We start from the raw sequence: 71,806 nt of genomic DNA, 5'->3' as shown, positions 1-71,806 counted from the left end.
AAACTCAACATTAAGAAAACCAAAATCATGTCATCCGGCCCTCTCAATTCCTGGCAAATAGATGGGGAAGAAATGGAGGTAGTGACAGATTTTATTTTTCTGGCTCAAAGATCACCTCAGATGGGGACTGCAGCCAAGAAATTAAACGAGGCTTGCTCCTGTGGAGGAAAGCTATGGCAAATCTAGACAGCATACTAAAAAACAGAGACATCACCCTGCCAACAAAAGTGCGTATAGTCCAGGCCATGGTTTTCCCAGTTGCAATGTATGGCTGTGAAAGTTGGACCATAAGAAAGGCTGAGCGCCAACGAATTGAGGCCTTTGAACTATGGTGCTGGAGAAGACTCCTGCGAGTCCCTTGGAGTGCAAGGCATTCAAACCGGTCAGTCCTAGAAGAGATCAACCCCGACTGCTCTTTAGAAGGCCAGATCCTGAAGTTGAAAATCAAATACTTTGGCCACCTAATGAGAAGGAAGGACTCACTGGAGAAGGGCCTAATGCTGGGAAAGATTGAGGGCAATAGAAGAAAGGGACGACAGAGAATGAGATGGCTGGATGGAGTCACTGAAGCAGTAGGTGTGAATTTAAATGGACTCCAGAAGATGGTAGAGGACAGGAAGACCTGGAGGAACGTTGTTCATGGGGTCGTGATGGGTCGGACATGACTTCGCAATTAACAACAACAACAATGGTAAAAAGATTGTAATGATGGAGGAGATGAAATTAATAAATGAAGAATTACTGAATAAGAAATAGAATATAGTTGAGAAATGTAAAAATGTAATTATGAAAATAACATGCTTAAATAAGAGAAATTATGGACACCCGAATTGTAAATAATATTTTTGTTTAAGGCTAAATTAGATATGGTATTTGGAAATTAATAACCTAAAAACAGGGTTTGATTTACATCGATGAAATGTTGCTGATAACTTCTATTGATTAATTGAATTCTTATTTAGGAATGTATTAATGAATTAATTTTACTTAGAAATGTATTAGTTTGACTATACTATTCTAATTGTTAGAAAGGGAAATTTTAAGGAGCATTATTTGAGCTATATATGTGTGATGTTATTGTACCTAACTGATTACCCTATCTCCACATTGTTTCTTAAGCATTCTGGTGTAAAAATGGAAAAAATCAATAAAATTGTTTGGAAAAAAAATTAATAGGTTTTACTTGTGAAGGAGTTGGGTTTTTATTTTTTAAACAGAGGTAAGCAACTCATGATTTTCAGACATTTTGTTTTTTTACTTTTGGGATCCTCAGCCAGTAGTGGCAATGCAAAAGACTATAATCCAATTCAATCCAATCCAAGTTGAAGGAATGTCACAGGGAAAAATTATGATTTCAAGAAATTTTAAGAAAAAAACACAGTATCTTCATGTACAACTAGATACATGAGTAAAAGATTAAAGCTCATATATATACTTGCTGAGTATCTACTAAAATATAAAGAACCTTGTGCACAGACAACTTTTCAAACATGGATTTGGTCTAAAACATTTATATCTGTTTCTCAGAAATAAACTGAATTCCAAAGCAGGGCTCTTTGTTCTTTTTCCTTATCTTCTCTGGAGGCTGGGGTAATTCCCACTCACTTCTCAGAACAGTTGGAAAGACCATACATTCCAGTTCTGATTCAGCACATTCTTTAACCATTTCCCTGGAGGTTTGTTCTGAATTTCAAAAGAACAAAGCACTTTTTTATCTAGGACAGGGAGATGCAGGAGTACTTATGTTTGATTTAGATAATAAAAATCATATTTTTCCCATTAATGATTTTGGTCAAGATGGAGTATGTATATCAACTCAGCTGGAAAGTAATCTGTCATTCTCGGTAATGCAGAGTGTAATTTTCCTGTCTCATGCAAAGAAGATTGCTGGATTTCACTTGAAACAGGCAGACTAACTCCATGGATAAGTCATACAAAATTACTTTTATTCCAGGCATCCTCAAGACATTAACTCACAGTTATTGTAGAAGTTCTTCTAGAATTCAGATTGTAATCTGGATCCATCGCATAGGTAAAAGGATAATGGATTTCCCCATTCTACAGAGCTCCCAGCCTCGTGGCTAGGATTAATGGAGAGAGATAATAAAACTGGCACATAACAGAATGTCCCGTAATAAAAACGCAAGTCCCTCCCAGTGGCCATTTAGAACACTGATATAACCATGTAACAACTAAAACTACATTTCCCAGAAGGCCACCCTTAAGGGGGCAGCACTTTAAACCTTAAAATGCTACTTGCTCTACACACAGTTTCCTAAGCTAGCTATACACTCTGACTAGATGGCTACATACTGGACCAGCATACTCCCATTTGGAAATATTCAATTTCCACTATTAACTAACTATTGACTAGAATAAGCAAAAACATAAAATCAAAACAATACAATCATGAGGTAAATACAAAACATGCATAACTATAAATGAGATAAACAAAGGCATAACATCAAACAATGCAATTATGAGGTAGACACAATATGCATAGTTCGAGGTTCAATCTTCAAGTTCGGTCTTCCTCAGCAGCAGTACCAAGTCGGTGATCGGTCTGGTTTAAAGTCTCTTCACAAAAGTCTTTGAGTCACAATCTGATTCATGTGGCTTCATGATCTGGACTTCAACTTGGCGAACTAATCCATCAGAGCTGGGTAGGACTTGGTGCACAAGTCCCATGGGCCAAGAGTTCCTATGTGCGTCCTTGTCTCTCAGCAAGACAAGGTCTCCTTCTTCTAGGTTAGGCTCTTTGGTCTTCCATTTGTGGCGATCCTGTAGGGTAGATAAGTATTCTTTCTTCCAGCGCTTCCAGAAGGTGTTGGCGAGCAGTTGAACTTTTCTTCATTGCTGTTTGTATATGTCTTTGGGAACAAAGTTTCCTAAAGGTGCTGGCCAGTTGCCTGTCTTTTGGGTTAGCAAGGCAGCCAGGGTGAGGATAGTTGGATTTTCAGGATCCAAGGGAACTGGAACCAAAGGTCAAGCATTGGACTATACTGTAGCTACCACTTCCGCCATGAGGGTAGTGAGGAACTCATGCATCAGCGTGGGTATCTTTGTCAACAGAGTTCAGGATTTGCAGGCTATGCCAATCATGCACTCCCATGCTCCTCCCATGTGGGATGCATGGGGAGGATTGAATGTCCATACACAATTTTGGACCTTTAGGTATTTGTCAATTACTGGGTCATAGCGAATGCCTTCATTGATCTGTAGTTCTTTGCAGGCTCCTACAAAGTTAGTTCCTTGGATGCTAAGACATGTGAACAGGATGATCACTGCTACGCCCAATATATGGGGTCTCCATTTGGAGGAGCGTTTGAAGCGGGCTGGTTCTAGGAAATGGTTAGAGGGCGGTTTCTTTGTCTCCTTGACCATTGCCGACAATCAGATGGTCTGGAGAGTTGTTTTCTCGTCCTGTTTGAGCAATTTGCTGGATGCCTGAGGTCGAATGTCGGCATCTTGATCTGTCTAGAAGCTCATAGTGTTCTGGTCCTTGTGACATCAGGCTATCTGGACGAGCCAAGAACTCAGAACCCTTTAGCCAGATCGATTCTGCCAACTGTGATGCAAGAATGGACCATGTGTACTGGTCCGCTGGATTTTGATCTGTTGGAACATATTGCCATTGCTCAGGACTTGAAGATCTTCTAATACTTTCTATTCTGTTATTTACATAGACGTAGAAGCGTCTGCTTTGGTTGTAGATGTAGCCCAACACCATCTCGCTGTTCATGTAGAAGGTGGTGAATTGTAGCTTAAGGTCTATCGTTTTCATTGTCAGGTTTTATGGCCAATACAGCACCACAGAGTTCCAACCTTGGTACGGTGTGACCTTGTTGTGGTGCTAGTTTCACCTTTCCAATGACAAAACCGACGTAAATGTGGTTCTCCCCACCATAGACTCTGATGTATCCTATGGCTGTTATCACCTTCGTTGACGCATCTGAGAAGACATGCAATTCTTTCTTTTGTGCGGCAGCGGGTGAGATGGAGACATATGTGCGTTGCATGTGGATGCTTTGAAGACAACTTAGGAATGTATGCCATGTCTCCCAGTCTTGCTTCTTTTCTTGTGGAAGCAGCTCGTCCCAGTCTGTGGTGCTCTGGGAGAGCACGCATAGCTGCAAAAATTCTTTGTCCTCTATCGACAAGGCTAAGTCCTTGTGATTTTTGCTGGCCTGGAACACTGTCGCTCCCAAAACGGGTTTGGTTGTCGAAAGCGTGAAGTGTTCTTGGCATGGTTTCAGGTGGGATGCTCTACCATTACTAAGAAGAAGGTCGCTGAGATATTCACCTGGATTGGAGTTTGCAGCCAGTTAACACAGACGGTTCCTGAGATGACCCATCCAGGTTCCATCTTAAAGGCAATTGGGAGGCCTATTGGGCCTCCGACCATTCCGTGGTAGGCAAAGGTATCAGGGGTGTCTACTCCCAACAGAGGTAGGATTTCGGCTTCAGGATTTAGGGCAGGAAGGTGATTAGCCATGTGCTTTAGGTGAGGTATAGTACGTGCTACCACTGGTGTTGGAATTTGATCGCGATCATCTGGTAAGGCATCCCATTCTAGCAATGGCGGCAGTAGGAACTGTGAACTCTCATCTAACGACTCTATGTGGAGTCCGGTAACTTTCCTCCCCACCGTTGTTGTGATTCTGTGCCAGCCTGTGCTCGCAACAGCTGAGTCTGAGGAATCTGAGGAGGAGGTGGAGGAGGTATTTGAAGGGCCATCAGGGACAGAGGGAGGCTCGGATGAATTACAGGACTCACGGTTTGATGCAGAGCCTGGACCCTCCGGTCGTGTTTCTGATGAAGCTCAGCTATGTGAGGAGAATGAGTCAGACTCGGAAGAGTCACACCTGATGGACTTGCTAATTGATGCTCGCACACGTCGTCATTTAGCAAGAGAAAATCAGCAGCAATCAATACGACGCCTCCAGAGTAAAAGGAGAAGGCGATGAGAGGCAACGCCTTGGGACTGCTGAATAAAGGGAGGAGGTGTGGGCAGTGCTGGTTGCTGAAGGCAACCGTTTGCAAAGTGCTTCTTGGAATCCTGGTCTGTTCATCTTGCTTGTGACTTCTCTTCTGTTTGCATCGTGTTTCCTGTGGACTATTTCATTCCTTTGGACTTGAGTTTTGCTGTTTGTGTTTTGGAATATTTGACAGGTTTGTCACCCATATTAAAAGGGGTTTGTTTTGTTGTAAAGTCTCCAGCCTATTGCATCAGCAGGAGTTTGGTCCTTGTGCCTTTAACAAGGACAGTAATAGGCTGGGATAGAACAGTCGTGCTCTGGGAACAGTGTACGTTGATATTGTGAAACGCGTTTCTTCAATGGGAGTTGATTTGGAAATGGTGAGTCGCTACATACTGACATGTAGTTGACACTCACGGTCGCCTCTGGGTGCACTTCAGAGCCATGCTGAGGCTCCTTGGTTGAAGGAGGAGTAGAAGTTGCTTGTAGCTGCTCAGAGTCTGGATGCAGGGCTCCCGGGTGCTTGTCACTCTTGCATGGGCGACACTTCCCCTTAGCTGCGCAAGCTTTGGCCATATGTTCCGTAGACTCACAGCATGTGAAGCAGAACTTGTACTCCCCCAAATCCAACCTTCTTCTCCAGGATGTTGGAGGATACATTGGTATTGTGCAGGCTGAGACGGTACGGTGTTGAGGTCGTCAGGAGCACAATCAGTGGCTTTTCGTTGACCCTCATAGGCATTACTCCCAAGAGCAAGGGAATGTGCCACAGACGGCTGGCAGTTTTTTTCAGAATATTTCTTGTTGAGGGTAACTTCCCGTGGCGTAGACGAGTGGCTTTGAAGTTCTGGCTAGAATTCCTTTGCTATTGCATTGAGCTTAGGAATCACAACTTCTTGTGTGCCCACCTGCTGGGGAGTCGTTGTTGTTGCAGATGACCAAAAGGGGGGGGTCTCGTGATCTAGATGATGTGATGTTGGCTTTCTGGTTGGTTTGCACATCTGGTTGTTGAGATTCTCCTTCTTGTCCACTTGGTTTTGGGAGATTTGTAGTCAAATGTGGCGCTCCTGCCTGCTCATGTTGTAGCACGTTCTGGTCATACACGTAGGCCTTGATGCAGCTATCCAAGCTTTCTCTTCTTAGCCCTTCCAAATAGCGCATGGAAGTAGCGCCTTCAACCTTCACCTTTAAAGCTGCAGCTCTTGCTGTTATTTCTGCTGCCTTCCGTTCATGCCGTAGAAACTCAAGCCTGGCCTGAGCTTTGGCCATTTCTTCTTTGAGCAGTTGTTCTACTTCTGCCGCATGTAAAGCTGCTTTGGCCTCCAGTTTGGCCATTTTCTTCCTTTTGCAGCTGCTCTGCTTTTGCCACACATAGGTTCGCAATGGCTGCTGCGGCATCGATTTGTGCTTGTGCAGCTTGAGCAGCCAGGCTCTCTGCCCTGGAGACTCGGGAGGAATGGCTATGACGAGAAGATGCTTTGGAGTGACGGGAGGCGCCTGAGACAGAAGGTTGCTGTGGTACGCTGGAATGGGCCTGAGACCGTTGTGAGTTATGATGAAAGGACGAGGCTTTCTTAGAGGCATGAGAGGGAGCCCCATGTGATCGCTGTGATGGTGCATGTGAACGATGGGACACTTCGGACTCGGCCTTCTTTGTTGTGTCCTTCGCCTGAAGTTTGGCTTGGAGAGACTCCTTACTGCTTTGTAGTAGCTTCTCATGTTCCATGTTTATCAGCTTGAGGCATTGCATTTCCTCTTTGAGTGTTGAATCTTCTAGCTGTGACTGGATGTCCATGAGGCAATGTTCATAGTCTGCCCATTTTAGGAGAAGCATGTCCATATCCTCTTCCAAAGAACGAGTGCACCCAGGGGAAAGCTTATCTTTGGACGTATTGCAGAGTTTCTGCAGCTTCGCCCAGTATTCCTCATGAAGATCATGGAGGCTATACCACTTCTCCAGCAGGCTTGACCACTTGGCTTTGGTGGGCTTTCTTTGTTGTCTCAAGTCATAGGGTTTCTCAGACGTTTCCGCCTTTTCCAAATTTTGGACATCAGGTTCTGCATACAAGTTAAGGTTAGTTCGAAGAACCTGCTCTTCTGGCACATTGGGACCCTCTTCCATGACTAGGGAAGACTCAGAAGTTTTCCTAGACAATTTGAATGGGTTCAGTAAATGTCACTCTTTGACCACCAGGATGCGCTGTCTGCATGGGTAAAAACTTCAGTAAAATTAACTCTTTGACCACCAGGTGCGCTATCTGCATGGGTAAAGACTTCAGTGAAATTCACTCTTTGACCACCAGGGTTCACTGTCTACAGGTAGCATAATAAAAGCCTGTTGTTTGCAGGTTGGCCACCAGAGGGTGCTGCATCTGGGCCACTAGGGTGCGTTGTATGCAAACAAACTGAATTCAGGCTTTGTTTGCAGGTTGGCCACCAGAGGGCGCTGCTGCACCTAGACTATGCTTAGAATAGACTTCTCGTTGTTTGATCCCTTTTAATCAGCTGCAAATCTTCTGGGCATCTGTTTATGGAACTCTAAAGGATTGCGTTCCTGAATTGAGTTCCAACTTAGAACATACAAGATTGCTCTGTAAAAGGGCTCAATTTTACTATTTTTCTTTCTAGCAGTAGTCAAAGGAACATCTCTCAATTTTGCCATTTTTCTTATGCTGAGTAAGCTGGCTAGCTGGGCTTGTGAAGCAGGATCTGTGTAATCTCTTAGTCAAACACAGGAAGGAAACGGTTGGCTTTATTGTTCTCTGTGTCTGCATTCCAAGGGAAGGAGTTTCTGCCTGAAATGTCAGCTTACGGCATGTAAATTGCCCTGTCATCTTGGCAACTAATTTCTCTGGTTTACAAGCTGGGGGAGGGGGGTGCTCAGCTCGCTGGACTGTTCTGAATGTTTTAGACCAGGCATGTCAAACTCGCGACATCACGTGACGTCACGCGACGTATCAGAGCTTTTTCGCCATTGCGAAATGGGGCAATGGGTTGGGCGTGGCTCCGGTATGATGAAACCGGCTTATGGGCTGGCAGTTTCACACCTGTTTTAGACAAAGGGAACAGAATTTTTTGAAACGCTGAGTCTTTTCAGATGGCAAGTGAACCTTTCAGTTTGCCAGGCAGAGAAGATTCAAAGCACAGCCATCTCCTTTCTAAATTGACTCTTTAAAATAGGCAGGCAGAAACAGGGGGGAGGAACGGCTGGTCACGCAAGCTTTATTACTGAGGCATGCAGAGATGTAAAGTCTTTTCATTTCCTTTACTTTTTAACTCTCTGGCAGGCAGAGAAAGGCATGCAAGCAGAGATAAATGCAAGATAATATTTCAATCCTTTTTCTTTTAGGCGGGTAGAAGAAGATTGATTCTTTTTTACTTTAAACAAAGAGAGAAACACATAATATTCTTTTACTTTCCTGTCTCATGCAAAGAAGATTGCTGGATTTCACTTGAAACAGGCAGACTAACTCCATGGATAAGTCATACAAAATTACTTTTATTCCAGGCATCCTCAAGACATTAACTCACAGTTATTGTAGAAGTTCTTCTAGAATTCAGATTGTAATCTGGATCCATTGCATAGGTAAAAGTATAATAGTTTCCCCATTCTACGGAGCTCTCAGCCTCGTGGCTAAGATTCATGGAGATAATAAAACTGGCACGTAAGAGGATGTCCCGTAATAAAAACACAAGTCCCTCCCAGTGGCCAATTAGAACACAGATATAACCATGTAACAACTAAAACTACATTTCCCAGAAGGCCACTCTTAAGGGGGCAGCACTTTAACCCTTAAAATGCTACTTGCTCTATACACAGTTTCCTAAGCTAGCTATACACTCTGACCAGATGGCTACATACTGGATCAGCACAGTAATCACAGGATGCCTCAAAGAGGAAGAGTTAAATTCCTAGCACTCAGGACCCTCTAGTAGGCTGCAGCACCTTATGAGATACCAAAGCAATGCTATCGTCTTCATTCTAGGGGTATTGCCGTGGGATACAATCCCACAGAACAAATTATGTCATCTAAATCATTACTGATTTTTAAATCAAACTCAGCTATGATTAATGCCTGCATTTACACCCTTGAGAATATTCTTCAGTCATCTGATCACCAATACAGTTGGTTTGCATTGTCATATCTGACCTGTTGTTTTTCTCCTCTCCTCTTGGAGAGCAGAGATTGGAGAGGAGGGAAGAGCAGGCACGCAGTAAGGAATAAATATTTAATTTAAGTTTATTTAAGGTTATTAAATGTATTATTTCTCAAGGCAAGGATTTAATGCCTTTATAAGCAATCTACATCAAGTTCATTCTATATTGCTTACTCTTCAATCTAACATAAGGTGGACTTGAAAACTCAGTACCCTCCTAAGAACACATATGTGCTATGAATCCATTGGAGATGTCCGTTTGGTTTTCCGAATTCATGGAGACCTAACACTAACTCTAAGTGGATTTGCCCCACAATGGGATTTTCCATGTATTAAACCAGAAAACAGTTAAGGCAGGCTAAAAAAGTCAGCGCCCTCCTAAGTATATCGACGCACTATGAATACATTGGCAATTTCCATTCTGCTCTCTGAATTCATAGAGACCTAACCCTAACCTTAAGTGGATTTGCCCCACAATGGGATTTTTCAATGTATTTTACTAGTAAATGTAGATAAGACAGACTCAAAAAGTCATAGCAATTCTAAGCAAACTCATATGTTCTGAATCCATTGGTGATGTCCATTTTGCTCTCCAAATTTATGGAGACCTAACCCTAAGCCTAAGTATATTTGCCACCCAACGGGATTTTCCCATATATTTTACCAGAAAAGGTAGATAAGACAAGCTCGAAAAGTCAGTACCCTGCTAAGCATAACCAGGCATTCTGAATCTGTTGGCAATGTCCATTTTGCTCTCAGAATTCATGGAGACCTAATCCTAACCCTAAATGGATTTTCCCCCCAATGGGATTTTCCTGTGTATCTTTCCAGGAAACGTAGATAATAGTAATAGTAATAGTAGTAAAGTTGGAAGGGACCTTGGAGGTCATCTAGTCCAACCCCCTGCTCGGGCAGGAAACCCTACACCATGTCGGACAAGTGGCTGTCCAGTCTCTTCTTAAAAACTTCCAGTGTTGGAGCATTTACTGCTTCTGGAGGCAAGCTGTTCCACTGATTAATTGTTCTCACTGTCAGGAAGTTTCTCCTTAGTTCTAGGTTGCTTCTCTCCTTGATTAGTTTCCACCCGTTGCTTCTTGTCCTGCCTTCAGGTGCTTTGGAAAATAACTTAATTCCCTCTTTTTTTATGGCAGCCCCTGAGATATTGGAATACTGCTATCATGTCCCCCCTTGTCCTTCTCTTCGTTAAACTAGACATACCCAATTCTAGCAACCGTTCCTTATATGTTTTAGCCTCCAGTCCCCTAATCACCTTTGTTGCTCTTCTCTGTACTCTTTCTAGAGTACAGAGAAGAGCAAGTGTGGCCTTACCAAGGCATTGAAGAGTGGTATTAATACTTCACGTGATATTGATTCTATCCCTCTGTTAATGAAGCCTAGCACTGTGTTGGCCTTTTTGGCAGCTGCAGCACACTGCTGGCTCATATTTAGGTGATTGTCTACTAGGACTCCGAGGTCCCTCTCACAGTTACTACTATTGAGCATGGTGCCACCTATGCTGTACTTGTGCATTTGGTTTTTCTTGCCTAAATGTAGAACCTTGCTTTTATCACCATTGAATTTCATTTTATTAGTTAGTGCCCAGTGTTCATGTTTGTCCAGATCCTCCTGTATCTTAAGCCTGTCTTCTGGAGTGTTGGCTATTCCTGCCAGCTTGATGTCGTCTGCAAATTTGATGAGTTCCCCATCTATCCCTTCGTCCAAATCGTTGATGAAGATGTTGAAGAGCACTGGGCCCAGAACAGAGCCCTGGGGCACCCCACTACACACTTCCCTCCATATAGATGCAGTTCCATTGAGGACCACTTGCTGAGTACGGCCGGTCAGCCAGCTACGGATCCATCTGGTGGTGGTTCTGTTTACCCCACATTTTTCTATCTTATCAAGTAGTAGGTTGTGATCTACTTTATCAAATGCCTTACTGAAGTCCAAGTTAATTATGTCTACAGCATTCCTCTGATCCACTAATTTTGTCAGTTGGTCAAAGAATGCAATAAGATTTGTCTGGCATGATCTATTTTTGACAAACCCATGTTGGCTTTTAGTAATGATTTTGTTTGCCTCTAGGGGTTCGTTGATTCGTTGTTTGATTATCTTTTCCAGGATCTTCCCAGGTATTGAGGTCAGGCTGATAGGTCTGTAATTTCCTGGATCCATTTTTTTTCCTTTTTTGAGGATGGGAACTACATCAGCTCTTTTCCAGTCCTCTGGTAGTTCCCCTGTGTTCCAGGATCTTTGAAAAATATAGTTCAGTGGCTCCGATATCACATCTGCCAGTGCCTTGAGAACTCTGGGGTGTAATCCATCTGGTCCTGGCGATTTGAACTCATCTAGGCTGGACAGGTGCTCCCTAACCATTTTCTTGCCTATCTTAACTTGTTTTTCTGTTTTGTTTTTTATGGCACTATTTTTGATAGGTTGGTCTGTTTTTTCCCTTTGTGTAAAGACAGATGCAAAAATGAGTTAAATAGTTCTGCTTTCTCCCTGTTGCTTGTCACCTTCTTGCCACTTCCACCCACTAATGGACCAATCATTTCCTTCACTTTTTTCTTGTTTTTTACATGTTTAAAGAAGCTTTTTTTGTTATTTTTGACTTTGGTCGCAAGCCTTAGTTCATTTTGAGCCTTGGCTTTCTTCACTTCATCTTTGCAGGCTCGGGCTATTTGCTGATATTCTGACTTAGTTATGTTCCCCTCTTTCCACTTTCTATACTTGTCCTTTTTATCTTTCAATTTGTCAGAGTTCTTTATGCAGCCATGCTGGTTTCTTTTGGGAGCTGTTGTTTTTCCTCTTTGTTGGTATTGTGCTAGACTGTGCTTTTATTATCTCATTTTTCAAAATTTCCCAAGCTTCTTGAGTTGTTTTCCCCTTGAGGATTCTCATCCATGGAATCCTTCCCAAGCCCTCTCTAACTTTATTGAAATTAGCTCTCTTGAAGTCCAAGACTCTAGTTTGACTGTGTTCTATTGCTTGTGCTTCTATAATGTTGAATTCTAATATTGCATGATCACTTCCTCCCAGGGTTCCTATGGCTTCAACACCGTCTATCATTTCCTCTCTGTTAGTGAGAATTAGATCCAAAATGGCTAATCCCCTAGTTCCCTTCTCTACTTTTTGGGAGACAAAGTTGTCTGCTAGGTTTGCCAGGAACCTGTTTGATCTTCTACTTGGTGCGGAGTTTGTCTCCCAGTTGATGTCAGGGTAGTTAAAGTCCCCCATTACTATTGTGATGTGCTTCCTACATACCTTAGTTAGCTGACTAGCAAAAAGTTCATCTATTTCCTCTGTTGGGTTGGGTGGTCTGTAGTATACACCTATGGCAATGTCATTTCCCCTCCCTTTTATATTGACCCAAATGCATTCAAGACAGTTTTTATCATTGTTGTGCTCTATTTCTGTGGAGATGTAATTATTTCTTATATAGAGAGCAACTCCACCTCCTCTTTTATTTGGTCTGTTTCTTTTAAATAATTTAAATCCCTCTAGCTGTGTGTTCCATGTGTGGGTTTCATCCCACCATGTTTCCGTAATGGCAACAATATCGTATCTGCCCTCATTAACCTGCAGGCTCAAAAAGTCAAAGCTCTCCTAAGCATACTCATGCTCTCCGAATCCATTGCCATTGTCCATTTTGCTCTCCGAATTCATGGAGACCAAACCCTAAGCCTAAGTGTATTTGCCATCCAATGGGATTTTCCCATATATTTTACCAGAAAAGGTAGATAATACAGGCTCGAAAAGCCAGTGTCCTACTAAGCATACCCAGGTGCTCCGAATCCATTGGCGATATCCATTTTGCTCTCAGAATTCATAGAAACTTAATCCTAATCCTAAATGGATTAGTCCCACAATGGGATTTTTCTGTGTATTTTTCCAGGAAACGTACATAAAGCAGACTCAAAATGGAAGTGCCTTCCTGAGCATACCCATGCACTCTGAACCTGTTGGGGAAATCCATTTTGCTCTCTGAATTGATACAGACCTAACCCTAAATGGGATTTTCTCATGAATTTTACCAGAAAATGTAGATAAGGTAGGCTCGAAAAGTCAGCGCCCTCCTAAGCATACTGACATGCTACAAATCTGTTGATGATGTCCATTTTGCTCTCCGACCTAACTAACTTTATGTAGATTTGACCCGCAGTGAGATTTTTTCCATGTATTTTACTAGGAAATGTATATAAGGCAGGCTTGAAAAGTCTGCTTCCTCCTAAGCATAGCAAGATGCTATGAATCCGTTGGGTGGATATAGATTGCATTAAAATATGCATATTAATTTATGCACATTTGCTTTCCTTCATTCATTTGTTCTTCTTTGTACTTACCATATTGTAACAGAATTCACAGGGAATCCACAATTTAGCAAATAAAACACTAAAATAGTAGAAAGAATATGATAGACAATAATGAGTATCTGGGGAAAGTGAAGTAAATATTTTATGTTTAATAAAAGTGTAAAAACAAAGTCAAGTGTGGAATGGCTTATGCACATTTATACTTATAGATATTAAATAGACCCACTTTAAACATAGCCTTAGTCCCACTAATAATGGGAATTCTAGGTACAACATATGTCAAGGACATCAAAGTTATGAATATTGCCTATGTCTATGCTATTTAAAATACGCTCATATTAATGACTCTTACCTTTGACATAGGGTATTCTGTAATTTAAAAAATGAAAACAAACATGGGAAGTCAACATCCCTAATTCATAGCAATTAGTCATGAAGTTATAAATAATAGTCTAAACAAATACAAGCTTTATTAATTTGCTTTATTAATGTACACTGCTTTTCCTTTATTTTACTAAAGTTCCACTGAATTTTGCAGAATTCACAACAGCGGTAATGGAATTATAGCCTTAATTAACAGTAAAGCAAATAATGAAGAATGCAACATTTAAGTATCCTCTAGTTTAATTATTCAATTATAGCCTGATTAATTACCAAGAGTCCATATTTTTAGGTTTGATTCTGAAATGTTACGATGGGAAAGTATTAAAGTTTACCTTTTAACAATGACTGGCAGTTTACCTTTCTTAGGGTGAAAAAGATCTAATTCTTTCAATATATAAGATTATACATATTGAAATGCAATATTGGTATTGCAATGTTGATAATATGTATTATTTATCTAAATTTACTCAATCTATTGAAATACAATTTAATGAGTGATCTTTCCAATAAATAATTCCTAAAAAGCAGTATTTCATGCAAGCTCATGATGCAATGTTTATTACTGTGTTTCCTGGAAAGTAAGCCCTACCCCAAAAAATAAGCCCTAGTTTTGGGGCGAGGCGTACACCTAAAAATCAAGCTAAGGCGATGCTTACTATTGCAACCAGGCCTCCTATGGATCGACACTTGCCTTGCTGGCCCACTTCTGCAACTGAAGGAGCACCTTCATTTTGCAGCTGAGAATGGAGCTTGGGTCTGCATTTCACAGTCAGAGGCCTTTCCAGAAGACCTTTGCAGCCGAGAACTGAGCTATGGATCTCATTCTCGGCTGCACAGGTTTTCCAAAAGGCCTCTGATGGCAAAATGCAGGCCAGAGCTCCATTCTCAGCTGCAGAATAAAGCTGCTCTTCAGCCACAGAAGAAGTGGGCCAGCTGGGTGGGGCTGTCAGTGTCACCACCACGAGGTGAGTGGAAAAGACACTCCCCCCCCAAAATAAGACCTGGTGCCTTTTTGGAGGCAACAAACAAAATAAGACAGGGTCTTATTTTCGGGGAAACATGTTATTACATTTGTATGCTGTTTAAAAATCAAAATTTATAGCAGTTCACAACAACATAAATATCCACAGTACGAAAATGAATCATATAGTACAATATGATTCATATGAATCCCACAATATAAACTTGTAAGAAATTAAAACCAGAAGTAGAAATTATTATATAAAAGTATATAAATATTAGTAGTGTGCAATTATACCCATATGGCCTGCTGGCAAATTTAGGGTTTTGATAACTTTTTGACAAATATCATCAAAATGGCTACCCTATGTTCTAGAGGGAAGCTGTTCCAAATATTGAAATCTACCTGCATTCCTGGAGCAACTCTTTTTTAAACATGGAATTATCTAAGAATGTTTATTAGTGGCCAAATAAGAAATAAAATGAAGATCTTGATTTGGTCAGTTATAAGATTGAAGCATTTCAGTTTTTGAGAAATTCTGGAGAAAAAAAATCCTAATTATTATTTAAATCTCAGGTTTTTATGTGGTTTTGGACTTTTAAGTTATGTGCTCAACAATCTGTAATATTTATTTGCTCCTGCTTTGGAACAGAACAAGTTGGAGCAAAGATAATCTCATAATGGCCCTGCTGAGTCAGACCAAAAGCTAATCTTGACCATGTCATGTTTACAATAATGACCAAGGAAATATCTGTGAAGCCCACACAGAGAAAACCTTTTGTTTTTCAGGACTATTCTATCAGAAGATAGATTATTGTTTTTGAAGTAGTAGGCACTAATAACTTTATTATCTATGAATACACCATGTCCCTTCTTAAAGCTTAAAGCTATCTAAAGCATTGCCATCTATTTGAAAAGTCAAATGTAAGGTGCAATAGCATGAAAAGTGTCTCCTTGTTTAGGAGGGTCATTGCCCCAGATAGATGCTCAAGGCAACATACACAGCACTCCCTCCTCTTGTTCTTCATAAAACTTCAGTTGGGCTGAGATGACAGGCCCTAAGTTATCCAGGAAGTGCTATGACTTTAAGTGGATTTCAATCTGGTTCAGAGACCACAGTAATCCTCAGAGCTGTATACTAGGTATTAAGATTGCAATCATTACTCTCTGGTTTCTAAGAAAAGAGCAAGGATGTGTCTACATACCCAATATGAGATGAGCTTCACTAAAGCAGCTCTGAGTTGTATTTTCCATAGGCTGACAGAGGTTAGATGCATAAATGTACCACAGTACACGTCAGGGCATGCCTCTTAAGCTGCCCTTCCACATACATAGAATTTTACACATAAATGTACTGTGGTACATTATGCTTTCAGCCTAAGTAAAATGCAGTTCAGCCGTTCTCTAGTGCAGCTCATCTCCTATTGGGTGTGTGTGTGTGTGTGTGTGTGTGTGTGTGTGCGCGTGTGTGCGCGCGCGCGCGTGTATCCAACACACCTTCCTCCTATTTTCCCCCAAACCAACATGTGAGATCAGCTAGGCGGAGAAAGTGTGACTGGCCCAAAGTCACCCAGCTAGCTTTCATGGATGGCTAAGGCAGGAGTAGAACTCATGGTCTACACAATATTAATGTACACATATCCTTCAGGCTGTGGAAAAAAGACGGAGTAAATCAATGCATCGGATTTTATGTTTGTGTATGGACTCAGAAATAATCCCAGATTCCATACAAAAATATACACGCTGATAGGATGGCTGCTTTACTATAAAACCTTGTGCAGCTTTTTTTAAATTAAACCCGACGAATACAGTGCTACGCAGGAAGTCTGCAGCAGCAGATGATCCCCTCCCCCACCGGTTTCAAACACGAACGACAGCGCTGGGCAGGCCTCCTGAGGAAAAAAACTGCCCCCTTCCGTAGAAAGCCGCTGGTTCGTCCCGGCTGGGAGACGTCGGGAGACTGCGCGAGCGTCTGCGGGGGGCGCCACGTAGGCCGCTCGCGCACCTCAGCCAGGAAGTGGCTCCTGCCGCTGCATAAAAAAGAAAGCAGCTACGAGCGCCTTAGTTTGAAATGGCGACGCGTGGCGTGAAGTAATTTGGCCTCCACTTTCAGGAGGAAGCGGCTTCCTTTCGCTAACAGAGAAAGAGGCGCGTAGAGAAACGGGCGAGGGAGGACGAGCTGAAGGGAAGGAATCGAAGAGCGGCTTGGGAGTTGGGCGGGAAGAGGGATTTCTCGTCTAGATTCCCAGGAAGGCGCGTTCAGCTTGGAGGGATTGTTGGGAAAAAGCGGAAGGGAAGGGCGGCGATGGCGGCTTCGCTGTTCCCATCCCTCCTACCTTGTTGAGTCAGCGCTTCTCTCTAGTCATGCTCGGACATGCCTGGCCGTTTTATCTGGAGGAGTAAAGTCTAGACATGCCCGTAAACGAGGTCGCGGGGCCACTATTTATGCTCGGCCCTTGCGAGGCAGTTGAGACTTGTGTAGCTACAGGGCCTCTTACGGTAAGGTGATGGAGATGCTTTGGGTTTTGCTGTCCTGTCGCCTAATGCACCGCCTCAGGTTAGTTTTTTTTTCCTTCCTCCCTAGCAGGCAGATGTGCAATACTACAATGGCTTCTGCGACCGAGCAGTCTGAGGCTGGCTCAGCTGTCATTGGCCGCTCGGATCAAGAAGCCCTGGTAAGTGTAAGGCGATGTCGAGGCCCTTCCGAAGCGATTGCATTTTCCAGAGCGGGACAATAGGAAGGGAGAGGGCGGTTTGTTAGTGTTGTTAACTACTCTGTGCGCACTCCATGCTAGGACGAGGTTCTTTAATTTAGGGGGGGGGGGGAAAGGTGGTTAAACAAGTTAGATGGATCACACGTTTTAAATTTTAAACAATGATTTAGGAACTGCAGTGAGTGATTTGGTCAGCAAATGAGACAGATCAGCAAATGACAGGTTGATATAGCCAATGTGGGAATGCTGCTGATAAGTTTTTTTAAATTGGAGAACTCTGATCCACTTTACTGTTCAGAATCTTTTGCAGTGTCTCGGTTTAGATATTCAGAAAAGGTTAGCTTGTATTAATTTGCTTGGAAAAAATCCATTAAAGAACATGATTTTGTGTAATTATGCTTGAGATGATTATTTACATGGAGCCAGAGACCCAGTGAAAAAGCTATAAAGTGTGCTGGAAAATTCAGGCTAATGAGATTTCTCAGCATAAATTTCTCAGGTACAAGGTAGCTTCACTTGAAAGGTTTAAAAATTACTAGGATGGAATTGGAATAGTTAAGTATTACTCTGTGTTTGAGATGGTAAGACACTTGAGGCAAAGTGAAGATCACTTAAAAATGTTATCCTCATTTGGAGACTGGCTCAAGGTTAAAGATGCTATGAGGGGTAGCCACTTTGCAATGAATTGAAATTTAGCCTGGATATAAGAATAGTATGCAAACCTCATCTACCTACTTGTGGTCTGGTAGAGGGATGTTTTCAACTTCCCAGTTCAGGGTTGAAAATGGCTGGCTAAAAGTCATGCAGACAGCTTCCGTTCCTAAGGAAAAACTACAACTTAGGTCACCTTTGTTTTTTAAAAAAAGTGGAATATGTACATTTGAAACTATTCTGTTTGCATTGATCGGCTGCATTCAAAGCATTTTCAAAGAGTGGCAATATAGTATCTGAGAAGCCCCAACATTCCTTTAGGCATCAGAATAAGATCAGTTGGTTATTAAGGCCTATGTATGGATGTTTTTCATTTCATATGCTTAAAGCTATTCTGTTGTTTACTTTTGATTGTGTTATTGCACTGTCTTATGTGAATATATAAAAATACTTTAAGACAGTGTTTCCCAAACTTGACAATTTTAAGGCATGTGGACTTCAACTCCCAGAATTCCACAGCCAGCGTTGCTGGCTATGGAATTCTGGGAGTTGAAGTCCTCATGCCTTAAAATTGTCAAGTTTGGGAAACACTGCTTTAAGAACCAGTGTTCTTAACTGCTTTAAGAACCAGTTTCAGCCCATCTCATGATAAGCAGAATATAAGATTTTAAATAAAATAGCATTCTCTTGTTATTTGGGCATGATCTTAGGGAATCATAGAAACACGTTCTTGGAAATTGCACTTTTTTTCCCTTCTACTTTTAGATGCAACTCTGAGAGCCTTTTTGCATTTGATCTCAAAAAGATTTGCTATTTTTGAGCATATTAAAAACTTTAGAGCAAGGTTAGTTTTTGGGAAAAAATCCCATATTTTCAACAAGTCAACTAAACAAATTGCATCTTTATATTTTCAGATTAAACCCAAACCACTGCTTATGAAACTTCTACAATTTGCTGGTGCAGAAAAGGATACTTTTACCATGAAGGAGGTAAATAGATTAATTGCATAGGAAGTGAAAATGAATTAGGTGTTTATTTCTTATACACTGAACAACATGCCAAGTTACAATAATGTGACTGAAGAGTGAAGAATACTGCACAGCTGAAATGGTGGGTTATGATTTTATCTTAGCCTTATATATGAGAGCAAAGGCAAGACCCATATTCTGTTTTCCAAAGTTGCCTATTTTCAAAGAGCTGAGGTGGCGCAGCAGTTAGAGTGCAGTACTGCAGGCCACTTTAGTTGACTGTGTTCAGCAGGTCAGCGGTTCAAATCTCACCTGCTCAAGGTTGACTCAGCCTTCCATCCTTCCGGGATAGGTAAAATGAGGACCCAGATTGTTGGGGGCAATGTAAATATATATATATATACATTGCTTACTGGTGTACACCGCTTGGAGAGTGCTTGCACTTAATAAGTCTCATAAATAAATAAAGAATTATTTTCTACATTCAGTGAATATTTCTAATTTCATTTTTTTAAAATAACCTTATTTGATTTTAAAATAAACAGAAACTAACAAAAAGTAATATTTAAGCTCAAAAATGAAAAAGAGAAAATGAAAGCAAAAGTCCTTTTATTTCTATACTTTTGATTTTGCTTTCTTTTTAATTTTTCATTCTTTATTCTTTATAAATACAAAGAAATGACCTTCATCTTTTCCTTTACAACAGATATAAGTATTGATTTACATTAAACGCTTACTCTACATTTACAACATTAATTTTACATTTTTCTTCTATCTACTTTTATTTCTAATCATCAGTTTCTTAATATTTTTTCTGGTTCATGCAAAAAGTCCAAAAGAGGCTTCAAATCAGCATTAAAATTAATGTACAATAATTTTTCAAAACATATTGTCTAAAATTAAAATAACATTCTAATTAAAACATTCATCTTAATACAGAAATTGCCCCCAACAGTGTCAATTGTAATTTCCCCCATTGTAACCTATCTTTTTTAACTTCATTCAATGCCTTATAATTATTTTGAAACAACATTCAATTTATATGTATCAGATTAATACTGAAGTCTTTTACCTTTTTCTCAATCTTATTCTTTTTCTCATCAATTCTCTTTGGTCTTGTACTTTCATGTTTTTATTAACATCTTTGTCTTTTATTTATTAATCTTAAAGCCTAAAATACACCAATTTCTTTTAATTTTCTCATTAATAATTTGAAGCCCTTTAAAGAATATTTCAATACCAGCACATGCCTGAACAATTTTTCTTCTAAGCACTTCATTTGGATTCTCCCAAATGGCTCTGGGCCTCAGACAGTGTTCCTTGTTGCTAAGTTCAGCAGCGCCACATTATCCATACGTCTTTCTAATTCCATATCCCTAACTTCTGATTTATTCTCTAAGATTCTCATTCTGTTATTAACTTGTTTTAATTTTTTCATATATTTGCTTTACAGGTAGTCCTCAACTTATGACCTTAATTGACTCTTCAATTTCGGTTGCAAGTGATGATCATAAAATGGGTCATTGCATGACTCCACCCAATTTGATTACCTTTTTTGCAGTGGTCATTATGCTATAGGGCAGTGATGGTGAACTTTTTAGAGACCGAGTGCCCAAACTGCAACCCAAAATCCACTTAAGCATTGTCAGGTGCTGGGTGGGGTGGCCCATTGGGTGGGCATGGCTGTGGTAACAGCAGACTGAGTGGGACTAAAAAGTTCAATCAATCAATTCCAACTTTGCAAGATCTTTTTTTTTTCCCCACGAGAAGTTGAAATTGACTGATTGATTGAACCTTTTTTTTTTGTACACGGCGACAGAGGCCTAAAGAGAAAAGGTTTTATAAAACCCAGCTGAAGGCCTAGGACTGGGGCGACGGCACGCGTTCTCACAGAGAGGGCTCTGAGTGCTGCTTCTGGCACCCGTGCCATAGGTCGCCACCACTGTTATAGGGTGTTTTTTTGCCAGAAATTGGAAAAAACATGAATTGCAGTCAGGTAATTGTGGGAACTGCAAACAGTCATAAATGCCAAGAGCTCAATACAGTTGTGTGACTGCAGGGTAAATGGAGGGAAACATTGGACTTTTAATCCTGGTTGTAAGTGGCTATTTGCGGGTCTGTCATAACTTCAAACTATCACTAAATGACCAATCATAAGTCAAGGACTACCTATATACTTTTATACCTTTTAAATAATTATCCATCTTATTCAATCTTTCCTTCAAGGGTCATAAATTTGGCTTCAAGCAACTGAGCCAATTTTAGTCCCGAATTCATCAAACATTGATTGAAATAAACTTAAGTTTATAAAAGGGATTGCTTTATCTTCATTATTATCTTTTCTACTCTAACAGTTGTTCTGAAAAGCCTCCATTCTCCCTTTGCTTAGTCATTCCAGAGTGAAAGTAGTAGGCAGAAAACAGATACAAGTAGTCCTTAACTTACAACCGCCACTGAGTCCAAAGTTTCTGTTGCTAAATGAAATTTGCCCCATTTTACAACCTTTCTTGTCACAGTTGTTAAGTGAATCACTAATTGTTAAGTTAAAAGTGTTTCCCCAAAAATAAGACCCGGTCTTACATTTTTTTTGCCTCCAAAAGAGACACCAGGTCTTATTTTCAGAGGGGGCTCTTTTTCACTCACTCGCCCAGCCGGCCCACTTCTTCTGCGGCTGAAGGAGCAGATTCATTCTGCAGCTGAGAATGGAGCTCCAGCCTGCATTTTGCAGTCAACGGCCTTTCTGGAAGGCCACTGCAGCTATGGATTGAATCCTTAGCTTGGTTCTTGGCTACAGTGGCCTTCTGGAAGGGCCTCTGACTGCGAAATGCAGGCCTGGAGATGCCGCAGAAGAAGTGGGCTGGCGAGGACAGGCCTGGCTGCAAGGTAAGTGGGTGTGGGGCACATGGGGCAGCTTCACATCCCTGCCGTAGGTTGAGTTTTAGATATGTGCCTTGCCCCAAAACTAGGACTTATTTTTGGAGTAGGCTTATGGCCCACGCCCAAAAATCAACCCAGGGCGTATTTTCAGGGTAGGTCTTACTTTCGGGGAAACACAGTAGTAACATGGTTGTTAAATCTGGCTTCCCCATTGACTTTGCTTGGAAGAAGGTTGCAAAAGATCACATGACTCTGGGACACTGCAATTGTCATAAATATGAGTCAGTTGCTAAGTGTCTGAATTTTGATCACATGATCATGGGGATGCTGCAATGGTCGTAAGTGTGAAAAACAGTCTTAAGTCACTTTTTTCAGTGCTGTTATAACTTTGAATAGTCACTAAATGAACTGTTCTAAGTCAAGGATTATCTGTACTTCACTCCTTCTAGTATCTTTAAAGCTGTAATTACAGGCACATGTCTCAGCGAAATACACAATCTACTCAAATTACTGTGGCCTTTTTTTATAAATCCAGTCAACAATCAAGCATATTAAAACAAAACAAAAAGCATTCCCATGAAAGTACTAAGTCAAATTAATGCAACTGAGATTTTTACAATGCAAATTCTTGAAAAATCAATTTTTTAAAAGTAATGTTCCCCTTCTTCTGTTAATACCTTTCTTATATAATCCCTATTATTTGGCTTATTGTAAAATACCAATATATTTTTAAGTTTATAATTCTTCTAAGTTTATAGTCACAGAAATATTTATGTTACAAAAGAAATTTTTTCTTAAATTTAAGAATAATAATATTTCAAATGTGATTAAGAAATGAGGATTGACAGGTCCAAGTGTCCATAGGCTACATCATACTCAACTTGTAAAACAACCGCAAAAAACTCCATCTTTGTGGTTAACCCATAGGGAATGGCCATCTGAAGATCAGGTAGGTTAATTTCACACTTCCTCCTTCATCCAGAGGAAGTTCAGCATCCAGCAATGGTTGCTGGGTTCCAATCAAGCTGTGGTGTTGTCCTCATACCTGAAAGACAAACTAAAGCACCTTTAGTCCTCACTGGAATATTTCCAATTTCAGAAGGGCACCATAACACTATTATAGCTGAGACATAATTGGGAACTACCTTTAATAAATATAATTGTCCTGTGAGCAATCTGTGAGCAAAATGAAGTACAAATTCTACTTTCTAAATTTTGTGTTACAAAACTGTTTAATGTTTGCTGTTGTAGATTTTGTTCTACCTTGGTCAATATATTATGTCTAAACGTCTATATGATGAAAAGCAACAGCATATTGTCCACTGTGCAAATGACCTTCTGGGCGATCTGTTTGGAGTACAGAGTTTTTCTATAAAGGAACACAGGTAAAAAAAAAGTAGCTTGATCTTAAATGCTGTGCCTATAGCTTTGTTGGTATGAATTTATGTGTTAGAAATATATCAATTCAGATTGTCTGCATGATTATAATGAATTTATTTTTAATGTAGAAATCTAATGTAACATTTTACAGTTCTATATTATATTTCCTTAGTAGCTGTAATAAATATACTGTAAAATAAAATCATCCAAATTTTGGCAATATTTATTTACTGCATTTATATACTTCTGTGAGAGCTCACAATAGATTATTGGGGGCAGTGGATAAGAGTTTCTTCTAGATTTTTTTAAAAATACTATAGTCAGTATGATATAGTGCTTAAGGTGCTGGGCTGGGACTGAGGATACAGCTTCTAGTCATCTTTTAGCTTTGGAATCCCTAGATGACTTTGGATCAAGACTGAAGGTAGGCTGGAATCTGAATCCTAGGAGAAGCTTAAATACATATCATGGCTGGATCTGAATGTAGCCTTAATATGGCCATTTAGAATCCATGTTTGAAAAAGCAGTCAAATATTATGCTATTTCAACAACATTTCTAGCTTCAGAAGTGGGCAAATGATTAATAAGTGTTAGCTAGGTTCTTAGTTGGTATAAGTAAATGGTATCAAAATAAATGCAGATTCAATTCCAATCCTGCCTAATTCTAGTCATACTTTAGGCATACTGGTAATTGTACAGCTGTACAATGTTGGACTAATCACTTTCAGTCTAAGAACAGGGCAAAGGCAAACCACTTCCAAAAATGTTGCCAAGAAAACTGCAGGGATTTGTCCAGGCAGTTATCAGAACTCAGAAATAAAAAAGGCTTGGGGAGGAGGGGAATCATACCTATACTGAAAGATCTTTACTTTCACTCTGCTTTTAGCAGCCATTTTCAGTTTATGGTTTCTTTCCCAGAAGCTTCTGAATATATACAAACTTTTTTCATCATTGTTTTGTTTTGTTATATCTAAAACTAAGATCTTGTTTTATCTTTTAAAAGGCAATTATATTTGATGATTTCCAAAAACCTGGTAACAGCCACCCAGCAAGGTAAGTTATTTTTTTTTAATAAGCTTGCACTTAAACAATTGATGGACAGAAGGCTAGGTACAAATAAGAAAACCACTGAACTGTTGCATGGTTAAAATTTTGAAAAGAGAATAGATCCTGAAAAGCAATTATATAAATATTTGTTTAATCCTTTTCTAACTCTATTGGCCAACATTTATTACTGAATTTAAGGAATTCATATTCATAATTGTTTATACAATTATAAAGTAATAACTAGATTATTTTTAAATGTATATCTGAATTGCCAGCTTTCCTCTTTTGTGACTTCCAATATGTACTTCTTTTGAAGATTCTAATAACATAACTGTGAATCAGTCCAGATGCCAACTAGAAAATGAAAACATTCTAAAGGTGATCACTGATTTATATTTCATTTATTTATTTATTAAATTTATTTGCTACCCATCTCACCACAAGTGACTCTGGGCAGCTTACAAAGTTAAAACCAATAAAATAGTACAAATGTAAGTATAGCAATAAAATTATGATAATTTATAAAATTATGATAAAAATATGGGAAGGGAAGTAATAAGATGTGCTGGTGGTGAGGTGGGATCTGCTATTAATCTATCAACTATCACTAATTGTAGCATTCCCCCATTGGGGTTCCAAGCCATCTGGCAGAACCAGTTTTCAGGTCCTTATGGAAGGTCAGGAGGGAGTGAAGATGCACTTGCCCCCACTCAGAAGGTTGAAAGTTCAATGTTAGGCAGTTGCAGAGGTTTCTCTGTTAGGGTACAAAGAGAAAATATCTGCTGTGAACTCCATGTAGATATCAGGCAAGGCATCCAGCCAGTAAATGCTCAGCTCCATTTAGTCACCTCGATTCCCCCTCGAATAAAGGTATTAAAGGGATGTTAAAAAAAAGAAAAAGAAAGGTCAGGAGAGTGGGACCAGATCTCACCCTAGAGCAGCGGTTCTCAACCTGTGGGTCGCGACCCTTTTGGGGGTCAAATGACCCTTTCACATGGGTCGCCTAAGACCATCAGAAAATATATATTTCCGATGGTCTTAGGAACTGAGACACTATAGACTTTCGTAGCTGGAGAAGTAGGAAAAGGGAGGGGGAAGAGAAGGGAGGAATCAGGAAGAATTATCCTCCTACATTCAAGGCATGACTGGGAGATACCAGACCCTAATCAACCTCCGCATTCGTCTTGCGGCTGAAGCCTCTGCAGCCACAGTAGCGATGAGGAGAGCCAAGCATTCCCTGGCAACAGCAGCCGCGATCCTCCTCTCTGTCATCAGCCATTTTTGTCTGACATAATGAAAAAAAGCTGCTGAGTATTGTTCTAAAATGGGGGGGGGGTTTTAGGAGGAAAAGAGGGGTGGAAATAATTCAATCAATCACATGACTTGAAAGGATTTCTAACCATTTTTTTATCGTGCGGCGAAATTGTATCTGTAGAAAAGCAGAGAGCCCCCCCCCCCAATATTCCCACGCCCATAGAGGAGCTAATAGATGGGGGAATATAAAAAGCATCTCAAGGTAAGCATTTCCTCGTGGAAGGCATATTTTGACCAAAATTTGCTTCATCCTGCACCCCTTGGCCTGGGGAGACGGGGGGGGGGGGTTTGCTGATTTTTCACGTGGCTACGATGTCTGAGAAGAGGACTGGGTGGTGGTGGAAGGGACTTTGTCGGTGGGGCTGCTTCCCCCAGGTTCTTTTGCTGGAGCTGCAAAAAAGACGCACGAACGGTATCCCTCATCTTTTCAGTCTGTCCTCCCGAGGTCTTTAGGCATGAGTGCCGCGCAAAAGGAAGTGTGGGGAGATACGCGGCGTGAAGGCGCTGTGAGCAAATCCTGGGAGCAAGGGAGAAGTCCCGAAGGTGAAACTATGTACAATGGCGCTTCAAACGAAACACAAAAGATGAAGAGGAACAACAACCCATCAATTGTAACTTTGAGCTGACTCTCTTCGGAGACACTTGAAGTTAAGAGGGTTGTGTGAGTGCAGGCAAGAAGGAGGGATGCCGTGAGCGGGAAAGGAAGGGGCCAAACTCTTGCTTCGCATTCTTTAGCTCCTTTCCTCCCACCGGAGTGAAAGGGGCATGGATGAAGGGCAGCCGCACGCAGGGTTTCTGCCGCTCAGGCTTAACTCTTGAGAGCAGATCCTTCCCTCTCCCTGCTTGGAGGAAAAAACTTCTCTGGCTTGGATGCAAAACGCCAGAGTAGTGAGCATTGGCAGACTTACCATTATTTTTTTGCACAATGCATTTGAATATTTAAAAGAAGAGGGAATCTGACTTGAAGTCCTTGGACTACAATGCCAAAATTTCATTTATTTGTAATTAGAAATAAATATTTCACAATATATAATTACATATTGTTTTTGTGATTAATCACTATGCTTTAATTATATTCAGTTTGTAAGAATGAAAATACATCCTGCACATCAGATATTTACATTACGATTCATAACAGTAGCAAAATTACAGTTATGAAGTAGGAACGAAAATAATTTTATGGTTGGGGGTCACCACAGCATGAGGAACTGTATTAAAGGGTCGCGGCATTAAGAAGGTTGAGAACCACTGCCCTAGGGGGTAAGATGTTCCAAAGGGCAGGAGCCACAGGAGAGAAAGTACTTCTGGATCTCACCAGCCAAAATTCCTTGACTGACGATCTGCAGCCTGCCTCCTCTGGAGGTGCAGATGGGGCAGGCCTGTCCCATTGGGTTGAGATGATTCCTCAGTAATATATATAGTATATTCCTCTTTATTTTTTCACATGTAAATCTGAAATAGTTACTTAATATATTATTAAACAGGAAGCAACACAAGAAGCCACTGAAGCAACTACTTCCCGAAGAACAAGATCCAGTGAAACAGGTATATAAATCTGTTATGTTTTGTTTCAGTCGTTAGAGTCATTTGAATATTCAAAGTTAATCATTGACAAGTAATACAATTGTATACATTGTGTTTATTGGTTGGCTGGCTTCTGATTGATATCTGACTTCTCATACTCTTTAATACATTGGCTATTGGCCTTAAATTTAACACTAGGTGTTTAACTTGTCTGGCTAACACAGCGTGTTGTGGAGATACGGCTAAATGAAAGATATACAGCTTTGTTTATTTGAGTGTATCCAGAATATTATTTATCCTATTGATCAATTTACTTCACACTGTTCCAGCTGGTTTAGTAAAAAGCAAATTGTACTAGAAACATTTTAAATCTAGTTAAAAACAAGATATAGTTCAACTTTTTATAATTTGTTATACCATTACTATTGTCAAGTAGAAGCTTTTTGTAATCTTTATAAAATAAAGTTGAATTTTAAAAAAATATTTAGGAATGCTTCTAAAGATAGCAATCCAGTGAACAATTTCCCATTATAATTTGGGAAATACATTGAAAATATGTAACTTTTTTTACATTGGGATGTCAATAGATGTCTTAATGAGCTGTTAGTATTTTATGCTAACATTTTAGGTAGTACTGGTAATTTTCTTTCAGAATATGGAAAGAAGATTCTGTCCTCACAATGATAGAAATAAGACATAGCAATCACCTACACTTTATGAAGTTTAGGAAATGCATAGCAGAGTTTCTTCATTCAATTCTTTTCTTACACAAAATCGGAGATTTGGTAATTTGCTTAAGAGAGTTTTTTCCAACAGAAGAAAGTGCTTCAGAAGATATGAATTATGAAAGACAAAGGCAGAAATCTGACAGTATTTCTCTTACATTTGACGAAAGTCTTAAATGGTGTGTTGTACATTGTGAGCAAAGCAACAGCAGCAGCTCAATCAATTCCTTGCCAAGTCCAGTAAGTAGATACTAGTTTGAATTTTTAAACAAGAAACTTAACTATGTTAAATCTGTACCACTGAAAGTAAGTGATAATAGCGTGAGAAAATGTATTTTAATCTGACATGTCAAAAAGAAGAAAACATCTCAGTAAACTTGCTAATTTTTATCTGTAGAATTTCTCCATCAGAAATAGGAGAGTATTAAATTACCGTATATGCCGGCGTATAAGACGACTTCCGGAAGCGCTAAACTTGGCTCCAAAGACGAGGGTCGTCTTATACGCCGAGTCGTCTTATACGCCGGAAATACTGGTAGTTTCCGGCGTATAAGACGATGTTCTAGGAAGGCAACTCGACGATAAAAACGGGGGTTGTCTTATACACCGGGTCGCCTAATACGCCGGCATATACGGTAACATCCATATTCTAAGATAGTAAATGGCTGGGAAAAATTTTCATGAAGCGAGAGGCTAAAAGGCCTCTTAGGAAATATTAGAAACAAAGCTCTCATGTATAGTACTGTATACAAAAGGAAAAAATTTTCCCTTTGATATTTATTATGTTTTTACCCCAATTCTATTGCATTGGAATATACCCACCAAAAAGATAACAGAATAACAGAACTGGAAGGGAATTTGAAGGTCTTCTAGTCTAACCCTCTACTCAAGAAGAAAACCCTATGCCATTTCAGACATACTTGTACAGTCTCTTCTTAAAAACTTCCAGTGTTGGAACATTCATAACTTCTGGATGCAGATTGTTCCACTGATTAATTGTTCTAACTGTCAAGAAATTTCTCCTTAGTTCTAGGTTGCTTCTCTCTTTGGTTAGTTTCCATCCGTTGCTTCTTGTCCTGCCTTCAGGTGGTTTGGAGAATAGCTTGACCCTCTCTTCTTTCTGGCAGCCCCTTAGATATTGGAACTCTGCTGTCATGTCACCATTACTTCTTTTCATTAAACCAGACATAACCCAATTCCTGAAATCATTCTTCATATGTTTTAGCCTCTAATCCCCTAATCATCTTTGTTGCTCTTCTCTGCACTCTTTCTAGAGTCTCAACATCTTTTTTACATCATGGTGACCAAAACGGGATGCAGTATTCCTAGTATGGTCTTACCAAAGCATTATAAAGTGGTAATAATACTTCACATGATCTTGATTCTGTCCCTCTGTTGATGCAGCCTAGGATAGCATTGACTTTTTTGGCAGCTGCAACACACTGCTGGCTTATATTTAAGTGATTATCCATTAGGACAGCGGTTCTCAATCTGTGGGTCGCAACCCCATTTGGGGTCGAACGACCATTTCACGGGGGTCGGCAAAAAACGCGATCCGCCATTTTTTTTCCTCAACCGGCGCAGGGGGCGCTGCCGCGCATGCGCGCTGCGCAGGGGGCGCTGCTGCGCATGTGCTGCGCAGGGGGCGGTACATGGGGGTGCTGCCACGCATGCGTACCGCGCAGGGGGCACCGCACATGCGCACCGCGCAAGGGGCGGCACATGGGGGGCGCCGCCGTGCATGCGTGCCATGCAGGGGGCGGTGCCACACATGCATGCCGTGCAGGGGGCGGCGCTGCGCATGCACGCCACGCAGGGGGCAGTGCATGGGGGCGCCGCCACGCATGCGCACTACGCAGGGGACACCACGCATGCGCACAGCGCAAGGGGCGACACATGGGGCGCCGCCACGCAAGCGCGCCATGCAGGGGGCGGTGCCGCGCATGCACGCCATGCAGGGCGCGGCGCTGCGCATGCACGCCGTGCAGGAGGCGCCGCCGCGCCATCGGCCACCTCCTTATGACCGGGGTCGCCGGTATAAAAAGATTGAGAACCACTGCATTAGGACTACCAAGATCCTTCTAACTAACAGTTACTATTATTAAGATAATCATTTTGATGTAAATGTACTATGACTGTTAGCTTTCATAGTTTGAACCCTCTTTTCGTGGATTAATTTACATAATTTGTAGGATGGAATTACCACTGTGAAATTTGTTGTTGATAGTCTGAGTTGCATATTTCAAGATGCTGTGTTTTGTCCACCTCCACCATTATATGTTTTCAAACTTCAATATTCTTGTCCTACCTGTCTTTATCTGTGCTGTTTCTTAGGGCCTTCAGCAATTTTAACTGCAGTGTATTCTTAGCTAATATATTATTATATCTACAGCCTTTTTGTAAATGCATTCACATTACAGATTTTGCAAAATAATAGCTGTTTATTCTGCTTAAATAAGCCACTGATTTGTTAAATTAGATATTGTAAAATAGAGGAAGCTTTTATTAAAATGTGATTTTGAATTTGCAGGGTGGTTAATAGCATTTCAGGGTTAACTGGCATTTTCTTCAACATTTGGTTTGACAAAGCACAATGCAATAGTGCAGTGATGGCGAACCTTTTCGAGACCGAGTGCCTAAAAACTGGCTCCGGCCCTGCTCCACGCCCCCACCTTGCCCCACCCCGCATGCCCGCAGGGCTACTCACCACCTCCAAGGCCCGCCGCAAATCGCCCAGGCAGCCCAGCAGCCCCATTGCTGCCATGCCCTCTGCCCGCGCCCCGCAGCATCAACTGTGTGCGATGGGGTGTGAGGGCAGAGTCTTGTCTACGCTGCCTGGCTGCCATGTCCTTGGCTGTGCTGCTCTGTGTGGGTCACGCTCAGGGGCAACTCTCCAGGGGGGCTGCTGGTGAGGAGGGGGTCACGGGAGGAGGCAAGGCTGGGGCAATGGCACGTGTGCCCATAGAGGGCTCCGAGTGCCGCCTCTGGCACGCGTGCCATAGGTTGACCACCACTGCAATAGTGAATCAGGAGTATTCAATGATATCAGAACTTGCCTCTACAAGCTGGAAACTAGCACAGTAAAATATAATGCTGGCTAAACAATTTCTTTAGACTTTTGTGTAGTACAATACCTGCTAAAATGCTAAATATTCCATATAGAACCAGGGTAGGGCAGTTCCTAAAACTGTATGACAACTTATGCTTTATGATCATTGTTTAAATATAGCTTGTCTCTTCAGTTCATACCCATGTCATTTCAAGAATGTTCTTTCTTTAAAAAGATGAATGTTTACTTTTTAATTATGGAAGTAGTCTTTTTTTTTAAAGACAGAAAATATTTATTTCCCATAGCAATGCCCCTACAGTTCAGGTAATATGTGTTCTTCCTTGTAGGAGCTACAGGTAATCCTCAACAGGGCCATAATTGGGACCTGAACTAATTGGGACAGCTAACTGATGTGGTCATTAAGTGAGTCATGCCCAATTTTAGAACCTTTTTTGCCATGATTGTTGAGCAAGTCACATGGTTGTTAAGCGAATCTGGCCTCCCCCATTGACTTTGATTGTTGAAAGCCCCCTGAGAAGATTGCTGATGGTAATCGTGTAACCCAGGGACACTGCAACCATTCTAAATACATGCTGCTGGTTGTTAAGTATCTGGTTTTTGATCATGTGACCATGGGGATACTACAGCATTTTTAAGTCATAGGTCACTTTTTTCAATGCTGTCCTAACTTTGAAAAGTTGTTAAATGAATGGTCGTAAAATGATGGGTTCCTGTACTTTGATTAAAAGTAAATATAATTAACTACTTACCTAGAATTTTACTAGAAGTTTGTATCCTATTAGCACAGTTTTGTTCCCATTATTTCAGATGCTCTTTTTCATCCCACATATGCATTATAATTATAGGGACCTCATCTCTTAGATTGTATTACTATTCTAATCAGAAACATTCTCTCTCTCTAGGATCATGCCAGTTTAAGTGAAAACTCGGACTGGTTAGATGAAGATTCTGTTTCAGATCAATTCAGTGTAGAGTTTGAAGTTGAATCTATCTACTCAGAAGACTATAGTCCTAATGAAGAAGGGTTTGAACTAACAGATGAGGATGATGAAGTATGTATATTTGAACCAAAATCAGATGGAATATTGTTTGAGAAATGTAACTTCATATAGGAACACTTCATATAGTAATGGACATAACCAAGTAGACATTACCAAGTGAACTATCAATCTCTCAAAACCTAGAAGTACATTTTCATGAAAAAGTATTCAGAATCTTGCAGAGGTTCTGCTTATCTTTGCTACTCACTATTATCAGATCTTCATGTAAGTCCTTCTGATATACCATGTTTCCCCCAAAATAGGACCTATCTCGAAAATAAGCCCTCGCCCGTTTTCACGCCTGTGCCAAATATAAGCCCTAGCCCTAAATAAGCCCTACATCAGACCCTGTGCAGCTGGCTGGCCACCCATTCTATCTGCTTGCTGCCGACATGAGGTGGGGGAGTGCCGTGGCCATGAAGCAAGGCAGTGGGGGGGGGTGGAGGACGAAGCGAGACGGGGGAGGATAAAGCTTCTTTTCCTTACTCGCTGCCGCAATGAAGCAGGAGACTGAGCGATGTACCGGTGACATAGCCACTAAGCTAGGCAGTGCGGGGGGATGGAGGACGAAGTCCCAGCAGTATCCTTGGCTGCCCAGCCTGCACAGCCCTGATGCTGGTAGAATGAGGTGATGGTGGTTGGAGCAGCCCCTTCCCGGAATGGGGGTTAAGATTTGGCATCCACAATGCCAAATCCTAACTCCCACCCCAGGGCATCCACAATGCCAAATCCTAACCCCCACCCCAGGTCAAACATATTCCTTCACTAACCTATTTTCCAGCTCTGTTCTCCGCATGCAGGGCAAAAAAAAAAAAAGTTTGTGGAACTAAAAATAAAAAATTAACCTGACCTTCCAACTTCTTGCGGAAAAAAAAAGGTCTCGCAGAATTGGAAGATCTGATTGAACGTTTTTTTAACCAGAGTCGCACAGGCTTCTTTTGTTGCTCTGCATGCAGCAGCATAGAGCTAAAACAGGCTAGTGAAGGGATGCTCAGCTGCATCGGTCAGCCTCCTGCTTTGTTGCGGCGGTAAGAAGAAGTGGTCCGGAAATCCTGCATGGGGTTGCTGGAGCCGCCACCATAAGGCCAGGCAGTTGTCAGCACGTTGATGGCCTGGATGCAGGGCCCTCTGTCAGGCTTTCTGGGGTGCGTTATCAGCTCTGCATTCCCATCTTGTTTTGTCCTCCACCCCCCATACTGCCTTGCTTAGTGGCCACGGCATTGGTGCATCACTTTGTCCTCTACTTCCCCATTGTCTCGCTTTGTCCTCCACCCCATCCCACCCCCTACTTTGCCTCCTGCTCCGTGGCAGCCACAAAAAAATAAGACCTACCCCAAAAATAAGACCTGGTGCTTATTTTGGCAACCAAAAAAATATGAGACCAAGTCTTATTTTCGGGGAAACACAGTACACAGTGGGCATAATTATTAGGCAAGTTGTATTTTCTTATTTAGCAATGCTAATAAACCTCAAACCTGAATATTTAAGTAAGTAAAAGTGAGATTTGGTTTTCCTAGGAGAATATGTGTGCACAATTATTGGGCAACTATTAGTGTGCAGAATTATGCAACTAAATAAAAAATGAAAATTTGCCCATCTCACTAGTTTATTTGCATCTGTTAAAGTGAGAATAATAAACAGCTCAAAATGTACAAGTAAACATTTCTGACATTTCAAACAAAAAAATCGGTGAACAATATAGCCACCCCTTTTTTCAATAACGGTCATAAGCCTTCCATTCATGGACTCTTGTCAGTTTCTTGATTTGTTGATACTCAACGTTTTGTGCATCAGTAACCACCGCCTCCAAGACACTCCAGAGAGATATACTGTTTTCCTTCACCATAAATCTACCATTTTAGAAGGGCCCACAAGTTCTCACTAGGGTTTAGGTCAGGTGAGGAAGGGGGCCATGTCATTATTCTTTAAGGCCTTTACTGGCTAGCCATACAGTGGAGTACTTCGACGCATGCAATGGAGCCCTGCATAAAAAATCATGATCTTCTTGAAAGATGCAGATTTTGTCCTGTACCCCTGCTTGAAGAAAGTGTCTTCTAAAAACTGGAGGAGGTTTTGTAGTTGATTTTGAGTCCATCTTCACAATCCAAAAAAATCCAAATAACTCATCTTTAATAATACCAGCCAATACCAGTACCTCACCTCCCCCTTGCTGGCATCTGAGTCAAAGTGGAGCTCTGTGCCCGTTACTGATCCAGCCAAGGACCCATCCATCTGGTCCGTCAAGACTCACTCATCTCATCATAAAATCTTTGAAAAATCTGTCTTCAGATATTTCTTGGCCCAGTCTTGCCGTTTCAACTTATGTGTCTTGTTCAGTGGTAGTCGGATTTAAGCCTTCATTACCTTGGCCATGTCTCTGAGCACTGAACACCTTGTCCTTCTGGGCACTCCAGGTAGGTTGTAGTTCTGGAATATGACACACTGGAGGATAATGGGTTCCTGGTAGCTTCACATTTGATTCTTCTCAAATCTTTGGCAGTTAATGTGCATCTTTTTTTTCCTACATGTTTCTTATGACCCTTTTGACTATTCATAACAAAATGTTTGATGGTTCTGTGGTGGGTCACACCCCAATATCTTAGCAATTTCAAGAGTGCTGCATCCCTCTGAAAGATTTTACAATTTTTGATTTTTCAGAGTCAATTAAATCTTTTTTGGGCCCATTTTGCCTGAGGAAAACAAGCTGCCTAATAATTATGCATACCTTGATATAGGGTGTTGATCTCCTTAGGCCACACCCTCCCTCATTACAGAAATACATATCACCTGATATGCTTATATCCTCTAAGCCAGTGGTTCTCAACCTTTTTAATGCCGCGACCCCCAACCGGTCATAAGTCGAGGACTACCCAACCAATCGTAAGTTGTGGACTACCCCACCGGTTGTAAGTCGAGGACTTTCCCTGCCCGGGAGCGCCGTGCATGCGTGGTGCCGCCCCCTGCGCCGGCCGAGGCATAGCTGGCAAGGGGCAGCGACGGCGCAGCCCAAGGGAGGTAAGGCACCCGCCGGGCCCCACACGCGCCAGCAACCCTCCCTGCGCCCTCCGGCCTCCCACCCCTGGCCCTCTTTTACTTATATTTTTAGCAGTTGCTCAGCAGGGAGGGGTGGAAACTTCCAGACAGCTCGCCTTCGCTGCAGACAACTTGCAGCATCGTTTGCAGAATGGGACTTTTGGCGGGCTCAGCAGGGCAGAGACAGCCTGGACAATTCCTATTGGCTTTTGAAAGCCAATAGAATTAGACTCTATTCAAGAGAGTCTATTCTATTGGCTTTCAAAAGCCAATAGAATAAAAGGGAGTAGCACAGCTAAGGAAAAGGGGGGAAAAATGGCGGACTGTGTTGTTTGGCAACCCCCGTGAAATGGTCGTTTGACCCCAACTGGGGTTGCGACCCACAGGTTGAGAACCGCTGCTCTAAGCATTCAATTTTATACAACTTGGTGGAAAATATGTATGAAAATGATGATAATGGTCAAAATACTCACTTGCCTAATAATTGCGCAGTATAAATAAAAGGAATCTGAATGAAGAAATAAATTTTGATGCTGAGAGAAAATGCTTCTATCTAAATGGCATATTCTATTATTCTATTTTGAAAATCAATAAAGGAGAATATTTTTAGCTCAAGGTTGAAATGAGGGGTTCTTGGTGCCCTCTGAGCTTGCTTGTTTTCTTGCAGACATTTCATAAGCCAAACTAGATCAGGGCTTTTCAGCCGGTGGTACGCGTACCACCTGTGGTACATTGGCACATGGCAGGTGGTACGCGGTCCTGCCCAGCCCAGCCAAGGGTAGCAGGGGAGGGAACAAGCTAAAGCTGCACAATGCAGGACATGCCCTGAGAGAGTCTTCAGGAGCTGTAGGGCTGCTGGGCTGAGGCAAAGGTCCCAGGAGCAGCACTTCCAGCACACCCGGAAGAGAAAGGAGGAGGAGGAGGAGGGTGGAGACAGGAAGGAATATAAAAGGAGATAGTTTGGGCAAGAGAGGGAGAGAAAACAAAATAGACGCAGCCTTGGAAGGAGGAGGAAGAGACAGCTGGAGCTGCACCGAAGGTAAAAGAAGGAGGAGGGGCAAGGGAGGAGAGGCCAAAAAACAGGCCGGGTGCGCACACAGGTGGCAGCCACAAATAGGTAAGAAACACGCCTCTGCCTGCCAAAATTGGGCAGGCTGGGCATCATAGCACAGGTAACGTGGACTCATGCCACTCACGGTGTCCCCTCCCCTGGAGTCCATGAGTGGTTGAAGTGAGTGAGGGCCATTTGCTGATCTCCTTCAGGGGATGCCTGTTTTTCTCCCTCATTACAAATATCTTCCAGCCACTCTGCTCTTAACGCTGTGCGGCTCTTGTCCAGCAATTTACTGTGGCCTTTCAAGCCATGGCCACCGGCAGCACAGCCATCAACTGCACTGGCAGCCTTGTCCCTTCCTGGGCATGGAGGGAGGGAGGGAGGAAGGGATAATGGGAGGGAGGGAGGGAGGGAAGGAAGGAAGGAAGGAAGGAAGGAAGGGAGAATGGGAGGGAAGGAACAGATGGAGGGAGGGAAGGAAGGAGCCTACCCCAATCCCACTCCCCTCCACCAGAGACCCACGGATCCTCCCCTCAGCCCCACCCGCACCCCCCACAGGCGCCCCGCGACCTGAGTGATGTTGAACTGGCCATGCTCCTCCCCCCCCAGCCATTGACTTTGCTTGTCAAAAAGTTGCAAAAGGTGATCATATGACTCTGGGACACTGACCATCATAAATATGAATCAGTTGCCAAGCATCCGAATGTAAATCACATGATTCTGGGATGCTGCAACAGTCATAAGTGTAAAAAATGGTCATCAGTCACTTTTTTCAGTGCTTTTTAAACTTTGAACAGTCACTAAGCAAATTGTTGTAAGTCGAGGACTACCTGTACTTTATCACTTTTTTTTTTTGTAATCAAGTTTTTGACATCTTGCTAGGCAACTGGTGGTACTCGGATATTGCCATATCCTAAAAGTGGTACAGTGGGTGAAACGGTTGAAAAGCCCTGAACTAGATAACATAATCAGTGCTCTGAGCACTGTTTTCTGCAAGAAAACAAGCTCAATGTCAGGTCCCCAAATCCTTATTGTCTCCCTTCGGTATATTTATTCTTGTGCTTTGCTTTGGGGCCTGCCATTATGCTGGGGGAAGGGGAGATATTTGCTTTAGCTTGGGATAACTTTCACTTTCTGCTTTCCTTCTTCCACCTCTATCCACTTGAGAAAGGAATGTGTCTCCCTTATCAGGGAGATGGTTACAAAGAAATGAAAGCTGAAGACCTTGAGCCAACTGTACCAGTTACCCACTTGTTTTGCCACCTGTGGATTGGCTGGATTTCAAATGGACATTATGACTTTGGTGGGAGGAGGAATATTGCTGGTTTAATTATATTGTCCAAGCTGAATTTTCTTCAGATCTTGCCTTGACTTTTCTACTGTTACTAACCCCTAATAAAAAGTATCCTTTTGGACAATGCCTGTTTCAAGAGTTCTGCTTTCTTGGGTGGTTAGCTGAGGTGGGTCCTTACACTAGAGAGCACCAAGGACCCCTCGTTTTGAAAACAATCCAGGTTTTAAACATAGGACCTTCCAGTGCAAAATACTACATCATTAGTCTTTTCAAATGTGTCTGATAGAGCTGTGTACTGACAAGTCCTAGATACTTTGAAGATTAGTAAAAAAAAATTGGAAATCCAAAAATAGCTAATAATGACAAAAACAATGTACTGAAGGCTGTGCAATGCCTATAAAGCTTTCTATCTTACATCCATGTTTGCTTCCACTTCCAAAGCTTTAGATAAAGACTGGATTTACTTATTGTGCAAAGTTAGGATGTGAGTTATTTGCTACGGTATAGCATATTGTATGAAGCCAGACATTGTCTTGTACAGACTAATTAATGTCTTAGTTTTCTGAACTGGACCTCTATAGTTTTTTAAAATAAGTAATTGTTTAATACAATTGATAGCTAATTTTGGAAGTATTCTGAAAGAGTAGGAAGCTGTTAATTGTTTCCTTTTTATCTCATTCTTATTCTCAAAGATAATTCCTAATAAGATTTTATTGATTTTAAAATTAAATATTGAGTCATTTGACTTGGAACGGGAAATTACTGTATTTTCTTCTCAAATAGTAAAATAATTGTTTGTGAAATTTATTTTTATTGATGGAACAGAATTAAACCTTCACAAATTAACTTTAATGTAGAGTTATAAAATGTATTTTGTGTAAATTTTAATTAAAAATAATTAAAAATCATTTTCATCAGGTATATCAAGTAACTATATATCAGACCGAAGATAGTGATATAGATTCATTTGATGAAGACCCTGAAATTTCACTAGCAGTAAGTAAAATCTTGGTTTGAGACTAATTACACTTTTGAATTTGCAATGTATTCCTTAATTTATTCCAGATGACCCATCTGCCTGTAAACAAATAGATATATATAATTTATATATATATAAACTCAAGAGGTTAAAATGCATGTTGTTTTCAGCTTTAATTCAGAGTGGTATTTCAATGAAGGAGAGTTACAATCTATTTTCAGGTGCCAATTGTATATTTTTCTCTAATAAATATTAATATAACAATCGAATTAGAAAAATATATTTCATAAATCTTTTAAAAATTATTTTGTTATATATAGGGTAATAAGAGTTCACTTTAGGAAAGAATGTATATTGATCCCTTTCCCCAAACCATTACATGTGGAATGATGATCATTTCCTTAATAGTAAATGAGAATTGGGTGTATCACCAAATCAATCTGCAGAAATCAAGTATCTCAGACAGCAGAATGCATTACAAGAATATGGCATCGAGTCTGAAATTCTGTCAGGATCCTTTTCTGAAATTATCTTGGTGAAACTCTATTAATTTTAAATCACTTTTCTTTAAGCATAACTGTTCTGTCGCTAAAACCAAAGTGCTGTGAATAGCTGTACCATGAAGTATATTAAGTAGTCCAGACCCTGGCCAGTTAAAATACTTTTAACATGAAATTTTATTCCAATCATGGACATTTTGCCTTTCAGAATATATTCACCTCATATCTTATCAGAGGCCAAAGCTTCTGACTTAGGACTTCTAGTCAATTGCTACTTATATGCAAAGCTTCAATCTATCACAAAGGTAGAAGTAGTATATATAGTTTTCCACTTACAACAGTTCATTTAATGACTGTTCAAAGTTATAACAGCACTGAAAAAAGTGATTTATGACCGTTTTTCACACAACCGTTGTAGCATCCCCATGGTCCCATCAAAATTTAGATGCTTGGCAACTGATTCATATTTATGACCTTTGCAGTGTCCCAGGGTCATGTGATCCCCCTTTGCGATCTTCTGAAAAGCAAAGTCAATGGGGAAGTCGGATTAACTTAACAATCGTGTTATTAACAAATGCAAGGATTACTTAACAACGGTGGCAAGAAAAGTCATAAAATGGAGCAAACTCACTGAATAAATGTTTCACTTAACAACATAAATTTTGGGCTCATTTGTGGTCATAACTCGAGGACTATCTGTATAGGCTTTACATATTTATATATATGAAAGCATCCAACGTTATTAGCTCTTCAACATATTTCTAGATTACCATGCATCTATGGCATAGTGCCCTTGTTTTGACTTTATATGTCTATTTTGTACAAATAAGGATTGCAATGATCAGAAACAGGAATTTATAAGTTTTGGCTACAAATACGGCCCCTTCTGAGAACTTTTTACAGCCCATCATGTACACAAAAAAATTTATAATTTATCTTTTATTTTGATAAAGCATTTTCATTAACATAAATTATTTCTATCTAATTCATCAAAGGATTATTGGAAATGCACAAAGTGCAATGAAATGAACCCACCTCTTCCATCCCATTGCCCAAGATGCTGGACTCTTCGAAAGGATTGGCTTCCTGATAAAAAGACTGAAATAGCCAAGAAGAGCAAATTTCTAAACCCTTCACCATTAGATCCTGAGGAAGGCTTTGATGTTCCTGACTGTAAGAAAGGAAAAATGAATGAGGATAAAGAAGAAGAAAGTGCAGAACAAAGCCTTGAATCTCAGGAAAGTGAGGCATATTCACAACCATCCACATCTAGCAGTATGCTTTGTAGTAGCCAAGAAGACTGTAAAGAATCTGAGAAAGAAGACATTGAGGACAAAGAAAAAAGACTGGAACCCGGGCAGCCTATCTCCAGTGTAGAGCCTTGTGTCATATGTCAAACACGACCTAAAAATGGTTGCATAGTACATGGAAAGACAGGACACTTAATGTCATGTTTTGTATGTGCAAAAAAACTGAAAAAAAGGAACAAGCCTTGCCCAGTTTGCAGGCAGCCTATTGAGATGATATTGCTAACTTATTTTTGCTAGCTGCAGTGCAAACAACTGTTCCTACATGTAGAATAACACAGAATGCAGTTTTGAATGCTTACACAAATATATTTATTTTCCAAAACACAGAAACTTTTAAACATTGCACTGCAACTGACAATATGATCAGAACATTCTCCAGTTTAGTTTTGAAATTTGCCAAAATAGCAAGCACATGTATACATGATGAAGATTGATAATTCAGAGCTTATTCTTTATATTTAATATAAAGAAATCTTAATATTCTTGTAAGGACCACAGAAATAAAGTATACTGTTCTAAATCTGAAAACTACTGATTTACCTAAGCTGATCCAAATACTGTAAGCCAAGTTATATGTGATGTAGAACTTCAAATTACCCTTTTCCAAATACACGGATACAATGGAAGATGCTTAATAATGATTGAAGCAATCCTAGATGTTTTCCAGGTTCCATCTTGTCTAATATTTTTATTGTGTCTAAGTGGTTATTGGCTAGCAAACTAAGATTGTCTCAAAAAGAGCCTAAAGCTCATGTGAAAAAAACTAGTTCTGATAGATCCCTTAATGCTGATTAAAACAAGAGGCAGACAGTTGTTTTGAGCCTGGACGAGCTCACAGTCTGTTCCCAATGTGAAAGCTCTACCTTTGCCTCAGTGAGCCCAGTGAAGTTTTGATGATCTATTCAAGTTGCATTCTTTAGGCCATGGTTACCATACCTGTACTATGGTGAAATTAAAAAGGATCGCTTACATTTGTGCTGTGATCAAGTATTATGGCAAGAATTCTGTTAAAAAAGTTTTTAGAAGAACTAATTCTGAAAGTCACTGAAATAAGACATAGCATTTCAAGTACTTACTGTAACACATTCACAGCAAGCAAATAACGTACAATGAGTGTGAGTTGCGACCTATAATTTACCAATAAGCAATCAATCTTTGCTTTTCCTTATCTTCCATATTTTATTCTCATGTAGTAATTCAGTTCACAGCAATAATAGTTTCCAGTCTTTAGTAGTGGGGAGAGGCAACAATATGTAATGTTAATTATTTCCTTCCAAACGTACAATCTAAAGATTGTAGATGATGATCGATTTACTTGAAGCTTTATTTTGTAAAATGAGATCTGACAAAGAAGAGCCTCCATAATATATTGTATTTCTGTGTGTGTGTGTGTGTGTGTGTGTGTGTGTATGCATATAAAATAGTATTTCCTCATTTGTATTAATTCTGGGGCAAAACTGCGTTAATATTGCACTTTTGGAATGTAAAAATAGTTTTTCACTGAAGTAATTTCCCTAATTTAGAGTTCTAAAATGTGATTCCAAGGAGAGATGAGGATAGGTAAAAGCAACAGATTATGCTTTCTCCAATAGGATGGATGTAGAATCCACTGATTGGGTAATTTAATCCCTCCTGCTCAGATAAGACAAAAAAACTTTGCCAAGCCTCCTTCTGGGTGTGACTTTCCCTAGTTTTGTCTTAGTTGCGAGCTCAGCAAGACGCTTTATTGAAGGCTCCTTAGCTAGGCCAGATTCGTTTTTTTGGATTATTCAAATCAAAATTGGCTAGATTTAAACTTACATTTGATTGCTCAATTGGACTAATTCAGCTTTTATCTGCAAATTCTAAAAAATAGATTGAGATTGTGTTGGGGGGGGGATAAGGACTCTGTCCTTGCTCTTCGGCAGCCCTTTGGGTCTCCGAAGGGAAAAGCTGCAGGCATCGTTCGGATGGGGGCTCCCATTCCGGCGATCTCAGGCGTTTCTTTGCGATCCCGCTGAGCAGCTGAGCAGCGGAGATCGGCCTTTCGGCGGTGAGACTTCCGGAGCACTTCGTTTGCATTGAAGCTTTGGGGGAGGCTTTTTCCTGACTACAGCCTCATCCGGATCGCAGCAGAGGCTGCGCTACGAACCGCAAGTGCTTGGGGACCGGGGGGAATCAATAATTAAGACTATTTCGTTTCCTTGCTGCAAGCAAGCGATCCTCCCTTAAAAGATCCCAAGAATTTCCCTGGTTGCTTATCCGGAGGCCTTAAAATACTTGTGGCCGCCATTTTGACCGCATAGTCATAGTGCGGCTGCTATTTTGATTGGCTCACGTGGCGGACGCCATTTTGAAGGCCCACCTGAATCATTGCATTGTTATTGCCTGAGTGAATCATTGAATTGTTATTGCCTGAGTGCCTTGGTCTGTGAGCAGACCCGTTCAGGGGGGAAGATATTCATTGATAGCCACAGCAGGTGTGATGAAACCAGGAGTGAGGCTTGTCTGCATTCAAGCAGTCAAAGGTGCGAATATCTGGTCTCAGAACCTAGGAAAGAAGAGCGAAGAGATATTTTTCCAACCACCTGTTTTTCAATTAGTCAGTGACCTTTAGTCACAGGGCCTGTGCAGGCAGTATTAGAATACTGTCTGGCTGTTCTTGCCATTGCTATCTGTTCAGAGCAAGGATCGTTTTTCCATCTCTGACTGTTTGATCTGCGTGTTGGTTTCCCCCCACTTCTAGGTATAACTGTCCAGGAGTACCTAGACTGCAATGGCAGACAGCTCCTCGCCCCAGGCAACTCAGACCAGTGCTCCCCCCCCGCACAAAGCGCAGATCAGAGGAATTGGACGTGGGGGGGAAGAAAAAAGCTAAAACCAAACATTTGTCTTCTAAAGATACCTCCAAAACAGCCGAGCGAGAGGCCTCAAGGAGACACTTAGCACTGGAGAGAGAATTCTCCAAGGCACAAAGACTCAGGTCCAGTGGGACTGAAATGGTTTCCCCCGCCCCACTGGACACTCCTTTGTCAGAACCTCAATTTGAATCCTCACAGGATGCCCCAAGGCCTTGGTCTCCTCAGGGGGAAACTGAGCAGGTTGGTCCTCCTTGCTCCTCTCCTTCATTGTCACATCAAACACCTGAGAGCAGGCGTGCCTCAATGGAGATTGGGTCCAGCTCTAGGGACCAAGGGGAAATGTGGTCCCAGAGTCAATTTCAGGCCTTCATGCACCACGCATTCAAGCCGTTTATGTCATCCACTAGGAGTAGCCAGGTGCAGTCACATCCTTTCCCTCACACATCTATTCCCCCACCTCAGGTGGAACATGACTCTAGACCCAGTTCTGATGTTTCAGAGACCTCCTCGCAATTAGGGGAGGAGGGATCAATGGAATGGGGTAGCAGACACTCCCTTATCTGAGGATGAGGACCCAACACCTGATCAGGTGACCTCTTTGGGTCTCTTTGATCCGTCCATTTTTCGGTCTCTCCTCCTAAAGGCCATCGCCACAGTAAAACTTACCTCGGCCCAGGAGGAGACACCATCTTCCTCAACCAACCAGGAGGCCAACCCCCTGTTTGTGGAAAAGGTCAAGGAGGACCCACAGATCCCATGTCCATTAGTCTTCAGAACTACGGTGGAAAAGCAGTGGGCATCCCTAGCTACCACTCCTTCCCCCAGCAGTTTGGACAAGAAATTTTACAATGTCTCTTCTTCCTTTGCTTCTCTTCTAGAAGTTCCGACTGTGGACGCTCCACTGACATCTCTGTTCTCCAATACCGCCATTCCTGGGGACATGGCTGAATTCTTGAAGGCGGAGGACAAAAAGTTCGAGTTCTCCTTTCGTAGAGCTCACCAATCTTCGGCTTGGGCCATAAGGGCGGCAACCTCATCCTCCTTCTTTGCACGTTCGGCGATAATATGGTTGCAGGAACTCCAGGCGCTCATTCCACTGGATCAGGTCAGAGCGCACCAATCAATAGGGAAAGTCGTGGTAGCATCTGAATATATTGCGGATGCATCCTTGCACTCGGCCAGATGTTCGGCCAGATCTATTGCTGCCTCAGTGGCGTCCCGTAGGCTGCTCTGGTTGAAGCAATGGTGCACTGATTTAAAGGCAAAGTGGTGCCTAGCAACATCCAAATACAGTGGCACCCACCTTTTCGGCCCGGTCCTAGAGCCTCATATCATTGAGGGCAAGGACAAGTGCAAGGTGATGGCCCATCTCTCTAAAAAAATCAAATAGACGGCCTCAACAGGATTATTGTAGGCCATCATTCCATCCCAGTGGTTCCTGGGAGTGGAGGCAGCTCTTTCGGGCATGGCAGTCCTGGGATTGGCCCAAAGGCTCACAATCCTATTCTTCCGACAGGATCAGCAACAGGACTGCCAGATTAGTGGAGCCAGGGGTCAGTCCCAGACCAAGTGCCCCTTCAGGGGCTCGGGCAGTCGTCCCTACAGGTGGTCCAAGTGACGCCAAGGAGGTCTACCCCATCGGGGGTCGACTGGTACTGTTTTACGACATCTGGGAGGGCACAGCCACAGATGCTTGGGTCAGAGAGACCATAAGAAAGGGTCTTTCCCTAGAGTTTCAATCTTCTCCCCCAGATCGTTTCATACAATGCCCGGTTTCAAACAATACATCAAAAACACAAGTAGTCACGACAGCCATCGCACACTTATTAGAGATCAGAGCCATAGAAAGGGTCCCTCAGGACCAGATCAGAGAGGGGTTCTACTCCATCCTATTCGTAGTTCCCAAAGCCTCAGGTGGTTGGAGGGCCATATTGGACCTAAAGGATTTGAATTACTTCCTAACTTACAGGAGGTTCAAGATGCAGCCGCTAAAGTCCATCTTGGCAAGCATCAGGAAGGGAGATTTCCTTTCCTCCATCGACCTGACAGAGGCTTACCTACACATTCCGATCCTCCAGGAACACCGCAGATTCCTGCAGTTCTATTACGCGCACAGGCACTACCAGTATCAGGCCCTCCCCTTCGGTCTGTCCTCTGCCCCGAGGGTCTTCACAAAGATCTTGGCTGTGCTGGCAGCTCATCTAAGGATGAGGCCCGTGCGCGTTCAGTGCTACCTGGATGACATACTGATACAGTCCAAATCCTTCAGATCAGGCCAGTCGGACCTGGCAATCACAATCCAAACACTTCAGGATCACGGGTTCTCCGTGAACCTCAAAAAGAGTCACACTACACCCACAAGATGTCTGCTCCACCTGGGAGCACTGATAGATTCGAGCCTATGCAAAGTATATCTCTCCCAGGAGCGCCAGGTCAGCATTCGAAAACTGGCCCAGCAGATCCGAAGAGAAAAGAGGGTACCACTGGTACAGCTATCCCAACTCCTGGGGAAGATGGTCTCTTGCATGGGCATTGTTTCGTGGTCCAGGCTCCACTCCAGGAACCTCCAATGGTTCCTCCTTCCCTTTCAGAGACGCAACATCAGTGCCTCCAACAGGAAAGTCAGGGTCCCCCATCACACCCTGTCCTCCTTTCTATCCACCTTGAACAAAGGCACCACTTTCAAGGAACCGCCCAGGATCACCCTGACCACAGATGCCAGTCTGTTCGGTTGGGGGGCACATCTTCAGAGCCACTTAGCCCAGGATCAGTGGTCCAGGTCAGACCTGACTCACAACATAAATTGGCTGGAGCTCAGAGCCCTCCAAAGATTCTCCCCCCTTGTGTCAGGGAAACACGTGTTGATCCTGACAAACAACATTGCAGCCAAGGCTCACGTAAACAAACGGGGGGGACCCACTCTTGGCCACTCATGCAAGAAGCCCTGGCCATAGGGCTTTGGGCAGAGTCCATTCTGAGCTCCATCAGAGCGGAACACATCTCAGGGGAGGCAAATCAGCAGGCAGACTCCCTGAGCAGGGCCACAGTGGATCACTCAGAGTGGAAACTGGACCCAGACCTGTTCAGGGAAATATCTCACAGGTTCAGGCATCCCATCTTAGATCTCTTCGCCTCCCTGAACAATACGCAGCTCCCCAGGTTCTTTTCCAGGTTCCCGACAAGGGGGGCAGAGGGAACGGACGCCCTCCGGAGCAGATGGCCGGAGGGCGTACTTTATGCCTTCCCTCCTCTTCCGTTACTACAAGTGACTATTCGCAAGCTTATCCAAGAACAGGCAGAGCTAATCTTAATTGCTCCATATTGGCCAAGACGCCCGTGGTTTGCCGACCTGGTGGACCTATCGCTCTCGCCACCATGGCCGCTTGGCACTTGAGTGGGAGAGTCTAACCAGACAGTCTTTCTCCTCCAGGGTTATCTCTGTGATCCAGGCCTCGCGGCGTCCCTCGACCAACAGGATCTATGACGCCACTTGGAGAAACTTCTGTTCTTGGTGTAACAAGAAGCGGCTCTCGCCGCTTACTGTTACCATCCCAGACATATTGGATTATTTACTTGAAAGGTTAAATAGAGGTCTGTCAACCAGCACCATACGTAGGCAGATAGCAGCTTTGTCAATGGTTCTCACCTGTGACAACCAAGTTTCCCTGTCTCAACATCCAGCAGTTGGTGCTTTTCTCAAGGGCGCGGCCAACATAGGGCCACCTACAGTTCATTGTTATCTATCCTGGGACTTGTCCAAGGTGTTGCAGGCCTTAACTTCTCCTCCATTTGAACCTCTGAGCAATTGCTCCCTTCACTTCCTTACATTGAAGGTGGCCTTCCTAGTGGCCATCATGTCGGCCAGGAGAATTTCAGAATTGTCTGATTTGTCTGATTTGTCAGTCAGGGAAGACCTATGCACATTCCATGAGGACAGAGTGGTCCTCAGGTTGGATCCTGCATTTATTCCAAAGGTCAATACGGGTTTCCATCGTTCCCAGGATCTAGTCCTTTCTAATTTCTGTCCTAACCCTTCCCATCATCTGGAAAGACGGTGGCATATGTTGGACGTGCGCAGGGCCCTGCGCCATTCCATTAAACTAACCTCGGTCTTCAGGAAGTCAGAGGCATTATTTGTGTCTTTTCAGCCCTCTGCAATGGGTAGGAAAGTCTCTTCCTCCACTATTGGTCGGTGGATTAGGGCTTGTATTTCCAGGGCTTACATTTCTCAGTCCCTTCAAACATCACTGCTCACTCTACACGCAGTGCTGCAGCCTCAGCAGCCTGGTCTACCCAGGCTTCACTCGAGGAGATTTGTAGGGTAGCGACATGGTCCTCTCCCTCTTCATTCATAAAACATTATAGGATAGATCAATTTGCAGCAGCGGAGGCTGCCTTTGGTAGGCGAGTCCTAGAGCAAGTAGTTAGTTCTCAGGGGACACAAGCCTAGACTTCCCTCCCTATAGGGACATAAGCGGCTTTGGTATGTCCCAATCAGTGGATTCTACATCCATCCTGTTGGAGAAAAGAGCGTTGTCTTACCTGAACGCTTTTTCTCAGCAAGATGGTGTAGAATCCACACCCACCCTGTTAGCGTTAGTCTAGGCATGTGTCTTTTATTTTTTGTTTGGAGCCTTGCGTCTGGATGCTTTGCCTCGACAAAACTGGGGAAAGTCACACCCAGAAGGAGGCATGGCAAAGTTTTTTTGTCTTAGTCTGAGCAGGAGGGATTAAATTACCCAATCAGTGGATTCTACACCATCCTGCTGAGAAAAAGCGTTCAGGTAAGACAACGCTCTTTTTTTATACAGCACCATATCCATGAGCATTTGTCATAGATGCTTAATAGGTACTAATAAAATAATTCCATTGGCTCAGGTTGCTCAGAGTAGGTTCCATGTGAGTACAGATGCCCTGAACAGTGGAAAAATCTTCAAGCAAATGGTTGCATTTGTCTTAATGAGAAGACTGACCACGTAAAACATGCCATTGATCTCTTCTGACTTCTCACTTTTATCCCTAAAAGCCAGTTGTGTTAGAAATTCTATTTTAAGTGAAGATGTTTCATTAAATTAACAATAAATAATTATACCACTGTGACCTGAGTGCACATTTCCCTACTCTCAAAGGTCGAAACAAAATGCAGTTGTTAATTCAAAAGTTTTATTATTCAGAATATCTCAATGCTTTAAAATCTTCTATAGTTGAGTACATACAACTGTTAAAAAGCAAATATAAAAATACAAATTTTTATATGACTATATATACAAAAATTAAAAAGTTAATACTAAGCACTGGAATAGTAAATCTAATACTGTTTGAGTAAAGTGGTTTCAATGGGCATGGAACAGACTTTTCTGAGGTAGATCCCATTGAGAAAATAAAATCAAATTCATAGGCACTGAGTTTTTCTGCACCATTTGGTAAAACTACTTCCTGTTGTAATGACATAAATCCAGGGAGGGTTGCCTGAAAAACAAATTTAAATCTTGTCAGTATGGCAATGTTTACTATTTTTATTTTCAGAGTGTTTAACTAGAAGTTCCATATCAATGAATCTTTGCTCTATGTGCAGAATGCTCATTTCATATCCTAAAGTCTGAAACACAAGTTACTTCAAACCCCACAGATTAATACAATTCAAGGGCCTGGGACAGAATATACAAAATACAAAAGTATTTTGGATAAGAGCTGGATAAATGTATTGTACTTACATTGAGAGTGTAGACTCCAGGCAAGAGGAGAAGGTAATATTCTCCATTTTTATTGGTTTTGTAAGGACATATGTGCCTCCTTCCTTGAACTTCCACTATCACATTTGCAATTGGTTTGTTATTTGGATTCAGAACACGACCTTTTACACCTGTAAGGAGGAAAGAAGGGTGGTTTTCTTTATTTTTTTCATCCTGTAACTGAGAATTTCCTTTGCTATGGATAATCACAATTCAGTGATGATTCTTTGCAGGCACAACTATGACTAAAAGGCAAGTTGGAATTTCTTGGCTATAGCTGTACAACAGAACAAGCCTAAATCATCAGTGCATAATACACAAATATATGCTCCAAAGTAGACGGAGTTAATACAGATATTATTTCTCTGTGATAGTGCTGAAATCTGATAGCTCCTTGTTAGGCTTCAGGAAAATTATTACAAACAGGATTGTTTCAGAGGGCCTTTGATTAATATACTAGATATTGCCATTTATGTTTATTGCTCTTCTGTAAGTCATTTTATGATTTAATACATGATTTTATTTTAGGGAACTACATGTTTTATTGTTAGGTAGTTTGAAATTGTACTATACATGTTTTCATTATGATGATGGTAACCCACTCTGGAAAAAACATGAATGGATAAAGGAGTACACAGGTGACCTGAGTGATGCTATCTCTGCCCTGATGATGTCTGGAGGTTGCAGGGATTTGGATGGGGGACAATAGATTTTGACTTAACCTTGACGAGATCAAATGGCTTTGGATGCATCAACCCTCAAGATCTCAGTGTTTGTCAACCTTAATTCTGGTTGCAATTGCACATCTCTGTTCTGATCCAGTTTCCAATCTAGGGATTCTCCTAGACTCATGTCTTCTCAAAGAGCAGGTGGTGGGCATGACTAGGGGAGCTTTTGCATAATTCCAGTTTGTGCACAAACTGTGACCTTTCCTAGATCATGATTCCCTGTACTCATCTGGACTACTATGCATTCTACATGGGGCTACCCTTGAACTCCATTTGGAACCCAACTGGTGCAAAGTGCAGTAGTGAGAGCAGTCTTGAGGGCCCTTACGATGGCCTATATTACCTCTCTGCTCCATAAACTTCACTGGCTACTGGTCTGCTTCCAAGTACAGTTCAAGGTGTTGTTATGACCTTTAAAGCCCTTAATGGCATAGGCCCAGGCCACCTGATGAACACCTCATCCCGCTAGACAAGCCCCTCCTACTTATCCTGGCAAACAGGGCCTACTTCGGATCCCATTGGTCAAAGAACTATCTGTCAGGATCCAGAAGAAGAGCCTCCTGAAGAACTAGCTTTGCCGGTTGGCCTTGGTACCAAATGGGAGAATTCCACAGTGGAGTGGTTGCTCGATTGGCAGACTGTCCCCTTTTCTGTTTTCTGGTCTCCACCTGTCCATATTTTTTTTCACTGTTTATTTTATTGCTCTATTATCTTACTGCTGTTCTATTTACACTCTTTTCATTTCTCCTTTATTTTTGCAAACCACCTAGAGTAGACCCACAGCGAGACAAGCAGCAAATAAATTTAACAAATAATAATGATAATATTTAGCACATATACATTAAATTGAAGTGAACATGTAGAATGAATAAACAACAAGTAGACAATATCAATGGACTTTTTGAAAAAAGAAACATACTTCATGTTCATATGTGAACTATAATTTGTAGTTGTAAATGTACATTTATTATTCAGTCATTCAGCCACTTCTGACTCTTTGTGATTATATGGATATTATTTTGCCAGGATGGTTTGTCAATACTGGTGGTCATCAATTTACAAGTGCTCACTTAACAATGGTTCCAAGTTATGACAGCTTTGGAAAAAGTGATTTCCACTGTCCTTGAAGTTACAATGGTCCCAGAACTCCAGTGGTTACATGATCACAATTCAGGAGTTTGGCAACTGGCTCACATTTTACAACTAGTTTCAATCTTCCCAGCCAGTTTCTGACAAGCAATGTTAATTGGGGAAACTGGACTTGCTTAACAATATTATCAGTGGCAATTCTTGTAGAAACAACCCAACAAATATAAATTGTCCTTTAAGTAATTTATTCCACAAGATTTACAGGATATCAGATTCCAATAAACTAAATACAGCAGAACTGACTTACCTAGATGAATTTGTTTAATGTATTCAATCAAAGCAATTTTATTGTTATCCCAGAAATCTTGAATCTTGTCTTCTAAGGGATAGTGACAACATGATAACTCCAATGTAATGTCAAAGCATTGTCCCCAAACATAATTATAATCCTGCATGCTACCTAAAGTAAAATGTTCAATTACATCACTGAAATGTCAGTCAAAAAATAAACAAGCATATTATTCTCCTGATTACTTCCATATTGCTTCTCATCCATCAATATGTGCTCTTGATCTGCAAGTAAGCACTTCTGCATCATGAATGAGGCTGGACAACCCCAACACTGAACTTCTCTGCAGATGTCACCATCAGGTTTTGCAACTCCAAATAATTAATGATAATGCTAATTATTTTATCACTACTACCGGTATTGTCTAATGACTGCTTCCACTTAATTGCTCATGTAATTAGGTGTGAACAGCACTTTTTTTCTAGTTAATGGCAATCAACCATAACATACTATAATTATTCTGATTGCATACAATAGATAACATCTACAAATATATCTACATTTACATGTGGAAGCAAATAAAGTTGATGCAGACAATAGCAACATACATTTAAAAAATGTCTACATTTTAAAATAGGATTTGAGGTCTACAATTCTATTTAAACAAAGGTAAGAATTAAAATGACTTTGTTTTTATGTAGCAAATCCAAAGTTAATTTGAGGAATGTGGAAAATGAAGAATTGTGGTAGTCAGGAGAGGAGAAGAAGAGAACTTCAGACAGAAGAACTTCAAGGGCTACAAAGAAAGAATATGTCGCACCTGAGGATGGACTATTGCTATTAAGACACGTCTGTGACTCAAGGTTTTGGGCATGCTAGGGAATTACAAAAAGCTATACTCTTATTAATAGTAATCGTTGTGGTATCATAGGGTGATTAGCAATGGGAGCAGTGCATTATTGCTCCTTTGGCCTTCTTCTCATACCTCTTTTTGTTGGCATAATACAGTGGTGGCGAACCTATGGCATCTGTGCCAGAGGCGGCACTAGGAGCCCTCTCTGTGGGCACACGTGCCATTGCCCCAGCCTCACCTCCCCCCATGACTCCCTCCTCACCAGCAGCCCCCCTGGAGGAGAGTTGCCCCCGAGCATGGCCCATGGCAACCAGGCAGTGTAGACAAGACTCTGCCCTCACACCCCATCGCACACAGTTGATGCTGCGGGGCGCTGGCAGAGGGCGTGGCTGCCATAGTGCTGTTGGGCTGCCTGGGCGATCTGTGGCAGGCCCTGGAGGTGGTGAGTGGCCCTGCAGGCAGGCAGGGTGGGGGGCGGGCTGGGAGCGGAGCAGAGGCAGGGCCAATTTTTGGGCACTTGGTCTCTAAAAGGTTTGCCATCACTGGCATAACATATCACATAAGATCAGGCATATAAAATGAACTCACTGTTAAGTATAATGCTAAAAAAACACAAATAATGTTGAATGCAATTTAAATGTTAGTCTGAATAGGTGTTTTAGCCTGTTTATTTATTCAACCAAATGTACATTGGAAAAATCCAAACAATTTAAGATGCTTGAAGCATCTATACAAACACATCCTGTACCATTCTATCTTCCATATTTTCATGATTTTTTTCAGAGCACAAACATTCCTTATGTAGAAATACTGCTTGCTATAGTTTGGAATGTAAATTCTTTTACCCCTTCATATGGCATAAATAGTTCTCCACTCTCCCTTATTTTCATCTTTGGCCCCAAAAGTATGTGAAAACCTATCTTTGTTTTTAGCATAAAATTAATCCATATTGGATTCCATATTAATCTTCTTCAAACTCTTTATGGATGACAAAGATCTTAAAGTCTATAAGTATTTTACTATCAAAGAAACAGAAAAGGCACAAGGAAACAATGGAAAATTGTACCTTTCACTATATACCAGTAATATCCATTCGTAATGCCATCTTTAAAGTAAGTCATATCATCACACACAATCCCTTTATTCATTGTGCGATGATTGTTAGCATATGTGTTTGCAAGATGAACAAAAACATCATCATCCACTGTTTTGCTAACACCATTTGCATCAATTGTAACTGTAGAAAGAAGGTGGTTGCAGTGAAATTTGTATTAATATTTAGTCAATTTAACGAATAAATATACAAATACAAATATACAAATATAAATAGTTAGAAATCCTTTCCAAATCTTCCACAGGCCATAGAATTTTCCATTTTTTCCTACAAGGACAAAAAGATGATTGTACTTAGAGAGAAACAGCGTCTTGAAAACAGTTGATGCCTCTCTAAATTTGAAATTTTTACACAGAGGTAAATACAGAGGTATGAAAAATGAGATTATGCTAATGGATCCCTGAATCTCAAAGTCCATGCAATCACACCCCAAAAATAGAACAACAAATATTTTGCTCTCAACCATTGAGTTCAATTTTCAATCATCTGTTCATCTTGTACATTTTGTCTTTGGGTGCTCTCATTTCTTCTTTTGGTTAAACTACCATAGTATTTATGCTGATGACATGATGTCATTCTCTATTCTGATTATGAATGATATGGCATGATCATCCCTTTTCTGTTGCCTTCCCATTTAAATATGCAGTTGAGATGTTTCTCACTATCTTAAACTAGATATGGAGAAGACTGAGCTTATTGTCTCTTATTCTGATCATCCTTCTCCCATTTCTTTTGCTTTTCAGGACTGTCAGTTGTAGTATTACCGTGTTTCCCCGAAAAAAAGGGCCCATTCCCAAAATAAGCCCTAGCCTGATTTTTACCTGTGCACTTAATATAAGCCCTATCCCCAAAATAAGCCCTAGTTAAGACCCTGCCCTCTGGTTGCAAGAGGTGGGGTGAGGCGCACACATAAAAATCAAGCTAGTGTGGGGGTGAGCTGCCTCACATGTCCCGCACCTGCTTACTTCCGGGCCCCTGCACCCAGGCTATTCCTGGATTGGTGACCTCCCCTGCCAGTTCAATGACCCAGCTTCCCTCCCCCCTTTTCCCTTTCACTCCCCTCCCAAGCCAGACTGCCATGCTATGGAGGATGAGCCTTACCCGGTCCACTTCCACTATTTCGAAGCCGGGGGAGTGATGGCGAAAGACTCTGACACCACTGCACAATAGCCACGTCTGCTGCTGGAGGGGCTTTCTTCGGTCACCGCCGCCCCCGCTTTGCCCTGCAGATCACCTGGAGCAGGGTGAGGAAGACCAGGCTCCCCTTCCCTGATGGTTCTGCAAAGCCCTTGAGGAGCAGATCTGCTTCCCATAGGGGCCTTGGCCTTCCTTGCCCAGCTCCAGCTGGAAGTTTTCTCGGAGCTTAGCATCCTTCCATACGAAGCGTCCTTCCTTTCCTCTCTTCTGCCAGGAGGAAAATGGCAGAAAATGGGGCTGCCATTCCCAGAACTGAGAAGGAAGAAGCGGGCGGATGCAGGGCAGTAAGAAAGTGTTCAAGAAAGTGTGGTGGTGGTGACCGAGGGCTGGCGGAGGGAGGAGGCAGGGGAGTTTGCACACACACCCCGGTCACAGCACAAGCCATGGGAGAGTTGGCAGAGGAGGAGCAGGCAGCAGCTGCCGCCAGGCAGGTGATCTGCGGGGTGAAGCAGGGGCATGGGGACCAAAGAAAGCCCCTCCAGCAGCAGATGTGGCTGTTATGTAGTGGCAACAGAGCCTTTCGTCGTCACTCTCCCCAGCTCCGAAACAGTGGAGGGGGACCGGGTAAGGCCCATTCTCTATACTTAGTATGGCTGCCTAGCTTGGGAGGGGAGTGAAAGGGAAGAGGCGGGTAGGCAGCCGGGTCATTGATCTGGTGGGAGGATCACTGAACAGGGAGTGGCCTAGGTGCGGGGGCCCTGAAGTAAGCAGGTGCGGGATACATAGAGCAGCTCCACCCCCCAAAAAATAAGATATTCCCTAAAAATAAGTCCTAATACATTTTTTTGGTGCAAAAAAAAATATAAGACCGGGTTTATATTTGGGGAAATACTATACCACTGGTGCAAGATTTGGGAGTTCTTATGAAGGAGAAATTTTATCTAAAACCTTTGATTGATAAAGCCACAAGAACCTGCAATGTTTATCTCCTGAATTTCCAGAGAATCTATCCATTTCTTACTGTTGAAATGGCCACACAGTTCATTCCTTGGTAGTGTCCTTCTGGTTTGTTGGCATGCTTTCCTAACTTTGTTCTCCATTCTTTATCTGAATCTAGAATAATACAATCTATTGTCCTGGACTTTTTTTTTAATTTACTATACTTTTTTCCACCGATCTCTCCACCGACTGGATCTTTAAGAGTTTTACTAGTTAAAACTTCTCTTGTTACCTTTCAGGGCCATGATATAGGAAATCTCCATTATTTGACTCAAGTGCATATTCCTGTGCATCCAGCCTAATCATGCAGTTAAGGGTCACTTACTTTTTCCGTATATCAGATTGATACAATTTTAAGCTGCATCTGCAGAAGAACAGTTTCTGAGTGATGATAAATTTAAAAATACTGTATTTTTCATTGATCAGAGCCTACTTTAAGTGTTGTTTCTAGTTCTGACCACTACATTTAAAAAAAATCAGAGAAATTGAATGAGATTTCCCCCCCCCCCAAAAAAACAACAACACAATGGGGATACTCCAGGAACTGGAAACAAAGTTTTATGAGAAAAGATTGAGGGGACTGGATATATATGACTGTGAAAAAAGGAAAATAATTAAGCGGTGCAGAGAATATTAAGATGTATTTTTCTAATTCCAAAGTGCAAGCCATGAATTAACATTCATAAGTTACAAGAAAGAAAATTCCAGTTTAATGTTTTCCTAAGTTTACTTTAGAAAAAACTACTCATGGTAAGAGTAGTTCAATCAGGGAAGCAATTGGAAGCAATTACTGAGGGAAATGGTGAGCTGTCTTTCATCATGCATACTCAGATGATAGCTAACAGCAATTTGTTAGGGAAGCTTTAATTTGGATAACTGAGCAGGAAGTTAGACTTCCAGTTCTGTAGATTTATATGCTGCTCTTTTGCATTTCTGGTGATGGTGGGAAGGGTTTTCCACAATGAGGATGTCACAGCAGATCCTCCCTCTTCTTTTTCTACTAGCTTTGTTCTTACAGTCACTTCTTTCACAATTCACATTTTTACATTTATCACGTTGGCTGCTGCAGTAAATTCTCCCTCTATCAGTTCAGAATGAAGAAAAAACTCTCTTCTGTATTTTAGTGGAAATTTAGCTTGGTTTGCTACCTGTAGAATACTGGCTATTATTATAAGATGGATTTTATGTGACAAATCCCATTAACTGTGACATTTAAAAAATATATCAATATTCACACTTTTCTAATAATTTAGATGCAAATGAGTATGTACATGCATATAAAATGTTAGTTTTCTAACTGTCCCTGCCTTGGAATTGATCTGGATTAGATAAATCATGAACTGGATTAATGGAGCCTAAGTTAGTTTGTTAAGCTGAATGAATGTTTATGCTTTTTATTTCTTTATTTCTTTTTTTTTTTTTTTGCATACCACCTTAAGTCTATGGAAGTGGGTGATCTATAAAAAACATGCATAAGTTAACAAATAAATGTGCTGGTGAGTTAATAGGTAAATTAAAGTATTAAATATGTGTGTGTGTGTGTATAATCCAAAATTAACTTATTTTTATTTATTATATTTGCTATTAATAAGTTCATTAATTAAGAATAGAGAGCTATTTATTGTAGTATCCTTATGGTCATTCAAGCATTAGCTTACCACGATTGCCATTATCAAAGGGGTAACTTGCAACCAGTGCTCCACCATGCAGATTAGCAGAAAGAACAAACATTCCAGTATTTATCCAGTTCATAACTGCTTTAGTCTCTGGCTGGATAATTTGATTATTGGTGGTAAAATGATCAGGAAAATTCCTGTTCAGATCTTTTTTATTAGCATTGTACCTTGAAGAGATAACATTGTTATTATATAATCTTTAATATACTTTCGAATATATGAGCTCAGTCATAAGAATTGAATCACAGAGGCTATGCTAATGCTGACAGAATTATAGGAAATAGTAACAGTACCTGCACTGGCTTCACTAGGAAAGGTGGTCTAAAAGTATAATTAGGCAGGATGGTTTGTTATCAGGTAGATAACGAAAGAACAATTCCAAGGAAACAGAGCAAAGATGAGTAGATAATAAAAAAAGTAAAATGTAAGGAGCAAAGAGATAACCTGTAGGGAGATCAAACAAGGTGTAAGCCAGGAGGAAGAGTAATAGAAACCGTTGTCTCAGAGGAACACAGAGAAGGGAGATTTTTTTTAATCAAAGGAAAGTTAAAGACAGGCAGAGAAATTTACGCTAATTGGGAATGAAAGATGGACATGATTATGAGAGGTATTGATAAGAGACGAGTTAATTTAGAGGAACACATAGGTTTTGAAGCAGTATCTAAAGATGATCCAAGCATTAGAAGAGGAATGAATATTTATTCTTGTTGACTGAGGGCAGGATAACATGAAATCCTAGAACTTCTTTGTAAAAATTCACGAACTACCATTCCCTTGCTCCCAGCCTCCTTTTGAGTTAATAACATCTTCCTTGCTACATGTAAAGGTAAGTGGGAAAGGTCAGGTTAGCTAAAATTTCCTACTCATGCTCAAGAAAGTGTAACTTGATTTGATGATATGTTAGCTAAAAACTGAACCTACAAAATTGTTCTGCAAAATGTGTTGTGGGTTAAGTAGCATGTTGGAAACATACTCAAGACATTCCTCATATATTCTAGGTTGCTTTTTTCTTACCTGCCAATTGTGGATGCACACTCAAACATTACTGATGCTTCAAAACCATCAGGGTTCATTGAAGGCATGATATGTATCCGCGTATGGTTAATGAGTTTTGTAATGACTGGATCACGTTGATCGCTTTCCACCAAATATTTAATCAAATGGAGAAGCAGTTCCCGCCCAAGAGCCTGTGTAGGGAAGCAGAAGAATAAGTACTCAAATTAAATTGATAATAAGAGGTAGCAAACCAATATTAGTTGGGGAAAAAATCACATGATACAGAAGTAAGATAAAACAAGCAAATAATGTGATGGCTAATATTTTCAATTTACAAATAATCTCCCTGAAACCTGAAGAGTCAGAAAAAAACATGGACTAGCTTATTTACATGAAACAGTCCCTAATACCATACAGAGAAATGCCATAATGTATGTACCTAGTTAATGGATATATATATATATATATAAATTCAACTTAATTTATGGTCATACCTATTAATTCAAGGGTATTCTTCATATAATCATACATCTTAGATTCAGTGGATTCATGTATTGTGATAATTTTGATAATTCAATTGAGTTAGCCATATACTAAACTATATAAGTAGTCCTTGACTTATGACCACAATTGAGCCCAAAACTTCTGTTGTTAAGCAAGACAGTTCTTAAATGAATTTTGCCCGATTTTATGAACTTTCTTGCCACAGTTAATTAAATCACTGCAGTTGTTAAGTTAGTAATATGGTTGTTAAATGAATCTGGCTTCCCCACCCTTGTTAGAGGGTTGCAGAAAGGGATCCTGGGGCACTGCAACCATCATAAATATGAACCAGTTGCCAAGCATCCAAATTTTGATCATGTGACCACGTGGATGCTGCAATAGTCGTAACTGTGAAAAATAGTCATAACTTTTTCCAGTGCCATTATAACTTCAAGCAGTCAGTCACTAACTGAACTGTTGTAAGTCAAGAACTACCTGTAATTATGGATTACAACAGAGGTCTCCAACCTTTTTGGTTTGGCGGCCCAAAAAGGGAAGGCAGGCACCACAATGTGTGCACGCACAAATGGGCCACGCATGAGCGCACACACAAATTGCTGTGTGCATATGCACACGCAAACAGAGTTCCGCGGGAGCGAGTGCTGCAAATTGGAAGGCGCTAGCATTGGCGGGACGCTATGGGTGGTACTAGTGTCAGCGGGATGCTTGGAGCAGCAAGTAAATATCATGTATTCTTCTTAAAGGCAAGTTCCCATCCACTTATTGCAGTAAAACAAATACAAATTCAATTAAAAAACCCCCAAAAAATCAACAATTAAATCAGGCCAAAATTTATTTATTTATAAAATTTATTATTTATAAGATTTATTTATTTATTTATAAAATTTATTGGCTGCCCATCTTACCATGAGGTAACTACTTAAAATAATACTAAAATGCCTGAACAAATAGAAAAGGATAAGTTTCTCGATGAAGCCATTTAGAATTAAAAGTTTATTACAGTAAGTTTATTTGTACTGTATGGATAGAGAGACCAAGAAAGATAATAGAAAAGCAGAAAAATCCAATAAATTGTAGTAGTTAAAAATAATACAAAAGAATTAAAGTAGTTAATAACTTAAAAAGCAAAAAGGGAAAAAATGTTGAGAACACTAATTAATTTTGATCCATATTGTATAGATTGTGACTTAAATAAAGAACACTATTCTGACCAAAAGGACCTTCCTTCAAGGACCCACTCAGATTGCTCTGTTCAGTCTGGAAGCCATACTCTCTTTACTGATTGTCTAACCCAGGGGTAGGCAACCTTGGCTCTTTTATGACTCATGGACTTCAACTCCCAGAATTCCTGAGTCAGCTATGCTATGTTGAAGTCCATGAGTCATAAAAGAGCCGAGGTTGCCTACCCCTGGTCTAACCGTTTAGCAGTCTAAGCATTGTAATTGTATCTCCCCAGCAATTTTTGAGCCCATTTTGGGTGCAGAAAAAGAATGGGGGCTACAAAAATAGGGAGGAATTGATAAGGATTGCTCTTCCTATTCAACCAACAGTCTGCTGGATCAGAACCCTCAACAGAGGACAGAAATGCAGAGATCTACTAGATCAGTGGTTCTCAACCTTCCTAATGCCATGACCCTTTAATACAGTTCCTCATGTTGTGGTGACCGCCAACCCCCCATCCAGCTGGCCGGGGGGATATCAAAAACTTGACAAAAAAAGAGGAAAAAATGGGAAAGTATAGGTAGCCTCGACTTATAACAATTCGCTTAGTGACTGTTAGAAGTTAGAACAGCACTGGAAAAGCGAATTAATGATCATTTTTCACACTTATGATTGTTGCAGCATCCCCAGGGTCATGTGATTTACATTTGGATGCTTGACAACTGATTCATACTTATGACATTCACAGTGTCCCAGGATCACATGATCAATGGCCAGCTGATCACTCAGGTTGCAGAGTGCCTGTGGGGGGGAATCTGTGGGTCTCTGGGATGGGAGTGGGGTGGGTGCCTGCCTTCCTTCCCTCCCCTTGTCCCTTCCTTCCTTCTTTTCTTCCTTTCCTTCACCTCCCTTAATCTCTTCTTCCTTCCCTCCCTCTCTCCCATTGTCCCTTCCTTCCTTCCTTCCTTCCTTCCTTCCTTCCTTCCTTCCTTCCTTCCTTCCTTCCTTCCTTCCTTTCCTCTTTGTCCCTTCCTCCCTTCCATTGTTCTTTCCTTCCTTCCCTCTCTTTGTTCCTTACTTCCATCCCTCTTCGTTCCTTCCTTCCTCCCCACCCACCCCCCATGCCCAGGAAGGGACAAGGGGAGGGGGATAGGCTGCCAGCGTGGCTGGGGGCTTTGCTGCCGGCAAACCTGCCTTTGCACAGGCAGAGACAGGAGAGCTCCGCCCAGCTCACTTGCTCAGCTTCGCTGAAAGACGTGCTGCTTGCTAAGCTAGCAGAAGCTCCAGGATCAGCGCTGGGCTACAGCTGATTTGTGCTTCTGCTAAATTAGTAAGCTGCTTGTTTTCTATCAAAGCTCGAGCAAGTTTGCTGGGCAGGAGCCAAGGAGAGCAGCTACAGCTGCAGAAGCACGGATCAGCTGTAGAGGCTCGCCCCGATCCTGGGCAAGAGGGAAGGAAGGACGGAAGGGACAAGGGGGAGAGGGAGGGAAGGAAGGACAAAGAGGGAGGCGAAGGAAAGGAAGGAAGGAAGGGACAATGGGAGAGGGAGGGAAGGAGGAAGAGACCAAGAGGGAGGGAAGGAAAGGAAGTTCCAGCCAGAAAAGGCTTGCCAGCCCGGCTGCCAAGAAACAGAAGAGTGCAAAGCCAAGGAGAAGAAGGTGGCAGTTTCCTCCCAAAGGGGGCTCCTTTTCTCCACCCCTTCCCTGGCTTTGTGGGGAATTTCTCGTCACCAACGCTGACAGGTGCTGCTTCGAGCCTGCCGCGAGCTTTCTCGCCCCCTTTGCTTCTCCCCCCCCCGCTTTCATGAGGATTGTGGCGCCCTTGGGAAGCCGATCAAAACTTAGGAGAGGAGGAGTCCCTTCCTCCTTCCCTCTCTCTCTCCCTGTCAAGCCCCGGCGGGCTCAACATGAACGGGCAGAGGAGGAGACAAGGACCGGCGGGGTGGCAAAGGAGACCTGCAGCCGTCGCCAGAACTCCTGGCTGACAACCGCAAGTTCGGGGGTCGCCAGCTGACAGGCGCCAAGAATTGGGTGCTGCGTGGCCTCCCCTTGGCTGACCTGCGTGCACGAGAAGAAGTCAATCCGGTTGCTGCACAATGAGTCTCTGGGGAGGGCAGGGCCTTGCTCTGTGCCTGCGCTCTTCATGCACCCCCTGCAGGGCACATTTGGTAGAGTTCGTGCAGACTGCCTCCAAGCAGCATATTTTCCAGAAACAAGTGAGGTGGAGCAGAGGGGGGGGAGAGGGAGAGAAGGCGGTTGACAAGCCCTGCCTAAGACCATCAGAAATATGTGTTTTCCGATGGTCTTAGGCGACCCCTGTGAAAGGCTCGTGCGACCCCGAAAAGGGTCACGACCCACAGGTTGAGAACTGCTGTACTAGATCAACATCAATATAATATTTTTTTTAGTGATAAGATTGTTTATCTAAATATCCTGACAAATTCAAAAATTGTAAAGAATAACAAGAGCCTCTGAAATAATTCTAATATTAATTTAAATAATCTAACAGCAGATAGACAATTCCCAAATTATTTGTTTTTATTATTTTCCTTGGAACAGGCTGTAAACAATTTATAAGCATTGTGCTTGCATGGCAGATTATTACCGTACTGTAAATGATGCTTCTTTGTCAGCAGGGTGTAAGGCTTCCCAATCTTTTCCACCATGGTATTAAGAAGCAAAACAAAGAGACTTGTTTTAAAAATTACAATTTATATATTTTGTTTTTTTCCTCAGGGTTCAATGAAGTAGCAAATACAGTAATAGTACTTTGTTAAATAGCTAGTTAATCACTCTGCCACTTACTCTTACTTAAACCCTTTTCCTAAACCAGCCAGCCAAAATACCCTCCCTCCTTTAAACCAATGTTGGTGGGTGACATTTTTCATATTTGCTACATTGGATGGCAATAATGGCAATTTAACTCCAGCGTACCTGAAGGACTGTAGAGACTTCCTGTATTGAAAATTCCCAGGAATCCTGTATCACTGAGAGAAATCTATTGCGTAGTTAAAACACTTAATTGTTATTGTTATTTATGAATTTTAATAGTTATCTTTCGTTCCATTGTCATACATATTTCTAAGTGCAAAGAGGAACTGAATAGTTGCTTATCTTCCTCTAGTATCTTTTTAGAATTAGGCAGGGGGGAAAAAATCTATCATTTTTTTGTCTATGCTCAGATAACCAAATTATTTGTTACTGTGATACTACATTATTCATTGTATTAAAAATGGGAATTTCTTATACAAGCACTCCTTTATGAATAAACGTGCTTTAATATAAACACATATTAAGCAACTGGATTATTTATTACATTTATATCTTGCCTTTATTTTGTCCAACTCAAGGCAGTGTACATAATGCTCCTTCCTCCAATTTCCCCAACATAACCCCTCCAAGGTGGATTGGGGTAGAAGAAAGAATGACTATCTCGATCACTTCCATTCCTAAGAGAGGAGCAGAACTAATGTTCTCCTTGTTTCTAATTTAGCACCTTAACCACTACACCCACTTAATGGCATGTTCTCACATCCCTAATGCTTGGACTCTATAAATTTTGCCAATAGGACCAATATGTGATGCAATACAGAGCTAATTAATGTTACTGCTTTATAGTTATTATAAATCAAATCAAATATTGGAGATCAGTAATATAACTATTTAGTAATATAACCTAAGCCATTTTCCCCAGTCCAGGTGGCCTAACTGTTGGGCATTTTGATCCCTCGTGGTTTTGGTAAATGCAAAGTCTATGAAGAACATGCCCATGTCCATCTATGATATGTGAATAAACATATAGCCTTGTTATGGTTTATTAAATCAGGCATGATGGAGATGAAATCCAAGAAAAAGTTGGCCACCTATGTTTCAGGGCATTCGTTAGCTGTGACATCATAAAGATGCTCACAGCGACCAAGTACTTGTTCCAGAGGTGGTTAGTTTCTTTGAATGGAATTGTGCCACAATGAGGACCTTTGGTTGCTGCTAGTGTATCAACTACCAGCATCTCTCTGCAAATCCTGAATGTCACCTTGTTATAATTTCCTTGGCTGACTTCAACCTCCATGTTCTGTCACAGCAACTATAGTCCTAAAACATGCAGGTAGGTACCTGCTATGGACATCATGATGCCACAGACTTCTGCATGGCACTGGGAACAACTGAATAGTCCACTATGACATCTAGTGGATTGATAGGAATTTTATTCTTTAGATATGACTCTCTTAGAGATATTCGTATGTTTTGATGTAAGTGGTCTGGATTTCTTTTCTGTTAATTCCACTTTAACTTCCACTTTCCTTTATTGTATTTTTACTAACTTGTATTTAGTTCTTATATTGTGAGCTGCTCAGAGTCGTTTTATAGTTGGGTGACATCAAAATAGAAACATACAAACAAATAAATAAGTGAATACTTCCCTTTCACCTTATATTCTGTGCTTAACATATTCTTATGTTCTTGGGCCTAATTGACTGATTATTAATAGCAAAATATAGCTCTTTGTGCTTCATGCAATTAAGGAAAACATGTAGCATTTAGCAAACCTCTCTCTCGTAGCATCAGTCTTTTTTTGGGGGGGGCTGCTTAGATAAAAGATTAAAATTTTCCCACATGTATATAATTTGGGTGCTTCCTATAAACAGTCTGTAAGGAAACCACAACAACTAAAGTTATAGACATACCTCATTCCCATGCATATTACCAACATACTTGAACTCTGGTATGCCAATCTTATGCTGGGTTGGAGACCTTCCCAGAGCAAGAACCCAGAGGTCTCTACCTTTAAGTGGAAAAGAATTTTACATACACATAGATACAGAATGTATGCACATAGTTGTAAAATAATAACACAAATAAACAATGGAGAGCTAGGATAAATTGTCTTATCTTTAATTCATTGTCATGGCATTGAATCTGAGATTTAAACGTATTTAATTCAGATGAGTTAAAGCCCAATGTTTTCTTTTTCTTTTATTTAAACCAAAACATTTTAAATTAAAAAATATAAAATCTTTATTCATTCCTAAAAGAATCATTAATAATAACTAAATAATTTTATTGAAGAGAACTAAGTTTAAAAAATATATGAACAAGAAATCTTCAAAAAGAAAAGATAAACAAGAAATCAGATCAATAAGGCTTAGTGAGAGACAACAGAGGATTGCAAATGTTTAAAAGATCAATTGTACTATGCAACTAATATTAAAATAAATCCTTGTTTGAACACTTGGAAACATTTGGAAGATTTGAACAAACCATTTTTCCCAAAGTAGCTGAAACAAACAACTCCCTTTTAAAACATTTTTACTGGTTTACTCGATCTCTGCACTGGACCAAGTCTGAGATAAAAAACTGAAGTAGCACTTCAGATTTCTGTTTAAACCTATATTATTGAGAGATAATTTCAATCCCCTATTAAAATGATTTGGAGCTTTTAACAGTATTTACAAAGGAAGTTAAGCAGGCTGAATTTCCCAAATCTATCAACCCGATGTCTTTTGCAAATCATTAGGCAGAGTATGAAGTATGTCACAAGCTAGGCTTACTTTATTTTTTACATCCACTGTTCATTCTACTTAAAATCCAGTAAGTTATTTGAAAGGATCCTGATGAGTAATCATAATTAAAGGACTGGAGTCTAAAACATATAAGGAACGGTTGCTGAATTGGGTATGTCTAGTTAATGAAGAGAAGGACGAGGGGGGACATGATAGCAGTGTTCCAATATCTCGGGGGCTGCCACAAAGAAGAGGGAGTCAAGCTATTCTCCAAAGCACCTGAAGGCAGGACAAGACGCAACCAATGGAAACTAATCAAGGACAGAAGCAACCTAGAACTAAGGAGAAACTTCTTGACAGTTAGAACAATTAACCAGTGGAATAACCTGCCTCCAGAGGCGGTGAATGCTCCAAAACTGGAAGTTTTTAAGAAGAGCCTGGACAGCCATTTGTCTGAAATGGTATAGGGTTTTCTGCCTGAACAGGGGGTTGGACTAGATGACCTCTAAGGTCCCTTCCAACATCATCATCATCATCATTATTATTATCATCCTTTATAGCACTGTTTGACATTTACTGAAAGGAATAAAGTATAATATAATTCTCAAAACTGTTTTTGGAAAAAACAAGAGCATTATTTGGAAGAATGGAAAGCCTGCAGTATTCAGGTAGATGAAGCTTAACCTTCCTTCCCTATTTATAAATCTAGCAAAATCACTCATTTATAGTCAGGTAGCTATGAGCCTAGAGCAATTAATTGTAAAGGTAACAGATTGATTGGGAGATGAGAATTTCAGAATATTGGGTATTATTTATGAAAGATTCAAAAAACTAATATATAAATAATATATTCATTGGAAACAACTGAAACATAACTAAATCCATATTAGGAACTAAGACTTGATGGAAGCTACAAATAGATTTTATTTATTTAATAACTTATTTATTAAATTTATATGCTGCCCATCTCAGTATCAAACGATTCTGGCAGTACATAAATATAAATATGCAGCCACTCCAGATACATTAGTGCACTTATTTCCTTTTTAATCGGAGAGGGGGATGAAGAAAAAAAGCTGGAAAGATTACCTATGACAGAGGAGGACATGTGGGGTGCCTTATAAAATGCTACGTTTAAAAAGTAACAGCTGTCTTCTTTCCCTGAAGTGGAGATATTGCAGCCGTTTTCAAACTCTTACACCCTCCAGCTAGATGAGGGCACTCTCCCATGATAATCCTTAGGCTTTCAGGAATAACTAGAGGTGGTAGGAAGTGTAGCCTAATGTATCTGGAGTGGCTGCACAATGGTTTCAGTGGCACTGTATTCCAGACAATGGTGCTTAGGCCAGACCTCTGGGTGATACTGTCTTTTTTGTTTTCTTTTCTTTTGCAAATGCTAAATTCTATGCTGGGCAAACAGGCCGGAGACAGGCTGGAGAGAAACAGCCTAAGATCCACTCTACCCAGCCTTACCTTGTACTGACTTGCCAATGCTGTACAAGTGAGCGATGGCAGGATAATTCTTCTGCATCTCCTTCAGAAAAGCTTCCAGCTCGTTGGTGTGGTGGTAGCGGAAATCCAAGCTGGATACCAAAGGCAGCAGAAGAAGCAGGGAGAAGATGCCCATCTCCTACTCGAAAGAAGCAGAGCAAGGAAATAAGCACGAGGGGAGGACAGCACCGACGAGACCCAACTTTAAGAGTTTAAGTCGAGCGAATAAAGCGCCCAGTCGGCAGCGACAGCGGCCTCAGGGAGCAGCAAAGCCGACTGGCAGAAGGGACGGGGCAAGTTTTACCAGGCGCTGCCTTATTCTTACGAAGCGACAGCAGCCAACCAGTCTCTCTCCGGTAGCCGCAAAACTCGCTGCTACGACTAACATCGGCTGCTTGAGCCAAACTGGAGGGGCGAAGAGCCAGGAGGGGTGGGGCGGGACCTTATTTGACTGACACAGGCGGTGTCCAGTCCAGTGAGAAGAGATTGACTTGTCCTGCTAGCCCTCCCCTCTTTTCCACCTCGGCCTACCCCTGCCCAAGAATCCTGCAAGCAGCTAAACAGCGCGCGAAACAAGCGGGCCGATTTGGCCTGATGCCAAGTTGTGACCGCCTGGAAGAAACGTTCTTGAGTTGGCTCCATAAGTCTTTGGGTATACGCACAGCAGGCCGGTTCCCGGGACTGAGGCGCGCTTCACTTAGCATTTCGGAATATTACTCCGCATTCCGTCAAGGGCTCTTCAAATCCTGCTGCTGTCACTTCCAATTTACTCCCATTAGTTCCTTTCCTCTCTCTTGCGATGGCAGCAGCGAAATTCAATATTAGGAGAAGAGGGGGAGGAGGAAACTACTGCATTCTGAAACAGTGATGTGTCACATTTGCCTTCAAGAAGTGGAAAGGAGTATATTTGATCCCCTGCTGATTTTGTATGTTTGCCACTGACAAAAGATCAGTCTATAATTTTAATAGTAGTGTATGTTAACAGTGAGAGACAGAATAACAAAAAAATCCAGAAAAACGCATTTCAAAAAAGTTATAAATTGATTTGCATTTTAATGAGTGAAATAAGTATTTGATTCCCTATCAATAGCAAGATTTCTGCTCCCAGGTGTCTTTTATACAGGTAATGAGCTGAGATTAGGAGCACTCTCTTAAAGGGAGTGTTCCTAATCTCAGCTCATTACCTGTATAAAAGACACCTGTCCACAGAAGCAATCAATCGGATTCCAAACTCTCCAGGATGGCCAAGACCAAAGAGCTGTCCAAGGATGTCAGGGACAAGATTGTAGACCTACACAAGGCTGGAATGGGCTACAAGACTATCACCAAGCAGCTTGGTGAGAAAATGACAATAATTGGTGTGATTATTTGCAAATGGAAGAAACACAAAATAACTGTCAATCTCCCTCGGTCTGAGGCTCCATGCAAGAGCTCACTTCGTGGAGTTTCAATGATCAATCAGCCTAGCTCTAGAACTATATGGGAGGATCTTGTCAATGATCTGAAGGCAGCTGGGACCATAGTTACTAAGAAAACAATTGGTAACACACTACACCGGCAGGGGATCAAATATTTTTTTCCCTCACTGTAGGTCTATCTCTACTGCATAAAACACAGGACACTGTTGACAACTTCCATTTTTTCTGCCATGTCTTTATGGCACTGCCTTCATCTCTCCTGTAACTTATAACAAGGCATCCTTCAGTCATTCAGTTGCCCAACAGCTTGAGAACATGGTGGTATAGTGGGAAAATATATATGTTTCAAACTTGCAAATATCTGAGCCCATCAATCAATTGTCCAGTGATCCAGGAAATAGCAGATTTTGGGAGTAGATTTACTTGCTAGTTTAGGGCTCTTCCAGTGTACTGATGAAGAAGCATGAAGAAACGGTGAAGTTAAATCCAAAAGTCTATTTACCAAAACCATTTGCTAATCACAGCACTGCTATAATTAGCAGATGTTTTCCATCAGTTGGTGAGGCTTAGAATATAGGGGATGGCATCAACTTAGGGTTTAATTAATGATGTAATATACGCTGGACATATGAAATTACAACATAATGAGTTGATAGCAAGTCAGAGGTTGCAAGATAGGAATAGGGAACAGGCACAGCGAACGCCTTTCCAGTCCCATTATACTCCCTGCGTATGTGTCCTAAGAGGGATGAATAAAGAATGCTGGGTACTTATGTCAAGATTATATTCTAGCAGGGTCACCAAAGGCATGAAGGTCACCTCAGCTGCCTACCTAAAGCAAACAGGTACCTATATTGGGATCTGTGATACAGGAAGATGTTAGAGGCAGATTATTACATTAGTGAGAAAAGCAAAGGCATTATTTTTACTGCATGGGCTATGGCAAACTACTGTTTTTGCCTAGAAAATCACATGGATGGACAAAATAAAATGATTTAGTGCAGGATGTTTGGCTTCTCAAGTTAGGAGCACTCAAGGTGCTACTGAAGAATTGCTGAGGATCTTTCATAGTACTAATGGTATTCTAGTAGTGTTATAACTAGAATAAAGCCCTTCAGACATCTATTTGATGAACTTGCCCTTCAGGAAAAGAAAATCTCAAGCTGCAAAACAGAATTACAATGGGAATATAGAATTTTATTTATTTATTTATTTATCAAATAGCCACCCATCACACTTATGTGAATTCAAGAAACATGTACATGGGAACCCCTTACACAATGAAAGATAAAACAAATCGACTCCATGTTGATATCTTAGTAAATTGAAATGGACTGAAACTGGACACATACACACACAGCAAAAATGAAGCAAAGATACAACAAAGACAGTATTTGGATATAATGCCACCAATGATCAAGTAATAAGATTATGCTCCAATTACTGGTGCAGAAGTAGAGAAGGTTTTATGATCAACTTCAATCTAAATTTGACAGAAAGTACAAGCAAGATGTGGTGCTTGTAGTGTTTCAAGTTAATTGGGGAATGTGATTTATGACCATTAATTGGAAGAGGGAATTGTGCTTTGCTACCTTGTGCCAGGGGAGGGGAATTAAGTTTTTGGCTTCAACTACTGTATGTAGTGCTGATACTTTGTTTCTCAGATAAAAGATTCTTTAAGGAAAACAATGCCTCGAGGTTCTTTTGAAGAGATTCATCTGTCGGAACCATGACATTTGGACTGTACAGTCTAGGAAACAGAAATGAGGCAGGAGAATGACTCATTGTTAACACTATCTTCAGACAATCAAAACATATATATAAATGGATATCTCCCTAACCAAACTGACCTTATTATTGGTAAAGGAGATAGAAGAGTTCAGTTATAATAGGAAAACGTGGCCAGGAGATCAATATAGAACATATCACAAATACTTGTGTGCAAGTTCCAAGTCAAATTAAAGCAGAAGAAATAAAGCCAACCAGTTTCCACAGTATGATCTTAATGTACATCCATCATTTTCAAGAAGATTCCTGAGGAATCACTTTGAAGTCCTGGATCTCACTGATAGAAGGAGGAACAAAGGAACTGTGGAATGAGATCAAAATAGTTATTAAGAATGAATATGAAAAGAGAATACCAGAGAGCGAGAAACAGAAGAAAGAAACTGGATGTCAGACCATAATGAAATTTGCCAATATGAGATGCCAAAGCCAAGAGGGACAAAGATCTAAGAAAGGAAGTTAACAGCAGAGAGCCATTGGAAGAGACAAGAAGTAGGATTACAATGTTTTCTATAAACTCATCAAAGATAGAACCATATGAAAAAACAAGGAAATCATCATTTTATTTACTTCGCACCTTTACTGTTTTTGTAACTAATTTGAGGTAGTGAACATAACTAACTCTTCTTCTTCCTCCTATTTTCCACACAGTAACAACAACCCTGTGAGGCTTAGACTGAGAGTACAAAAGTCACTCAGCCTGCTTTCATGCCTAGTTCTAGGCAGGACCTAAAGCTCAATCTCCTGATTTCAAGTTTGGTGCCTATAGCAAACTGCATAGGCCTGCTGACATAGTCAAGTTTTAAGGGACTTCAGGAAGAATATCAAATATGGGGGCAATTTTCAATTATTCAGACTTATTTATAGTGCCTGAGGTGTATTTCTATTTTTTATAATTTAGATTGAGAGCTATTCACAATTAATAGACATAGACTATTGATGGAAGTTGCCCCCCCAGAAGGAAATATTAAAAAGGAAAATATATTTTTCCTCAAAAGGACTTTTTAAAACCAAACCTGGCCCCAAATCTATCTCTCTGCCCCAAGCAAGAGCTAGGCCCATACAAATGCAGATGTAAAACCATCAGAAAGTTGGAGCCAGAGCAATCAAGAAGACAAAAGAGAAGATCTGCATACCCCACCCAAACTCTAGGAGTCATTAGCCCCATCACCTGGGAAGCAGGATATGATAATAGCATTAAACCACAGATATCAAGGCCTAGACAAACACACAGAAGCAGCCTCAAGGTTCATCCACAGGAACAGGAAACTATTCCAAACAAAAGGCTAAGGGGGGGGGGTATAAAACCTACTGCCCATGTGCTCAATCTCTCTCTCCTTCTCTCCTCTGCACTTTCCTGAAGAACCATCTTTCTGCAATAAACTGTAACCTTCTTCCCAAAGCAGTCACCATGTTTGCTTATTTATTCCCGGCTTGGATGAACCAGGATGAAGACTTTACTTCTAACACTATATATGGTAAATACAGGATTATTAATATTAGGAAAAACTGTATGAGGCATTCTGAGTCTAAACAAATCAAATTGAACAAATGTGTACATTAATATGTTTTTCAAAATGGGAATAACACATGGAAAAATGACCATTAAAGACCATGAGCTAGCAGTAAAATTGAACCTAGAGCCTGCCTATCAGTGAACTATAAAGGATTATTAGTAATGGAGAATGAGATCTGAATCCTTTCCTGAGTAGCTGTTAACATAATATATTACAGCTTTATGCTTCAAAATGCACTAGAAATATTTTGGAGTTTATTATTGATCTGCATCAATTCTGGTACCCAATTTGCTCTTCCAAGACCGACTGAAACTAATGTAAAACTGAACATGTATATTTATCTTTGCATTGATTACCTCAACAAAGCCTTTCAGCATTCTTTGGAAAAAGTCTCTATTTTTATAGTCATTCCTCATAAACTGGAAGTGAAATGAAATCTTCATAAATTCTATTGCAGTACATAGATAAGAGAAAGACACAGAGATTAGCAGAAGACAAGGAAGAGCAAACAAATGCACTAAAATATGTTGTGACATCGATACTAAATAGAAAGTACTAAAAACTCTATAATGAAAGTAGGATGGTAATCCAGAAGTAATAATTAACTTCTATATTGTGTAAATTCTTGCCATGACATGGATGGTGATAAGGAAATGCCTTGCCCTTGAAAATGCCTGTTCCTATTTTTTTAAAATGTTTTTC

At 41.1% G+C, this 71,806-nt stretch overlaps 2 protein-coding genes across 12 annotated transcripts; one reads left to right on the top strand and one right to left on the bottom strand.

Annotated features, from left to right (window-relative positions):
* The first annotated feature begins 16,658 nt into the window (after positions 1-16,658).
* On the top strand, positions 16,659-41,657 carry MDM2 (MDM2 proto-oncogene). 8 transcript variants are annotated; one of them, XM_039344523.1, is made up of 11 exons: positions 16,662-16,980; positions 17,380-17,470; positions 19,075-19,149; positions 23,257-23,390; positions 24,389-24,438; positions 24,749-24,810; positions 27,231-27,291; positions 28,087-28,235; positions 31,968-32,117; positions 38,405-38,482; positions 39,961-41,657. In XM_039344523.1, the coding sequence occupies exons 2-11, from the start codon at positions 17,387-17,389 to the stop codon at positions 40,510-40,512; spliced, it is 1,395 nt and encodes a 464-aa protein (XP_039200457.1). In that variant the 5' UTR covers positions 16,662-16,980; positions 17,380-17,386; the 3' UTR covers positions 40,513-41,657. The 8 variants fall into 8 exon arrangements, with proteins under 8 accessions (XP_039200460.1, XP_039200457.1, XP_039200454.1 ...); XM_039344520.1 differs by having other exon boundaries at positions 16,663-16,943; positions 17,383-17,470; XM_039344522.1 differs by having other exon boundaries at positions 16,663-16,943.
* Positions 41,658-48,264: 6,607 nt separating this feature from the next.
* Positions 48,265-67,178, bottom strand: CPM (carboxypeptidase M). 4 transcript variants are annotated; one of them, XM_039344517.1, is made up of 9 exons: positions 67,047-67,178; positions 66,367-66,523; positions 64,078-64,175; positions 57,747-57,919; positions 56,715-56,899; positions 52,873-53,043; positions 50,972-51,124; positions 48,830-48,978; positions 48,265-48,584 (listed from the first exon to the last, which is right to left on the bottom strand). In XM_039344517.1, exons 1-9 carry the CDS (start codon positions 67,086-67,088, stop codon positions 48,366-48,368), a joined length of 1,347 nt encoding a protein of 448 aa, XP_039200451.1. In that variant the 5' UTR covers positions 67,089-67,178; the 3' UTR covers positions 48,265-48,365. The 4 variants fall into 4 exon arrangements, with proteins under 4 accessions (XP_039200451.1, XP_039200447.1, XP_039200448.1 ...); XM_039344513.1 differs by lacking the exon at positions 67,047-67,178 and adding an exon at positions 66,689-66,824; XM_039344514.1 differs by lacking the exon at positions 67,047-67,178 and adding an exon at positions 66,710-66,789.
* Positions 67,179-71,806: the final 4,628 nt, after the last annotated feature.

This window comes from Crotalus tigris, unplaced genomic scaffold (assembly GCF_016545835.1).
Source record: "Crotalus tigris isolate CLP2741 ecotype Arizona unplaced genomic scaffold, ASM1654583v1 scf7180000017916.3911339, whole genome shotgun sequence".
Classification (NCBI taxonomy): domain Eukaryota; kingdom Metazoa; phylum Chordata; class Lepidosauria; order Squamata; family Viperidae; genus Crotalus; species Crotalus tigris.
This window is presented reverse-complemented; position numbering and strand designations above follow the sequence as displayed.

Excerpts from the sequence above, each read along its gene's own strand:
- MDM2 (XM_039344523.1), top strand. The coding sequence starts at position 17,387 with ATGTGCAATACTACAATGGCTTCTGCGACCGAGCAGTCTGAGGCTGGC. Across the intron at positions 24,439-24,748 it reads GGTAACAGCCACCCAGCAAG|ATTCTAATAACATAACTGTG; the intron begins GTAAGTTATTTT and ends CTTCTTTTGAAG. Across the intron at positions 32,118-38,404 it reads TAACAGATGAGGATGATGAA|GTATATCAAGTAACTATATA; the intron begins GTATGTATATTT and ends CATTTTCATCAG.
- CPM (XM_039344513.1), bottom strand. The coding sequence starts at position 66,772 with ATGTTAGTCGTAGCAGCGAGTTTTGCGGCTACCGGAGAGAGACTGGTT. Across the intron at positions 66,524-66,688 it reads TAAGAATAAGGCAGCGCCTG|GAGATGGGCATCTTCTCCCT; the intron begins GTAAAACTTGCC and ends TCTTTCGAGTAG. Across the intron at positions 53,044-56,714 it reads CTTTGATAATGGCAATCGTG|TTACAATTGATGCAAATGGT; the intron begins GTAAGCTAATGC and ends TTCTTTCTACAG.